The following is a 72,089-nucleotide window of genomic DNA, read 5'->3' on the forward strand; positions in this document are numbered from 1 at the left end:
AAAAGGTTTACTTTAGTTTACATGACATGTCTTGATCATGGTCCTTCATAAAGGGAAGTCAGGGCAGTAACTCAAGTCAATAACCTAGAAGCAAGAGCTAAAAGCCAGGCTATAGAAGAATACTGTTTCCTGGCTTGCTCAGTTTGCTTTCTTAGATATTCCTATGTACAGCACTGCCCATAGTGGACTGGAACCTCCACACCAATTATCAAACAAGAATATGCTCCATAGACTTGACTACAGGCCAACCTGACGGTGTCATTTTTTCAGATGGGATTTCCTCTTCTGAGATGACTCTAGCTTGTGTCAACTTGACAGAAAACTAACTACCTCAAGGGTTCTTCCTTTGTCTTCCCAGACAAACATTCTTAGCAATGTTTTATACCACGGCTTTTTTCCTCAACAATATTCATGCCTCAGACCTCTAAAACTGGCTCCTGCCTTCACTACTAACATGAATTATACTTGATAATCTTGATAATTGTGAGAAAGTTGTGAAATCTGATGGATTTATTTCATTGGTGCTTTTTGAACCTACATCGTAAGACCTTAGTTCTCAGTAACCATTTTTACATTTTTTTTCTGATCCCCTTAAAACAGAGTCCATTGTGTTCGCTTTGTGTCCAAGTTCTCTGCTCTGTCTCGAGGCAATCTGACAATTAATACGTCTAGAACAGTCGTATGCCTCTGAGCCCCAGATCAAATATCTTCTTTGAATATTCAAAATGACATTCAACAAAATTAACAAGAACTACGATGTCTTTCTAACTAATTCATTGTCTTCCAAGAAGGTATGGTTTCAAAAGTGGACCTGGCAAACAGTCAGCCATAATAAACCACAAACTTTTTCAACATTTTGCTCTATGCTGAGCAATGTGTGGGGATTTATGCAACTATAGTGAAGTAACTCTAGCACACAGAGGAAAAAGAAAGGACTTGGATGAAGGAATCTTGTTTCCTTATAAAGTTTTCATTACACTATCATTTCAAAGACACACTAAAAAGTCTATTGCAAGTTCTAAGTTTTCATTTTCTTATTGAATTATTTCAGTTTTGTTCTTCATCCTTACTTTTAACATACCAAAAGGTTTACAGACTTACCCTTTACCACTGGCCCATTCTTGTTCTATGGAGAGAAAGGGTGTATCTGTTACAGATGCTTTTCTATGGTAAAAAGCTAATAATTTTTTCTTTGTATAAAATGACAGCTTTAGCCTTTCAAGGAAATCAGTGGATATTAATTCAAAACTTAATATAAAATGTCAGACTTAATTCTTTCTGATACTTGGATGGTGCAAGCATATATGCATTATTGCTTAATTGTAACATGGGAGACCAATAGGGTTCAACTACAGCTATAAAAAACTACAGCCCTGCCCCCTTTTTGTTCAGGCAACCTTTCTAACTTCGTTTCCTGCATTCCAAGCACGCATGAACACCACTGCATCTAAATTTAGAATTTAACAACAAAAATTGGCTTTTATATTTCAACTTGGCTTTGATAAAATCTTAATTCTGAGCTGCCCTTTCAAAGTTTCTCATGTTCCTCTACCAAGGCTTATGTGCATTGCCACACTGCTCACAAAGCACTTTATGTGAGGACACAGGCTGATTTTGACCCTGTACAAAGCAGTGGACAGTTATAAAGTCAATCAGGGGCATTCAATAGAGACAAAACCAGGATCATGATGCTGGGTTAGGTAGAATATGCCTCTTTCATGACATTTATGAATGATGCAGAGAAAACAGTTCTCTTGTGTATGGTTTTGTACTCAAAATGTACTGATATAAGATGAGAGGTGATTTAATTTCTTGATTGAAGATGAACAGTGATCACTAATTCCACTGCTTTAACCATTGGCTTTTGGATTTCAATATATACCCTGTTTGTGTTACCTAGATTTCTCATTTTGTATAATTTAACCTTTCCCTGTGTAACAACCCTGCTTACAAGCCTTCTCGATCATTTCAAGAATTCTCAGTGGTTTACCATTGAATCTTTCTTGTTTCTATCTGACTGTCAGCTGGTCTTGGCTATAACAGTTGTGGTTTATGATAACAATGTCACTCCTTGTCTTTTTTTCTCATCTGCATGAACACACTTGCCTTTAGCATTTGTTTTTTTAAGATATACTTACTACAAGGTCCTTGCCAGATGTAATTGTCCAGTCTTGCACTTACCAGACTCCAGAATCATAGATTGAATAGATTTTCCTTATAAATTATCCAGTCTCAGGAATTTTTCAGCAACAGAAAGTGGATAAGGGCAAATGAGATGAAAGAGAAAACCCCCATGTTGTTAGAATAAACTGCAGATACACATTCTAAGGTGATTTGTTGTGGTTACTATTATGGGAGCCAGGGTTGTCTAAAACACAGTATTTCAAACAGACATAATTAGTCAGAAATTTAGACAGGATCCATAGGCTATCCTTTAAGTCTTCATAGTTTTTAGGAAAATTTGAAACTTAGGGATGCCTTGGCAGAATATGATATCAGAATCATAATAAATTATTCTTCCATTGAACTCTCTGTCCTCATCTTGTGCGATTACTTGAAGGCTGTGGAGTCTATGGGAAGTGGAATTTGGCCAACCAAAAGTTAACTAGAGGCAGGCCTTGGAGGTTATACCTGCCCTGTCTCCAGCCTGCTTTACCTTCTTCCTGTCTGTTGTCATGGAGACTGAGTCATGTTCCTGCTACTGCCACAGCCCCTGCATGTTCCCACCATGCCTTCCCTGCCATACTGGACTAGAACTTCTCAAACCATGGCCTCCCTTTCTTAAGTTGTGAAACACATTGTCTAGTGTATTTCATAAACATTTCAAATACAATGGCAAGAGTGACTAGTGAAGAAGATTCATTTGTTCCCACTAGGAAGAAAGGATGATAAGGAATCCAGTACTACTAGCATTTAGTAAAGGAACCTACTCCTGACTCCCAGCATTGTACGGCTTCCACAGCATTTGGTAACCACATAATCGTCAGCTTCTTCAAGCAGTAATCATGAGCTCAGAACCCCAAGACAAAGCTGTGTGTTGTTTCATGACAGCATTGGAAGCTATGTGACATCTATTTCTTCTTACTTAATGAAGGCAAACACAAGTCATTCCAGATTCTGGGAGAAAGTAGTTTCCTTTGCTCAAAAGTGGACTTTTGAAATTACATTGTGGGTAATATATTATTGCAGTTGTCATAGAACAATGAAATGTTACAAAATCTGTTATGGACTTGCGTTTTAGCCCTCATTGATTTACTTTCCCCATCCATGCAAAATATAATCACCCTCTCCTCAAGCCTCTACTATGGCATCAGCTTGAAGTCCAATGACTCATTACCTAAATCAGGCCCAGGTGTGGCTCAGGCGCCATGGTCTGGTTCTTGGTGTTCCGCTCTTCCACTCTAATCTCATGATGAGTGAGCTAAAGCGCTTCCTTGCCAGGCTGCTACGGGAGTGATGGCTTCAAGAGTTTGGGCTGTACTAATTTTTGACAAGAGAGATTTTGGGGATATGATTGATTTTCTCAGAAAGGATTTCATCTGTCTTCAAGGGTCTATGAAGTATCAGTGCTCATTTCTCTGATGTCTTAACAGGCTAGGCATAGTGGTATAAAGCTAAGCTCAACTGCTTTGGAGGCTGCACTTGGAGGATAGTGAGTGTGAGGCTAGCCTAGGTACCTAGCAAGACCCCATGTCAATTGAAAAAGATAAGGGCTTAACAAGGGTTACATTGAAAGTCCCTTGGTTTTATCTTTATGCTATCAATCGATACAGTTTTAAGCCCACTTTGTTTCTTAGGAGAAACTATTGCAACCAACTGTAGAAAACACAACCTGCCATAGGAGTGATGCTAGAAGACTCTTAAGTATGGTAGGATGTCAACATAAATAATGCACCATGCCTCCTGACAAAGTTATTCATTTGCTTCTCCATCAAATATTTATAAGAGGATCTTCTGTGTTCCAGGTCCAAATCTAGGCACTGGATGTAAAGTGGTGGACAAAGCAGATAAACCTCCTTACTTCCTCATAATCTCCATCCTCATCGGGGAGACAGACAAAAGCTAGGCAGAGAACATAATATAGTAGATCAGGTGGTTAAGTGTTGAGGCGAAGGGAAGCAGAGAGAAATTTAAGGGGTAAGTTACAAGTTTGAGTAGCCTCACTACGGGGAGCTCATTTAGAAAATCTGAGCAAAGATTCTAATCCAGTTAAGGTAAAGAACCCCTGTGAGCATTGATACATGAAGTGAGACATTGAGAAGCATGGAAAAAAATATTTTAAAACTCCTGAGCTTTTCCCTAATAAACTAGTTGTCCTTATCATGAAACCACTGAGTGAAAGGCCAGTCATATAAAAAACATTTAAGAAGGCTTTATACCCAATTGAATATAAAAATAAAGCTGTTAGAAGTTCTTGAAGGTAATTAAAGCTGTTATTTCTATTTTAAATTGGTCTTTCTTTGGAATGTTTTAGTCAGCCTGGACAACTCCTGATTTCTGTGAACACTGGTCCCAGACATCTGTACATTTGCCCTTGCTGGGTTGCAGCATGAATGCCTTGTACATAGTTAACCAAGGTTCTTTCCTTAACTCTCCTCTCCATGAAATAGTTTCTAGTCACTCCAGCCAAGACTGATATTTAGAAGTGCTTTTAATCATACCTCATTTCACTGGTGTTCTTTTCCTTACTGATTAGTTTATAGCTTCCTTTTAAGAGCAGGATGTCTCACACTGAAAAGGAATACATCAGATACACTCCTGAATCTGCGGTCTGATAAAAGTAGCATTACAGTTTTGGTCAAAAAGCATAGATTTAAATCAAGAATGAGCTTAGGTTTTTCCAGTCATTATGCAAGATTCAGCAAACACTCAACTGTTCCAAGAGTTACTTTGAGCATTTATTATGAATCAAATCTGATCCACTTGCCAGAATCATGGGGAAGGCATAAAGAAGCGCTGTCACCATTAGGTTCATTCTTCTGAGGATGTAGTTGAGACATTTGCTTGGACTGTTGTTCCCATCATTGGTGACACTGCTCATCCAGCATACAAACAGGTAGCTTGGGAGCCAGACAGGGACCTTTTCTAACAATTTTCAACAGCTTCCACACAGCTACAACTCCCATCTCAGTCTTATTCTTTCAAGTAGCTAGAGTTCTTAAGATGTAAACAAAACAAAAACAACAACAACAAAAACAAAAAACAAAACAATAAAAAAAAACCCTAAGGCTGAAATGCTGAAAGGGACTGTGGTAGTTTGAATATGCTTGGCCCAGTGAGTGACACTATTTGGAAATGTGGCCTTGGTGAAGTAGGTGTGGCCTTGTTGGAGGAAGTGAAGAACAAAATCTGACAAATACAGAGGTGGATGTTCACAGCCAATCATTGGACTGAGCATAAGGTCCCCAATGGAGGACAGAGAAAGGACTGAAGGAGCTGAAAGGGTTTGCAGCCCCATAGGAGGAACAACAATATGAACCAACCAGATCCCCCAGAGCTCCCAGGGACTAAACCACCAACCAAAAAGTACACATGGAGTAACCCATGGCTCCGGGTGCATATGTAGCAGAAGATGGCCTTGTCAGATATCAATGGGAGGAGAGGCCCTTGGTCCTGTGAAGGCTCAATGCCCCAGTATACGGAAATGTCAGGACGGGGAAGTGGGAGTGGGTGGGTAGGTGGGTGGGTGGGAGAACACCCTCATAGAAGCAGGGGGAAAGGGGATGGAATGGGGGTTTTCAGAGAGGAAACTAGGAAAGGGGATAACATTTAAAATGTAAATGAAGAAAATAATAAAGAAATTTCAAAAAACAAAACAAAAACAAACCCCCTCTAAGGTTGAAATGCAGAAAGGGACTGTGGTGATTTGAATATGATTGGCCCAGGGAGTGGCACTATTTGGAGGTGTGGCCTTGTTGGAGTAGGTGTGGCCTTGTTGGAGTAGGTGTGGCCTTGTTGGAGTAGGTGTGGCCTTGTTGAAGGAAGTGAAGATTCCAGCTCATAACATTTTTTTTTATAGTTAACAGTTTTGCAGTAGTCCTTCCCAGTATATCATTTGGCTTTTATAGTGATTATCAATACAATTATTGAGCTCCCACCAAATGTTGCATTTCCACCAAGGTTTAAAAGACAGTCATTGCTCTTGTGCAAGTTTGCAGATATCTTTCTTCAGGTTTTCACTTAGCTCAATGTTCTTTCGTGTACCTAGATATGCTAATAAGTGAGAGAGAAATCAAAAGGCAAAATGAGACAAACAAGAGACAATCAAGGAGAATCCCAAGTGGATGCTTGCCGAGCATGTTTAGAGAGACTTTCCGGTGGAATTTTTGATTAAAAAAAAAAAAGGATTTAGTTATGTGACTCACTCCTAGAAGCTACAAGATTCTTTCCTAAAAATTTACTGTTGCTTACGTCTCTCAATACAGGTGCCTGGCATGGAGAGTGCACAAGGAAACATTTAAACTCGGTGTGTGTGTGTGTGTGTGTGTGTGTGTGTGAAGATGATTGCAGGTGCCTACAAAGGCCAGAAGCATTAGCTCCACTTGGAGCCTGAGTTACAGGTAGTTGTGAGCCGTCTGTTGTGTATCTTCTAGAAGAGCAGTAAAAGCTCTTAAATCACTGAGCCATCTCTCCAGCTCCACACAAATGGAGTTCTAAGAATAGAAACAGAAACTTAGGCTGATGTGAGAAGCAGCAAGCAAGAAACAAATGCAAGATCATAAAGATGGGCTGATGTCCATCCTAAAAACATCCAGAGCTCTGGAAAGAAGCTGCTGAATGGCAGTAAGTATTTTCTGAAATTTTGGAGGGCTAAATAATTTAACTTAAGGCATTCAAAACTTCAATGAAGAAAACTAAGGAAAACACATTTGGGGCCATGGAAATAAAGACTCCTTTTAAATGCTTAGTGACAGACTATAAATATTCCTCTCTGCTCAATAGTTTTTGTTATCTCTTAATGATGGCAGGATCCTGGAGATAGTTTCTTAGTCTAGAATAAGATACTTCAATAATTATAATTATGACTTTGACTTTTTATTTTTGAAAGATTTATTTTTATTTTTAATTGCATCTACATTTTTGTATGTCTAAGTGTGGTTATGTGCACATATATGAAGGTGCTCTAGGGGATCATGTCAGGTACCCCAGAACTGCAGTTACAGGCTGTTGTGAGACACCTAACATAGGTGCAGGACACCAAACTAGTGTCCTCTACAAGAGCAATACTCACTCCTAAACACTGAGCCATCTTTCTGCCCTGACTTTTAATTTTTGAGACTTCTTTTTATCAATGATTCATCTCTGAACCACTGGGAATTTGTTATTAATAAGAATTATTTTAGTGCTAGTTTTTCATGCATTAATTAGTTAAATATTCAAAACAATATTCCCAAGAGCTTGCTTGTATACCTCATTTTATATCTACAGAAAAACTTGGCTCTACATAGATAAGTAACAGGGCTGATCGCATGGATGGGCACAACAGAGTTTGTTCCAACTCCCTTTTCTGTGGCTGTCATCTGTTATTCTAGAAAGCTCATCTCCCAAGGAAACATCACTAAGAAAATCCTTAACTTGATAAGAGGCACTAATTTATCTCCTTACAGCTATGCAGCTCACCAGGACTGTAGGGGTGCACACAAGGTCAGAAAGTAGGTAATGCCACCGAGCGTGAAATAAGACGAAGATAAATAGCATATGTCAGCGTGCTCAAAAGTCAGCCATAGGCAAAAGCAAGGAGAGCAGAGCAGAGGGAACAAAGAGTGTGTGAGTGTGTGTGTGTGTGTGTGTGTGTGTGTGTGTGTGGTGTGTGTGGGGTGGGGTGATGGGCTATTTACAGGACCGGAGAATGAGAGAAATGTGGAAATTCTTGGACAGTGGCCAGAATTCAGGAAATGTATAGAAACAGAAAGGGTCAGAACAAAAGCGAGCAGGAGAGCATAGCACATTAAGGTGTCCGTCAACCTTAATCAATGAAGCAGATCCCTCCTCTCAGGATTTTTTTTTCACCACTGCATGTACCAGGAGCAACACTACACAGCAAGCCTAGACACAGCATGAAGAAGCCGAATTGGCAGCTCGGAGCCAAGAGGGCAGAGGAACACTAGCAGCTGCTGGGGAGCAGCTCCTGATACCTTAGCATACCTTCAGAGCTCTCGGAGCTTCCACTATCTTGCCTGTCCCCTTTGCAAGAGGAAATTGGTTCTGCATCATATATCCTAGCTTCCCAGCTGGAAGACTGCAATTACGGATTGCTGGAGTCTACCACGGATGACAAGTTCTTCCCTACCCCCCCCCAATCAGGAATATGTAACTCGTAATGACCACATGTTGGTGTCGTATGCGGGGCTCTTCTCTGTGCCCTTCTCCCCCTCTTCATGTACCAACTCAGTATTGTCAGGAAGCTATTTTTGAAATGTTACATCGATAGAATGTGCAAGACACTGTACTGGCTAGAGGAGATGAGAGGGTGAGTAGGCATGATCCTGACTCCGAGGAATTCACAGACTACATAGCACTGTAATTATAGCTAGTAGATATAGCAGATATGGGATACATAAAATGGGCAATGTTATGGTATTTATTAACTCATTTAATCCCCACAACCATGTTACAAAGTAGGAATCTTACCTGTGATTTAAAGTGGAGAAACTAGCCTAAAGGAAGCTGAATAAATCACTCAAAGATATACAGCACTATGACTCCATACCCTGATTCCCAAAGCTAGTGATACACTGGTTTATCACGAACCCCAAAGATACTGATCACAATTATAAGGGCAGTGCTCAGGAAATACACATGGGGTAAGGTGGTCCTATGAAAGAGGGAACTAGTGAGGCTCTGTCAACTGTCATAGGACCCTGGCTATACTTCTCAGTTTATCTGGGTTTAAAGTTATTCGTAGAGAGAACAGAGTCTGCTTCCAGACATTATTATAAAGAAAAGGCTTGTACATAAAGAACACAGCTCATAGATTATTATCCAGTTATTCATAGAGAAAACAAGGTCTACTTCCAGGTATTATTATAAAGTAAAAGACCACACATAAAGATTATAGATCATGATTTATTATCCAGAGTGAGCATAGGAGATACTTAAGAAAAGATGACTATAAATCTTCATTATAAGATTATGGTATTACTACAAGACGATGTTGAGGAAATAGTTCAAGACATTGATATAGACAATGAGCTTCTATTTAGGATTGCAGAACACAGGCAACACAAATAAGCATGAAAGACAGGAATCCAGCAAACTAAGACTCTTCTGTTCAGTAAAAGCAACAGTCAACAGAACCAACAGTCAGCTTCCAGACTAGGAAAACATGCTTGCAAAAGACATGTTCAGGGATGGCATCCAGAATATATGAGGAACTGAAAAAAGTGGTCAACGACAAGATAAATGTAAGAAAACTAAATAAAGAACTAAATAGACTAAGAACTTTTGAGACATGTCTCAAAAGGATATGTACAAGGGACCAATAAACACATTGAAAAAAAAACCCTCCAAAATCAATAATCACAAGAAGGTAAATCAAAATTGTAAAAAGATATCATCATGTCACTTGAATTACTACAGTTAAAGGGGATGACAGTATGGAGAATCTTCGAAAAGTAAAAGAGAACTTTCATAAGTTCAATCCAAAGGAAACAGAGTGCCTCCCCCCATTCCTCCCTCCCTTCCTCCTCTCTCTCTCTCTCTCTCTGTATTTAACTCCCACTCCTGTTTGTAATTTGAGCTAAAGTCTCACTACATAAACCAGGCAGATCTGGAAATAATCTTACAGCCCAGGCCTGACTATAACTAAGAATGCAGCATCAGCCTCCCTAGACCTGGGATTATAGGCATCCACTAACTCAGTGATCTAGGAAATGACATCTCTAAAGCCAAGACAAGACTTGCACTCACCCATTTATACTGTGTGCAATAGTTGAACATGGAACCATTGCCATTTCTTGTCAAAGTGAGTGTATAAACTGTGGTATGTTCACACCGTAGAATAGTATCTGCTCTAAGCATGGAATCCTGTCATGTGCAGCATCCTGGATGGGACTCTAAGATACAACTTCTACTTCAAGAGAAATGTCAGACACAAAAAGACAAATACCACATATTCTTACCCAGCTGGTGAAACCAATGGCAACCTTGTCAAAGCATTGAATGGAGGAGTGCTCATTACAGGTGAGCGAAGGGGAAATTTTTAAAAAGAGGAAGTTTTAAGGATAGGAAATGATGGTGGGGGAAGAAGACAAGGGCCTGGATGGAAGATGAGAAGAGCACATGATAAATGCACAGATAAACCTCACTGGTGTTTTTATATAATTAATATGTAATTTTAAAAGACAAAAATAAGGATTATTGATAATAACGAAAACAATATTGTGAAGTTTAGCTGAGAATGGAACATTTGAATTGTACTCAGAATGACCATCAAATTCTTCCGAGAAAGGAGGAGAAATCGAATTGCATAACATGTTTGTAAAGTAAAATGCTCTGTTCTTTTTTATTATTATTATTATTACTATTATTATGATGATCATTATTATTATATTTATATTCTAAAAGTTGCCCCCTTCCTGAACCCTCCTCCCCGAGTTCTTCACCTCATACCCCCCCACACCACTGAGAGGGTGCTCTCCTATTCTGCTCACCCACTCCACCTCACCCCCACCAGCATCCCTCTTGCCTGGGGCATGAAGATTCCACAGGATTAAGCACATTCTCTCCACCGTGTCCAGAGGCCATGAACGAGTCCATGTATGCTCCTTGGTTTTTGGCTTCGTCTCTGGGAGCTCTGAGGGGTCTGAGTTACTTGGAGCGGTTGTTCTTCATGTTGGAGTTGAAATCCCCTTCAGCTCCTTCAGTTCTTCCTCTAAATCTTCCATATTGGTTCTCTGTTCTTTTATAGAATTGACCATGGAGCATGTTACTCTGTGTGTGTGTGTGTGTGTGTGTGTGTGTGTGTGTGTGTGTTTGGAGAAGAATGGACAAACACTGATAACGAAATTTTTATAGAACATCAAACACTAAAGCAGTCCTTCATATCCCCAGAGGTTTTTTTTTGTTGTTGCTTGTTTTTAGGGGCATATTGCCTTTGCTTCTCTCCAAATATCTTAAAGCACAAATCACTGTATCCCAGCACACACTCTACAGCTGGCTAAGTGCTCTGCTTACCCTGTAGTGTGAGTGAGCTCTGTCTATTGCTCAGGAGTAAAGCAGATAGAGGAGGACAGATAAATGTGGCTCAGACACCCACTTGAGTGACTTGTGGAAACCTTTGCCTTTACTGATGTCCTTGTTTTGGGCTCAGACTAAAATAAGTAATAATTTAAAAAAAGAATGCCTTACCATCAATTTGGGTAAGGACATGCTTTCAAATTATTCAAATCAACTCTTCCTGTGAAGAGCAATTAATAAAAAAAATACATACAAATATATACTTATAAATGTATTTGACAGAATACATATTTCTACAATGATAGGACATATCAGTTTGAAACATGCCTCTACTACCCAGAATTAAAAGAACACCAGTAAGTAAATAAACCCTTTGTCCATAAATTTCTTTCTGGGAATTGTACTAAACATGCAAGGCTTTTGAAGGATCAAGAAATAAAAACCTAGTGCTGTTGTTTCCTCTGGTCTTTCACCAGAGCAATAACTCTACCCTCAGTGACTCTATACTCGAACCCCTAACTAGATGCAAAAACCTATCTACCCGTGGTGACAAATGGGTTGCCATGGATCCTTTGAAACCATTATTTGACTATTTTGCAATTATTGATGTGATATTGATTATTTCAACATGTTTGCTTATTCACATGACATGGGACAAACTAAATTATTACATAGAAATAATTGCATGCAACTGCTTACTCAGCATTCTACCAGAAACACTGTGGTTGTGACTTTAATAAAAATGACAAAATCATCTTAAGTTGATCACTCAAATGAAGGTGAAGGGGTATTAGCGCCAGTCTTCAGCAAAAAAATATTGCTGGATACTTCTTTCGTGATCCCTTTACCATGGTTTGCACGCTACAAGATTATTATTTTAATTTTTTTAGAAGTTTTTCGGACTCATTTCTTTTTTATTGGTTATTTTATTTATTTGCATTTCAAATGTTATCCCCCTTCCCGGTTTCCCCTCTGCAAAACCCCTGCCCCATCCCCCTCCTCCCCTCTTCTATGAGGGTGCTCACTCACTCACTCACCTATTCCTACCTCATAGCCCTAGCATTCCCTACACTAGGACATCGAACCTTCACATGACCAAGGACCTCCTCTCTCATTGATGCCAGGTACGGCAATCCTCTGCTACATATGCCGCTGGAGTCATGGATCTCTCCTTGTGTACTTTTTGGTGGTGGTTTAGTCCTTAAAAGCTCTGGGGGCGGGAGGTCTGGTTGGTTGATATTGTTGATTTTCCTATGAAGTTGCAAATCCATTCAGCTCCTTCAGTCCTTCCCCTGATGTTTTGGGAAATATTAAAAAGATCGGCAGATTCCTGCGCAGGGCACCGGCGGGCCACATGGCTCCAGTGGGGTACTCTCATCTCAGCAGACTTCTCTGGCTGGGAGCTCCTGAGACGTCTCCACCCTACTCAACAAGTTCCCTTGTCGGGTCGCTGCCACACCAGCCTCATACAGTGACCACCCACCTTGCAGTTAGCTGTCATAATTCCCAGTAACCTGGTAAAATCAAAACTCTAGAAACTTATAAATGATCAGTCAGATTTATATATCAATTCACAATTTATATATAAATTCTCAGTTCACAAGATGCCCACACAATAAATTCGGGGCCAGTTGATAATGGTGCAAGCTGCCCACCTAGATTAGACAAGTTACCCCAATTATTCTATCCCTATATGGTTTTATATCTACCTGTGGCTATTTAAAGCCAAGCTGAATCTGAATCATCTGATTCGTCCTCCACCTTACTTCCTTCCCTTTACCTGTCTCCTCCAACCAGTCTCTGCAACTCATAGCTCCACCTCCCTTTTCCCTGCCCAATCACAGGCTTCATGCTGCACTAATATTTAAATTAATTGGACAAGGAAAATCCTGCCACGCCCTAACTCCACCATTGGGGTCCCAGTGCTGAGAGTGATGGTTGGCTGTGAGCATCTGCATCTGTATTCGTCAGGCTCTGGCAGGGCCTCTCAGGGAACAGCCATACCAGGCTCCCGTCAGAAAGCGTTTCTTGGCTCACTACTTTTTTTTTTTTAATTTTTTTTATTGGATATTTTATTCACATTTCAGATGTAACCCCCTTTCCCCATTTCCCCCCACCCAGGAACCCCCTATTTCATCCCTCCTCCTGCGTCTATGAGGATATGCCCCCAACCACCTTCCCACTCTCACCTCCCCACACACAATTTCCCCCACACTGGGGCATCCAGCCTTCACTGGACCAAGGACTTCCTCACCCACCTATGCCTGACACTGTCATCCTCTGCTATGTATACAGCTGGGGCCATGGTTCCCTCCCTATGTGCTCCCACGCTGATGGTTTAGACCCTGGGAGCTCTGGTTGGTAGGGCTCACTTCTTAATCAACCTTACTAACCATTTTATTTCAGATGTATTTAGTACTAGTCATATTTTGGCATAATGGTAAACACCAAATATTTCCCAATATTTAAATATTTATTTTGCTAGAAGTACATAGATCAGGGAGCGGCACTACTTGAGAAAGGTTAGGAGGTGTGGCTTTGTTGGAATAGGTGTGACTTTGTTGAAGAAAGTGTGTCAGTGGGTGGGGCTTGGGGATTTTAGAAGCCTAAGCTAAGCTCAGTGGCTCTTGTTTTTCTAGCTGCTTGTAGATCCAGATGTAGAACGCTGAGCTACTTTTCCAACACCATCTCTACCCACCTGCCACCATTCTCCCTGCCATGTTGACAATAGACTAAACCTTAGAAAATGTAGGTCAGGCCTAATTAAATGCTTTCCTTTATAAAAGTTGCCTTGGTCATGGTTTTTCTGACTGCAATAGAATACCGACTAAGGCATCACCTGAGAAAAAAATAAATTCACCCCATGATTTGAGAGGAGGAATCTGAGGAAAGAAAAGTCCAGATGATGAATGTGACATCACCTAAATTATAAGTGACAGAGCTATGATTGGAACTGAGGTACTCATAGTTTGGTGGCATATGCCTGTAACTCCAGCTACTCAGGAGCTAAGATTAGAGGAAAAAGGTAGGTTATAGGATATTGACATAGTGAGAGGCCCTATGTCAAAATTAAAAAGATCTAGAACTGTAGCCTTTGATAAGGTGCTTAACTAGACTGTGTGAAGTCCTGAATTCAGTCTGCAATGTTCGTCAAGAGCCACACATACAATATGAACACAGACATGAGATCTCAATTCTGAACCTTGAGGCATCACTTCCTCTCTGCAGACTACTTGAAGCACTTGCTGTGAAAAAAGCATCAAGTGATATGTCCCACTTTGTTGAACTGGCTTGGAAGGTAACTGGAGAGCCACAACACACTATTTCTACTTGTAAATAAGTATTAGAATATATTTAATTTTAAGGCTACACCATCTCTCAAACATTGACTTACACTTGTTGAGAATTGAAAAAGGAGACCAATTATTTTTAAGTTTAGTAAGTATCAAACAGAAAAATAGAATATACTTTGGGTATTATAAATTGTTTGACAGCTCACTGAGATGGATTCCGTTAGTGTCCCCTCATCCTATGACACTGCACACTACGCCAACCCAGGGAGTTGTAGGGCTGTACTCAAGCTATGTACTCTTTCAGACACGATCATCAGCATTAATATCATGATAAAATTGTGTTCATAAATGCAGACCCAGAGCCCAACCCAATTCCAGTGAGTTAGAACTCTGGGAAATTTTTATATCAGTCAACTTTCAGGATAACTCTCATTCACACTTAAATGTAAGAAGCATCTAACTAGCATGGGTTTTGTGATGTTTGTAAGCTCTGTGTAACATTATACCTCCTGTTCTTGCCGTGCTGTGACCTAGGCTCGTTGGGAAAGCCCCAGGAAGGAATTAAAGATAAAAGCTCTACCTTGAAGAATTAGTGGAATGTGGATAAGTGGAAAGGATGGAAGGAACTATGGGAATATTTTCTAAATATGTCACTCACGATGGGTCCCACATTTACCTTCCCAATATATTTATAATAATTTCACCCCAAAACTCACTGTGAGGCTCAGTTTTAATTCTTTAAATCCACCCGTGATTAAAAAAAAAATAAGATAGATCATCTGCAACAAGTTAGTAATTCTTAGAGAGGCTTGTATGAAGTACTCTGCCAACAATTCTCATCATCGATTAACTGTGATCGTCAGTTTGATTTGGACCATGGACAATGGCAGGGTAGCCATAAAAGCAGAGGAAAACATAACAGACATGTAGAAAAAAGCCAATGTAATATAAGAAACACAAAACCACAAACTCGTCTCTAGATCTTTTACCAAGCCTCTGTTTTCATCCTTTATACATTTTGCCAGTTGTATCTATTTATGAGATTTGCGAAGATTTCTGATTTCTTTTATTTGAAAAGAGACCCATGTAGCCCAGACTGACCTCAACTCACTGCATACCCAAGTTCTTAGATACTTTTCTATTATTGTGATAAGACATAATGGCCAATGCAACACAAATGTGTATTTGGAGTTCACAGCTCCCACTGGTTAGTCCAGGACCATCATAGTGGGATCATGGTAGGAGGCAGGAAGGCAAGGTGCTAGAGAAAGAGCTGAGAGCTTACAATATGATCACAAACAAGAAACAGAGAGACCTGAGAATGATGTGGGCTTTTGTATCCTAAGCCATCTTCAGTGACACACATTCTCCAACATAGGTATAATTCCTAATCCTTCACAAACAGTTCCACTAAACAAACATCAAAGTATATGAGCCTATGGGGAACATTTTCATTCAAACTACCATACCAAAGATTGCCTTAACTGTTTGATCCTCCTGTTTCTCTTTCCTGAGTGTAATTCTAAGAATTCTGGAATTTCTTCCCTAGGTAACCAGAGTAAGACTACACTCTAAGGCTGCAAAGCCGACCACAGTCTTTCAGGCAGCATCATGGCACTGACAAGGAGGCTTGGAAGAGTGGACATTGGAAGGAAAACTATAGGGTTAACTCCAAATGGTCAGAGGATTTTTGGAGGGTGAATTTTTTGTTTGAGTGTGTGTGTTTTTTTTTTCTATAGAACTAAAACCTGGGTGAGGAAGAATATGTGCAAGAGTAGAAGGAAGTCCTTGGAATGCTAATTCCTTTCAATATCCCCTCCCTCTTCTGTGTTCTAATTACAAGACATTACATAGAATCAAATCATCTATCACAGAAAGAAAGGAGGTTTGTGGACAATGTACTTGGATAAAGATAATGCCTACCACCTTTGAGAAATACTGAGGTTCTTTATGTTTCTTGTGAAAAGAACTATTGAAATGCACATCATGTGCATAGACATGTCTCATAAATCTCTTCTATGTGCAATCACCATGCCATGAGCATTGAAACATTCTATGCCATTTCTTTGTAGTAAAGTACTAATTCTAGGTAACAAAGGAAACTTATCTCTCAAACTGTTGTAAAAAAAAATTGCAAAGTGGGCTCCTTGTGTACACAGAAAAGCTCTTCCCTAGACTTCAGATCACTTTTTAAAGTCGCTGCCTTCCTTTTCTTTGCCCTCTTCCCTTTCTGCTCTTTCCTTTACCCCAAGAGAATATGAAAAATACTTGTTGACATCCCTAAATAGAACAATAATATTAATATCAAATATCTCCCTTCCACATGGTAGCTTAAAGGGTGAAATACTGTTACACAGTCCTACATTTTAGTGGTTATATTTCCATTCTTGGCTTCATAAAATTTAAAATTTAAGTCACATCATATTGAATGCCTAATAAAATGTTTGGGTTTTAACTTCTAGCACTCTTAAAGATTTCAAGCAAGGTCATGACCAGTTAGAGTTGGGTTTTAGTAATAACAGATTTAATTGTTTCTAAATAAGGGATTGATTTAGAATATTTTTAAAATTAATTAATTAGTTAATTAATTAGTATTGTTGTGTTGACTTCATGTAGGTCTATTTGAGGGTGTCAGGTTCTCTGGACCTGGAGTTGTGAGCTGCCATGTAAGTGCCAAGAATTAAGCCTGGGTCCTTTGAAAGAGCAGCCAGTGTTCCTCACTGCTGAGCCATCTTTTCTGCCCCTAACTTAGGATCTTATTACACAATATAAGATACATAGCTGAAAATCTGAGTTGTAGTTATAACAATGGAAAGGAAGAGACAATTAATGTGGTATTCATAACACTAATTTGATAGTTGTGTGTGTGTGTGTGTATGTGTGTCTGTCTGTCTGTCTGAGTATATGCTATGTATATGAATACCCTTGGAAGCCAGAAAAGGATATCAGTTACCCTAGAACTGGTGATATAGGTGCTCCTAAAGTCCCCGCTGTAGGCACTGGGAACCAACTTAAGCCCTAAGGAAGGATAAAGGTTAAAAGTTAGTACTTTTAGCCTTTGAAACCCATCTCTTTATCATTCTCCCTTTTTACTTTTGGAGACACGTTCTTTCACTGAACTTGAAGATCATTGATTAGGCAATGTGGACTGGCCAATAAGCTTCAGGGATCTTCCTATCTCTATCTACTTCCCAGAAGTGGAATTGCAAGCAGAAACTACCATACCTGGCTTTTTATGTAGTTTCTAGGGAATAGGAACTCAAATGTACTTCTTTAAGAGGCAAGCTTTTTATCCACTGAGATATCTCCCCAGCTCTAAAATCATCAGTTATTGATAACTATATTATGGCAATGAAACAAAAAGATTCAGAGATGACTTTGTATTTTGGAGCTCACATCTTAGGGAACACTGAGTTCCTCCAAATTTTTGTCATATCTAAGCTAAACTACTAAGTTTGCCTTGGGAATATGCAGCTTTCTATATATAACTGAAAACATTCTCTTAGTGATTTCAATGTATGCCCAAGAATTTGGAGCACATACATATATTGCAGAAAATGCAATGGTTTTTGCAGTCTGACAATCTGGATCCTATCTTATTCAATAGAATAAGGACCTGGCAGAGTCCTCAAATATGCAGGTTTTCTTTTGTCCTTGGGGTCTGGTTGGAGTAGTGATCTTTGTCCTTGCTCAGTTGTTTGCCTTTTCACTGCTGTGTTATTATCCACCGTATCTTAGCTTGCTGAAGTCCATATCTTACTTTCCTACAGATATACTGTACAAAGATAGAAGCATTGTGTATTGTTATTGTTTAGTTATTGTTTATTCTGAAATAAGCAACCGAAAATGTGAAGGAGAAGAAGACAATGATTAATGATTTAGGAAAATGTAATTATAATACTTGTAGACATGCATGTATGTGTACACAGCTTGTGTATGTGTGTACCTATGGTTTATCCAACATGAGTATTTTGGCTTCTTTTTTTTTTTCAAAGAGGAATACGGAGTTCTGCTTATTTCCAAGGAGAATGATCATTATCTGACTTCAAGATAACAGGGCATTGTCCGTAAACATTTACATCTTCCAAAAGTAAGCAATTTTGTTTTACTCTATCCTTTCTGTAAGAAAGGAAAGTGATAAGCACTACTAAGAAAAATACGGAATTTTATCCTGAGATACCTGTTAATTTACATTTCAGGAAACACCCTTAGGAGACTTTGACTAGTTCTCTTGAAAAGTTAGAGGGGATCATTTCACTGGTGTGTCTCCAGCTTCATCTGACATGATTACCACAGTTTCCTTTCAGGCACAGGCTTCTATGATAACACACATTTGAGCTCTTCCAGTGCTGGCTGGGATGGGTCCCTAAGGGATATGACTGAATTATTAATAATGAGTACCTTAAACATACAATATCAAGTGGATGAATATTGATAATCCTTTCTAAACTTACAAGCATTTCTAAGACGATATTTCTAAATTTCTATGTAAGATATACATACATGATTAAAATGAAATCTGTCTCTAAAGGTAAAAAAAATCAATACATGGTATCACAACTGAAAATATTAGTTACCTATAAAACTTGATTATTCATTGTATAATTTTATATCAGAATTTAAAATAAAGTATGCTTGCTATTTTACAAAGTGAGCATCAGTAGATTGTTAAACATCATAACTGACAAGATGAGATGGCAACTGTCTTACTAGTAGTTAGTTATATCATGATAGTACATATGTAGATGCTAAGCCATTGCGGTACATAAGAAAAATGTCTCCTCTAAACACTGTTCTTACTGACATGAGGGTAACCTATGATATAGTCTGTAAGTATCCATGTTCAAAAATAGTGGATAACAAAACAAAACTTATCTTAAACAATGAAACTAATAGGTAGATTTTTTAACATTAAAAAGCATCCTATGGTGTTGATAATTTAAGAAATCAGGATGAGTATTATAGATCTACATGACGTCAAAGTTTTATAAAATAAAAAAGCTTTTGCTCCCTGGATTGTTTTAATAATAATTGTAGTTATCTTATATTGCCTTATCATTCTTTACTTATTATTTAACATTTGTTTGAACCTATTTACTGAGTGTCTTATATCTACCAGGTACTTGGTTAGATGAAAGGAAATAAGATTAGTCATGGAGTAAGTGGGACTTCACTCAAGGGGCAAAGAATAACCAGAAGACCCTTGGAAGACCTAATGATATCTAAGATCCCTAAGTCACTTACTGCTGGGGAACTGGCAAATTTTTACAATTTCTATGCTGTCTAAAGGTTGCTTGGTTATTGCACTGATGCATTGGGCCAGAAAAGGAAGCCATCCTACATCCGTCCTTTCTCAATTAAGATTGTATTGCATACAGTCATCATGAAATCCCAAGTTCCTGGGTACTGCAAAGCAGATGGACAAACTTCTCTGGCTTTTGGACTAGTCAGGAGATGCCCCCAACATTCCTAAGTTTGCACGAGGTGGCTGAGCATACACATGTAACATGCATTTGTCCCAGATTATAGCCAGATAGCCTGTACAGAGCCACTTGGACCACGGAGTTCAGTGGAGATGGATGAGTATCATTGTTCACTCATTTCCAACTACAGGGAATAACTGAATAGCCTTTTCTAAGTGCCACAGTTCCTTTAGTCTTTAGGGAGCAACCAGGTATCCATGCCCATTCTTTTGTGCCCTCAAGGAGTAGTTAAACATCCTGTTTTTAGAAGGTTAGGTTACTGAGGTCCTTAGAAACAGAGACTTGGGTCACTATACTACATTTGCTCGCCATAAAGCAGCGAAACAGTCAAAGGGAAATTTGGCTCTAGAAGCTACATAAAGTCATCTATGTATCTCTAAATAAATGGTATGTACTCTACTAGACACTTCTTGTGTGTCTCAGCTTCTTCATGGACAGCTACATCACTCTATTGTTATACATGCCATGTTTAACTAACCCTAGTGGATAGTGCTACTATCACACAATCTAAGAACATTTGTAGGTAAACCTCACCCACAGTTGGGCATGCCCACCTTAATCTGCTAATAGATTGTTTCCAACCGCGAGCTACATCTCAGGCAGTGATGTAATTTCATAACTGCAGAGCCTAAGTGATTAAATTAACTGTAGATATAACCAAAGATGATTATAAATAAAGAAGCAACATAGATGTTATACTAAAAATGTTTACCTGACTCCAAAGATATACCCAATAGTCAGGACATATCTCCAGGAAGGTCTTTTACTAAAAAGTAAACAAACGATCAAACAATTCTTGACAAGACTTAGAGAGAAAACTTATCTACTAGGTACAAAAAAAATTAGGACATAAGAATAGTGAAAAAAGAAACAATATAATAACTCTCTAGCAGTCAGAGCCAAAGAGAATTAAATCAATATCTTGACTGACAATGAGTTCAAAAGAGTTATTTTAAAATAATACAAGACAAATCAATGAAGTTAGGAAGAAATTTGAAATATGAAATTCAGCAAAAGATAAAAATTTTAAAAGGGGACAATCATAAATTGTAGAGCTTGGAAACTCAGCAATAATATATATGTATGTATGGATGCATATTATATATATATATATATATATATATATATATATACACACACACATACATATACACATGTGTATACATAATCTAGAGCTTTGAGAACAGAACTGATTAAATAGAGAAAATAATTTCTAAGTTTGAAGATAAATGTTTTTAGATAATCAAATGATATTTAAATAAAGAAAAAGGGGGACAGACAAGGATAAGAATAATAGAAGGAAAAAAAAGAAAATGGGGTATGGATAAAAGGAGCAAGTAGAAAGAGAAAAGGAAAGACTAAATTTGAGAAGTTAAAAGAAAGTCTTCAAGGCTTATAGATGAACATTAAGTAAAAAAATTTTTTGCACTATAGACAGTTCACAAGGAAAAAAAAACAAAGGAAACAAAACAGAAAATGCATTCAAGGCAATAATTTCTAGAATCTTCCCATGTCTTGGAACATATTTGGAGATGACAAGGTATATGAATTCCAATGGCATTAGTAAATTCAACTAACATGTTTTCTCTCTGATCATATCCCAGGCAAACTGTCAAGATCATCAGAGAAAAAGAATTTAAAAAAAAACAATGAGGAACAAGTATGAAGACTTCTCACTGGCCTGTTACCAGACTTCTCTAAAAACAAAACAGTAAACAAACAAAGACACCAAAATAACCTCCACAGTTCAAAAGTGAATGAGATGATATATTCAAAACAAAATAACAACTAAAATATTACACATGTGGCTATTCTCCAAAAATTAAGATGAAATATTTTCCAAGACAAATAAAAACCATCATTGCTGTGTGACTGACCCTGCAGGAGGACCACATAAGGGACTATTGTATCAAGAGTCCAGAAAACAAGAAAAGTTGTTTGCTGACATCCTGGCTCTTGACAATCTTTCCACCTCCTGGTCTGCCATGCTCCCTGAGAACTGAAGGAACATAGAGTATAGAAAACTGAAAACATAAAGACGAGCAACAACAAAAAAAACTTTTAACATATAACATATAGTATAGATATAAAAATAAAACATTAACAGAATGACAGAAACTTGTCTATTTATCAATAATGGTCTCAAGTATAAATGGATCATATTCCCAAGTAGAGTAAATTGGCTGAGTAGAATAAAAACCTAAGTTCAACAAGGTAGTGTCTATGAGGAACACCTGACCAGAAATCAAAGGGATGGAAAAAGCCATGGCACACAGATGAAAACAATTGTTTATAGAACAGAAATAAATTTTGAAGCAAAATATACAAAAAGGTATGAAGGATCGCTATGAAATTAGAGGGATAAAATTAGCAACAGAAACTAATAATTATATAGTTTTTGCACTGAATAAGAGTCCCTAACTATATAGAGAAAATATAATTAGCTCTAATATGATAGATCCTCATACAAAAACATTTAGGAATTTCTACATCCAACTCTTATCAATGAATAGATACTCCAGACAGAATCTAATAAAGAAATAACAATATATCCAAGCCTTGGTGTAGAACAAATAGATTTAACATGCATTTACAGAACATTTCATTCAGAATCTAAAGAGTAAACCTTTTTATCATCACATCGAATACTAACCAGGAGAAACCACAACACAACTCTCACTAAATTTGAAATAAATGGAAATCAAGCATGTATTTTCTTTGAACATAATATAGTAAAATTAGAAATGGAATAAAAGAATCTTAAAATTATATCTATACTTACAAATCAAACATTAATCATTTTAAATGACTGGTAGGTCAATGAAGAAATCAAAATGAGAATTAAAAAATTCTGAAGCCGGTGGAAAAGAAATCACAGAAGGATAACCCCAGACAAACAATAATATTAATATGAATTGATAAATGTATGGCAAGGAGCACTTGCATAAAAAATTCTCAAGTATTCAAATAAACAAAAACAAAAAAGTACAACTCAAGAACATAGGAAAGCAAGAAATTAAACCAAGAATTAGTAGAAGGGAAAATATCGCGTAGATCATGTAAGAAATAAGTGAATAAATTAGTATGTCTGTGTGTATGTTACCAGTGAAGCAATGGGATATGGCTTCTTTATGAAGAAGAATAAGAAAACTTGACAAACTACAGGCTAAACTAACAAAGATAAGAAGAAAGAACCAAACTAACAAAATAGAGAACCCCTAAAGATCATTAGGGACCATTATAGATGATCATATGCAATAAACATGGGTAACATAGAAGAGATGCATAAATTTCTGAACACACGCAAGCTACAAAAATTAAATCATGAGGATGTCAAGATGTGAGAGGATCAATAACAATTCATGACAGAAAATTACCAATAAACTATCTCTTCAGAAACAATAGCAAGAACTCCACTGAAAAATTTTGCAAACTTTTAAAAAGCCCATACAAATTCTTGGTGAATAGCTGTAAAGTATTGAAAGTATGTCATGCTCTGAGGCCAGCATTCACTCACACCTAAACCAGAGAAGGAAACGAAACAAAAGGGAGACCAAATTATATTGACCAAAAGTCAATATCCCTGATGAACGAGATGCAAAAATTCTCAACAAAATACTAGGGCAGAGATGATAATAACAACAAAAAAAGGATTACAAGCCAAGGTCCAGTGTGTCTTAGAGGTGCAAGGATAGTCAACATTCCCATATCAGTTTGCATAAAAGCAGTGTATCAGCAGAATAAAAATGAACAACTTTGATCATTTCAATAGATGCAGAAAAGAATGGTCTATTTATAACTACATAGTAAATATTTTTCCTTATACCCACATGAGTGTATTCCTCATCGCTCATTACGAAAAATTCTCTTTGTAACAGAAGGAGACACTTACAGAAAAACCAGAACCAATCAAAATGTAGTGAGCTCAGTCCCAATAATTACCTCTACAACTTCCTCACCTATGGCTCACTGAAGAGGGCTCTTCATTGTAGAAGAGAGTGTAGAAAAAGTGTAAAGGCCAGAAGGTTGGGGAAGTTGTGATGGGATAGAGTTTGCTCTGAGATGGTGTCTCCTAGGAATGTCAGAAGAGCAAGATCAATAAATATCCTTTCATGGTTAAAAAATACTATAAAAATCAAGTCTGAAAGGAATTTAACCCAACATAATGGGTATGTGTGATGACTTTATATTTTCTATCATTATAAACAAAAGGAAAGCTGAAAATATGTTGCTCTAAGATAATGAGTCGGAATTCCTTTGGGAGTTGAATGACCATTTCACAGATGTTGCTTGAACCTGTCTGAAAAGAAAGATATTTAGATTATAATTCATAACAGTAGAAAATTACTTTTATGAAATAACAATGAAAATAATTTATAGTTGAGGTCACCACAAAATGAGGAACCATATGAAAGTGTCGGTCACAGTGTTAGGACAGATGAGAACCATTGGTCTAAGATGAAGAATAAGACACAACTCATATTTAATATAGTATTTGGAGGTCAGGCAAAGTAATAAAACAAGAAAAATAAAGGACATTCAAATAGAAAAAGAACAAGTTAAATTACTTCTGTTTATAAAATTATGATTACACATATAGAAAATCTATCCCCCCCTGCAAAAATCTTTACAGTGATAAATTTAATAGTTACAGGCTATAAAACCACCATAAAAATAAAGTTTCATTTTGTACTTTATTAATAAAGTTTCTAAGAAATCAAAGAAGCAATCTCAAAAACAGCTGTAAAAATACTTAAGGAAAAATTTAGACAAGGAAGTTAATGATCTCTGCAAAGGAAGTAACAAAACACTGCTGAGATAAACTGAAGATGACACAAAAATGAATAGAAATCTTATGCTTTGGGGCTGAAAATAGTAATATTAATACATTAACTATTCCTACCAAAATCTCATTGAAATTTTTTGTATAAAAAACACACTTCAAACAAATTTTCTGAAACTACGAAAGAACTTAAAGATAGCAAAAAAGAATTCTGAGCAAAAGGAACACTGGAGATATTTCAATGACTGACATGGAAGCATACTTACCATTACTAAAGAAAGTAGAGAGTGAGAGAAAGCAAAACATAGGTGAATAATATGAATTGACTTTGCCCAATGTATTGTATAAATAGCTAACAAGAATATGAAAAAGTTTATCATTGGAGAAGTGCTAATTGAAACCTCCTCAAGATATCATATTGCCCCTATCAGAATGGATATCATTAAAAAGAACAGACATAAGCTAGCAAAGATGAGAAAAAAAGGGGACTTTTCTACGATGTTGGTGGGAATACGAATTAGAACATAAAACAGTATGAAAATATTATGGAATATTATGCGGAATCTCCTTACAAAGCTATAAGAAAAGCCATATGATCTATGCATCCCACTACTGAGTATACAGTCAAAAGAAATGACATCATCATCAGGCATGCTGCACTAGCATGCTGGCTGCAGAACTTTCAAAATAACCAGTACATCGAATCCGTCTGTGTGTAAGATGAGTGGATGAGAAAAATGTGGTATAAATACGTAACAGAAAGCAAGGAAAACAATGGAAATCTGTGGATTGTAGCATGATTGAAGACATTAAAAGGAGCGATAACTCAGACACAAAAGCCAGTCACATGTTCTCTCCTATGGGTGCTACAGTTGATTTCACAGAGAATAAAATAATACCAGAGGCTGTTTAGTATGACATACAGTGTTGTTAGTTTTTTCCAGTTAGGAGTTTGATAAGGGAAATAACTTCTAATATTTTATAGCACGCTATAATTACTATGTTTCTTAATTCATTGACCATTATAAAATAGATAAGAGAGGAAATTTTGAAGGTTCAAATGTCATAGAAAAAGTTTTAGATATGTGACTTATATTTCCATGCTACAAACATGTATGGGTTGTGCTTCTTTCTGTCATCCCTTTGCAAGGTATTCACAGATATAGCTTGAGGGAAGATTTATTTTAGCTCCTGGTTTCAGAGGGTTGTCTTGACTACAGTGAAGCAGAAGCACAATAGAGCAGTTCAGTTCATATTGCCGAAAGCTGTTCGCATCATACTGGATGAGGAAACAGAGCCTGGAGCCAGGTAGTCTTCAAAGGAAGTGCCCCTCTAGACCTACTTCTGCCAGATTGTCTTCATTCTGCAAAGTTTCTGGAACCTCCCCAAAGAGCGCCATCCCCTGGGAAAGAAGCCAAGCAAGCCTTTAAAACATGAACCTCTGAGGACTAATTCAGAGGGAAATCACACACTGTGAACTAACTAAAATAACAATAAAAGAGGGGAATCGTTTTTTTCAGTGGTGCAGCTGTCAATGAGCTGCATCCATCTCGCAGAAACAATACAATTTAAATTAAATGGAAATGTTTATGTATAAAAACAAATATAAATGCATATTAATACAAATATATTACAAATATTATACATATATTCTTATAAATACAATTATATATAAAAACATATATTATATATATATGTATATATATAACAATCTTCCTGTAAACATTAAGTGAGGCATCTATATCACACACTTTATGGATGTTGGTGTGTATCCTTTCTTGTCATGATGCTTTCTGAGAACTTTCCTAGACCTATGTAAAGGATTAACAAGACTTACACTAGTTTCTGTTATGATTTTTTCCACTATTCTTTCTGGCAGTACAAAATTTCCCCATCAAATTTATAAATATAAATAAATATAAAAACAAATGACTTTAGAAGGTTCCAACAAATCACAAACTAAACCAATCTCTCAAGTCCATAATGGAAGCAACTTTTTTCACTGATTGGTTAATTAACCATCGGTTTTTGAATTTTCTTTCATCACCTAAATACAGCTGTTTCTTGAGTTCTGTTTTATTTTGGGGGGGGAGAGGTTGTTGTTGTTGTTTTATTTTTTTAATGTCATCTATGGAGTTCCTACTTCAGAAGAGAAAACTATCTTTATGTTAACGTTAGATGCTCCCCTTATGTGTATCCATGCATATGATTATACAGACATGTGCACACATTTTCTCTCAACCTAACCTCTCATTAGATATGAAAACAGCGTTAGTGAGATTAACACATTTCACAATAAATAGACACAAAGCTCATCACAGTTTAGTTGTATAGTGGTGTTCATTTCATTTATATTTCCTTCTTACTGCTCCTATACTAGCAATCCCATCTTCTGAACTCCAGATTTGTCTCCCCATTGGTTTGCCCTCATTCTTGGGTACAGACAATGTCTAGTAATATCCTGAAAAAGAATAAATGCATTGGGAATTTCTGAAAATCTTGCATGCCTAATACTATCTTTGTGACACACCCGTTTGATTAGCCTGTAACTGGCTCATCAGAATTCTGTGTATCGTCTCAAAAATGACTCATCTCAGAACTTCATTGATCCTGTGTTTTTGTTTTGTTTTAGTCTGAATGTTTAAAGACTGTATAACACCTTGCAACCAAGGCTGGCTTGAAAATACACAACTATCCTCCTGCCTCATCTCAAGTGCTGGGATTACCGGCTTCAGCACCCACTCACCACTCTCTTAGTTTTCAGGGTCAACTTTGGAAAATGTTGTGTGTTGGTCTCTCAGTTTGTTTTCTATTCTTCACAAAGCTTTGAGATGGTCTTTTAGGAACCAGTGATAGATTGAGCTGTCCTTGATGGTGCTATTCAGCCTTCAACCCTCTCTCTAAATTATGGGAAGTGTTTATAAACAACTTGTTCAATTGTTTTCTGTCTTGAAATTTTCTATTCTCTCTCTAATATCTATATTTTAAACTATTAACTTTTTACAGAGTTATCCCAATTTCATTACCGTTCTGTCTACTGTATCTTTCCTTAGTTTGGAGAGACTTCCTGTGTTTGATTATTTAATCTCTTAGAGAAATACGTTGTCCCTGACATTATTTCCTGCAGCATTATTGTGTTCATTTTTTTCAGCCTCAATTCTTATTTAAAATTTATAGCAGCTTCACAATTATATGAATATTTAATGTGATTTTTAAAAATTTTACTTTTTAAAGAATTTATTTATCTTTCTGAGTTATTAAGTCGTTCTTCAAAGTCCTTTACTGTGTGTTTATTTGGCTGTTTATATTGAACTTGGTAGACCAGAATATTGCTTGATTGCTTTGTGCATGGACTTATTTACTGATTCTTTATTTAAAAAAACAAAACATCAGATGGATCATGTTAGGAGGGGATCTGCTGTGTTTAATGTCACTGGGACCCTTCTCAAATGAAACAACCGTTCTCTGATATAGGGGGTATGGATCAGGATGCTCAGATTCAAGTGGGATCTGGTCTGAAAGTCTAACCTAATTTTTTCAAAGATTTCTTTTTTACCCAAAGGTCCTATTTTTATCATGACATTCTCTACCTTCAGTTCTGTATTTTTTTTTTTTTAGTGTGGATTCACCAACAATTAAAACCCTGAACTGGGGGGATATGTTGTAGTGCATTTTCTTGAAATGGGGAGGTACAATGTGCCTCAATCCTCATGACAAGGACAACACGAGAATAAGGTATCTGCAAGAAGAATTATAATCGACTTGATCTACCAGTGGCGGAGATACTGTCCCAGGATAGCGCCACTTGTTCTTGGAGCAGCATGCTTCAAAGTTGATGCATCAACATCGGATCATAACAGCATATTTTAGAATGTCATCATGAGCATCTGGAGGTCAGATGACAACTTGCAGGAACTGGTTTTCTTCTTCTACCACGTGGACTTCAGGTGTAGAACTCAGGCAGTCAGGCTTGGTGGGAAGCCGAGCCATCTGACAGGTACCAATGCCTACGTCTAAGGTCATTTTTCAAATATGATTTTTTAAGTTGAATTCTCTTCTTGATTTGATAGAATAGAGAATACCTGGTCCAATAATATTAAATTCTACCTAATTTTGCAATTGATGATAAGTATAACAGCAAAGTGTGGGTCAAAAAGATTAGCTGCTATTTCTTTGCTCGAATCCATCCAAAAAAACCTTGTGAGTTGTAATAGCTAGCATTTCTCAAGTGTTCAGTATATTATAGACTAGGTTCTAAGTAATTCATATATAATATTATATTAATCCATTAAAATCATCCAATCAACTGGCATTACAACACAGACATTAGAGTCCATATTCACTTCTTAATCAACAACCTTTTATATCTCTGCATTTGACTAATACCATTTTTGAGTTACAAAATATAATCGAGCAAAGGTTCTAAAATATGAGCTCTTCCAGATCCAAAATGGGGAAACTGAGGCCCTTCTACAACATCCCTGGAAGGTTCTCTCTCAGCTTTGATGAGCTGTCATATTCAAAATTCAGCTGCTGTTCCCCATGGTCAGGCTGAGCCAGCATCAGCTCAAAGTGGGATCAAAGCAGGGTTCAAGGGGTTTCCAGGCAACTGCAGCAGTAACCTTGACCTGAAAGCCTCAGTTTTCATCTTGTTCTCTCCCTGGTTTCCTCATAGAACTCTTTTCTGCCCCTTTCAAGCATCTTCTTGTGGCTTCACCCGATAAAAGAAGAATTGAAACCTGCTTCCCAAGGCCAGAAATAAGCTACCTTTACAAGACGATATCCATGTATTGTTTCCTTAAATTCCCACCCCTCCAGTTCTTAAGCAGATGAAAGTTGCATGCTTTCAGAAAGTAAATTAAAATAGTGTTCTCTTCTGTTTACTTGTCATTCTGGAAAATGTGAGCTTTCCTTTGAGAATAAATAAATAAATAAATACATAAATAAAACAAAAACAGGTTTTGTGATGCCAAGGTCAAGAGTTCCTTTTCTCACTTCTCTTCTCGGCTGGAGAACCATGGTCGCTCTTTACTGGGCTACCCTATCATCATCATCATCATCATCATCATCAGCAGCAGCAGCAGCAGCAGCAGCAGAAACAGCAGCAGGTGGTGATTGTCAGCTAAGTCAAGCACCAAGGACAAGGAGTTCCTTTTCTTCATGCTGCTTTCTGTGCAGGTAAAATGAAAAATCAAATCCTTTCCTGTCCCTGAATCATTGTCCTGTCTGAACATGGCATTAACCTCCACAATAGAGCCTGGTGGCAAAGGGGGTGATTAGCTAGATAGGCTTTAACAGCTGGGCTCCAGGAGACTGACGTGAGGTGGAGGAGGGCCCCTCCCTCTCAGGTCCTGAGTCTGGTGGTTCTATCAACTGCAGCAACAGAGGCAGCAGATGAAAAGCTTCCAGAGGTGGGGGCAGGGGAGAGCACAGATTGTAAACATCTCTTGCTTGTTGCCTAGAAGCGGTGGCTGCAAACAATCTAAAGATTGCGCCTAGTTTTTCAAAATTTCCTCTCTATGCAAAGCTCCGATTCCTTTTTAAAATATGCGGCCATTTTACGAGGTCTTCCTCACATACGCAGTGTGTGCATATATCCCAGCATCTTCCCTCCATCACATGTAATTGCTTACATTAAGTGGCCAACTATTGTTTAACAAAATCTTGTTAATGTTAGGACATTAATTATAATGCTTAAAAACACCTTATGATGGATAGCTTATAGGAGGTACTCATATTTATAAGAAGTAAAAGAAAAATTTAAATGTTCATTATTTGTTTCTTGTGCAATTTTGATGATTCCTGAATAATATGTTTTTCACATATGCTGTGATGGATAGTAAGTAATTGATATGATAAAGTAGTAAAATATGTATTATGAGCAATGCTTAGGTTTGGGGGAAAGAAATGAACTTCTAAATATTATGTATGTGCAACTTGGTGTCACACGCACGCACGCACACACACACACACACACACACACACACAAAGGGAGGGGAGGGGGGACGTGTAAAAAAAGGGCACAGTGTAATAGTGGAAAATTTTAATTACCTCAGTATAGAACAGGATTACATCAATAATGGAGGAAATAAGGCTGGGTCTAACGCCAAGCTGATGTCCAATTTAATGTGTACATCGCCCGAAAAGGAAGAATGCTAGGTTTAAGATTAAATAATACTTGGAACCCAGAGCAAAGATGGATAGGATATAGGAGCAGTGATCAGATTCCATTAAGCATATTATTTGATCTCAAATAGAAGCTAAAGATATTTAGAGACAACATGGAAATTTAGGAAGACAGGAAAGTAAAATACAGCATACAATCATTAATTCAGAAAAAAAAAACAAAACAGAGAATTGCGGTCAGGGTAAATAGCAGGGAAGTGGCTTTTTAAAACCCAGCATCACCCTGAATGCCAGTCTTACCAGTGAGCAGTAAATGCATTTAGCGTTTCACTACATCAAAGTGGGAAACGATTATTTTCTAGAATGACGCAGCAAAAAAAGGCTCCCTGTCCCTTTCCGAGATTCAATTTTTTTAAAGGACTAGAAAATAAGATCTTCTCTAATTGGAAGGAAACTCTAAAAAGAACTAAATGTAGAAAGGGGGCCTAAGAAGTGAAAGGATTTGCGGACAAAGTTGACATTAAAAGCCTACAATCCAGCGAGGAAGCTGTGGGGCCATTAAGGAGATGAGAGGAAGTCAGTGAGGGATGAGGCTATCTTGCCTGGAGCCTGAACGAATCCTCTGCCTGGGTATTTACAGAAGCAACTGAAGGTCACATCCTGGAAACTAGGATCCATCTTCTTGAGAGAAAAAGTGAAATGTTAAAAGGATTTTATGATCGGGTAAGAGCAGATCTTTGGGCAATTAGAGCGATTAGAAGTTGACACGGCACAAGACCCAAGCTAAGTGTGTCACAGAAATCCGAGAGAAGTGTACAGGAAACAGGAAATGACAGTTCTTCATCACTTGCTCAAGAGGCTAAAGCAGCAGTGTTCAGTGGCAAAGCACAGGGTATTGAAAAGAAATCCCAAAGAATTTTCAAAATCTGCTTAGCAAAAATCAGAAGCTGGCCAGAAAGCAAGTAATGCTGGCCCTTGTTTTGCCACCTAGACTTGTACAAACTGGAAAGAGTTAACATTAGCTTTGCGATTAAAAGTAATTGAACATGCATGTGTAATTCTACAGAGGTAAACATGGAAGTTGGTCACTGTTTCTATAGTTCTTATAGACTGCTTCTCAAAAACTTGCTGCATTAAATGAGGCAGGAGACTAAACAAGAGTAAACCTGAACTACCTCTAGACTAAAAGATGTTAGCATGTAAAATGGAAAGGAACGTCCTCTCAGTCCTGGTCCAGTTGTTTTTGTCAAATAGTCGTCATCATCATCACCATGATCAGGATCATCAGTGTCATCATTGTCATCACCATCATCACCAACATCATTACCATCACCAACAACATCATCACCATCATTAATGTTAGAACTTGCAAACATCTTATGACTGGTTTTAGGAAATCTTCCTTCACTTGGTATCCATGTGTAGTGTTACCCAAGCTAAAGGGCCCTGAAGTCCAAGAGGTAGAGACATATTTACAGAGGAACATCACAACACAAGCAAGTCAAGGAAAAGGTGAAAGACAGAAAAAAGGAACATTTAATGGGCAAAGTGAAACGAAAAAGATATCTAAGCATAAAACCTAACCTCTGAAATCAATCAGAGAGGTGAGGCCACGCGGTAAAGCACAAAACCAACACGGTCAGGTCGTTTTCATCACTGTGGATTTTCATGTCTCATTTGTACCAAACTCTAGCACAGTTATGCATTTGTTGGTGGATTTCATTTCTAAGACTCTGTTGAGAAGTAAAGAAAAAAGCAGGAAGTAGAATGAACTGAGGGAAGAGCTAGCAGCTTAGGAAAAGGATGTAATTAGAGGGTTATACATTTGTTTAGCTTTTGAATAATTACAGGAGTCAAAGAATCCCAAAATGAAAATTCTGTTGCTTGTGAAAATAAAACTAAAAATGAAATGAAATGAGAATTGTGAAGAGAGTGGGCAATCGTGGCATGATTTAATCCATTTAGCTCAGAGGATACGGAAAGAACACATGTCACTCATGCAAGACGGTGGAAATCCTGTGACGAGTATATCCTGTAACCCTATGGAATAAAAAGAACACAATGGAAAACATAGACCAGAGTGCCCCAGAAGGGTCATCACAGGAAGGTCACTCTGAAAATAGTAATTTTAAACCAAGCCATCACATTAGAAATAATTGCGGATTTTGCAAATGCCCTGAAAAACAACTCAATTCTAATTCTAAAGCCACAAGAAGAGTTCGTATATCTCAAGTAGGCAGCTCTGTCCATATGCTGATTGCAGAGCCATGTTCTGGAGATTTCCCTGCGTGGTTCAGCTTTAAGCTGCTTCTTTATTTATCGATTTTGAACACACCAAGTATGACTCTTTCTCCAAAGGGTGCCTTTTCAAGTATCCCAAAATCTATTCTTTCATTCTCTTCTCCACAAATTTCGTTAATATTTTTCTGAGTTTTCTCATTTTTCCTAGGATGCATCAAACACAGCTGAATTATTTTGAAGGAAATTTCTCTAATAATATGATATAATATGATACAGTATATCACAGAATATAATATGTCAGCTTTACTTGAGTTATCTCCTATTGTGTCATCACTAACTACAGGAGAAAATCTTTATTCCTGAAAGAGAGGAATGTTAGAAACACCCTGAGAGAAGGAAGGTTTTTATCTGGAATGAGATGGGGACATGTAAGGGCATGAGATGGGCTATCAGGGCTCTGTAAGATAGTGATACTGATGAACATCCTATATTTAGCTGGCCACAGTACAAGAAGAGGGCTTGGGGCACAATAGAGAGTTCTTACCCTTGAACTTTGGCTCACAAAATGTCTATGTTTATAAGTCAGCCATTAGAAAAATGATTATTCTATCTTCTTAATTCTGAAAACAGGCTCTCATCTGAAATGAAAATTTATTTTTGCATACTACCTACTGTTTCTACTTTCTGTGTAAATAATTTTAAAGCCAGAATGTATTGTACCAACATTACTAAATTTTATTAAAATGTTTAATCATTATGAACTGAAAAAATATTAAACTGACAAAATGTATTCATTATGACTTTGCAAATGAGTCTAGAATCTATGAGTCACTCTAATTCTCAAAGAAGTATTAAAAATGTATATGTATAATGTATGTATTTATATGTGTGAATTATTTGCAATATATATATATATATATATATATATATATATATATATATATATATATATATATTTGACTTCAGGAGAACAGAGTGCTATGCCAGAAATGGCTTTGAATTGCCTACTGATATTTGTGAAATCAATAAAAATACAGTTCTACCTATTTTCACTATAGAACTTATAATACAATCCCTACTTACAACTGATGAAATGTAAGCAATAAAACTTCAAAAGAATGTTAAGGCAAGTAGCAATAAATAGTATTAAATAGTCAGCTATATATAGCAGGGCCTTATAAATAGCTGTGAAGCAAATGAAGGTTTATAGAAAAATATTTCTGTAAACTCTTAAAATCAGCTTCTCCTGAAAAGAATGAAAGCTTGAAGAGAAACTACTAGGATGGAAATATTTGATACATTGACATATATTATTGATGTATCTAAAAGAAAAGATTCCATTGTGAGGATTAAATTGTTCACTTTGGGGGTGTGTGTGTGTGTGTTGTGTGTGTGTGTGTGTGTGTGTGTGTGTAAGTAGAGGGCTAGATAAAGTCAGGATTCAATGTGGGTCCTGGGAATCCAAACTCAGGTCTTCATGATTGGGCAACAAGCACGCTCACCCACCGAGGCATCTCTCCAGCTCTATCTACTTGCTATGATCTCCTTTCCTTCTCTCTTGTTTGCTATACTGGTCATGAGAGCCAGGGACAAGACAAAACCCAGAACAACACTCTGTACTTTTTAAATTTTTTTTCAAAATAACATTTTTCATATAAAGGCTTAAACTTAGGACTCTCAGTTTAATGCATGCTTCCTATTTATAGGTACTTGAAAGTTTCTTTTGATTTACCAAACAGTAATTCATGTTTGGATATAAAGTTACCTTTGTACCTTACAGAATTTTATGATTTATTCATAGACTAAATATAAATGAAAAGACAATGCTCTATTAACATTTCAATTTTACAACTTGGAACATGGTTTTAAAACAAGTATAAATTCTTTATAGTTTTAGCACCTGTATACGTGCAAAGAGTGTTTATCCACCTACAACAACAGATGTTAGTTGTGCTTAAAGAATGCTTATGCAATTAATATATCTTTCTGAAAGTTTAAAAAATAATAGAAAATTGATATCTCTATCCAAAACAATCAAGCAATTGCCTAAGAAAAGTGAATATAAAAGTTACAGAATTAGAAGTGATTCCAGTAATGTACAAAGTCGATATTAAAATCTTGTTCCTACACTGTAGTAGAACCAATTTAAGCTTATCCCCAACTGGCTTACAAATAATTGAGACTCAGACTATGGTTATTTTATTTGGCTTTGACAATTACTGAGGTAACCCTTAATCTAGTTTTCTAACTGCTCTTTTGACTATCTTCCCAGTTGTGTACCAGATACCTGCTGTTTCTCCTGGCCACGTGCCCATGATCCATCTCCTCTCATGACAACTTCTTCCACCTTTCTGTTCTTCTTCCTTCTCTTTCTCATCTCTCCTTTCTCCTTTCTCTTCTCTACCCCCAACCAAGTGACTCAAAACCACCTACTTCTAATCCTTCTGCACAACAAAAGCTTGTAAACTTGAGAATTCACTCATAGGCCTAGACCTACTGGTATAGAATTTAACATTACAATATGTAGAAACAGACCAAACCTCAACAATTCCCCTTTTGTTTAATCTAAATAAAAACATTATTTCTCTGAAAATAATAAACACCATACAGTGGGAACGATTATGAAATTACTATAAAAATTATTAGTTAAGTGCTACATTTTAAAGAAATCTAGTCTGCTTATATTTGGCAACTCAGGAGAAAGTATTCCTTTCCTATCCTATCCTGGTGAGTTCAAAGTTCTGTATCCAAATTAATTTCTATCAACTTGAATTACCATCTTCAAATTACCTTCTTAGACCTTAAGTACCTTTTAAAATCCCAAACCACTCAAATTTTTAGTAAGAGTATCGCTGTATAGTCTTGAATCCCATCAAAATCCTGAAAAGGAAATAAATAATTTTGAGTATGTAGGAAGGGCTGCAACACATATTCTAAAAATTAACGATGGAGACAGATGACTCTAATATTCTTTACAACGTTGGAGCATCTATCTTTAGCCTTACGATCCAGAACATCTGACACACCTAAAGTAAAGCAGGAATTATGAAGGGCTAGCTTACTGTATATTGGCAGAGTTTAGCAATCTACTATTCTGTGTCCATTTGTCCTTTTTGGACAGAATTTTGTCTAGAGATGAAGTTAGGGTACTTCTTGCCACGCCTGAAACAACTCCATATGGAGGTTATTGATGCTTATATCTTCTTTGAAGTAGAATGGGGTATTGTCAGGTGCAGATTAGGACTAAACCTTGTATTTTTAAATGAGTGGCATATGCCCAATGCCTATCTAAAAGTTGAAACCTACATATGTCATGTTGTAACAAAGTTAATCCTAAATTTTATATTGATATAAAAAGATTTATACCAATGAAAACTTTAAACCTGCATCAATAAACAAAATTCTGGAGCAATGAAACAAAAATATTCTGCATCAAAATGTAAAGGTATCTACCAATGTAAGATTATGGTTGTAAAATTTTTTGTAGTTGTTTTTTAAGAGTAGATTCAATAATCTACCTCTATTTTCTAATTTTTTATAACATTTTTATATCACCTCTTTTTCTTCTGAGCCCCCCTTCCCTTTATCTAAGAAAGAAAGAAGGATAAAGAAAAGGAAAAAAAGGACAGAAACCCCTGAGTCTAAGGGCCCTGTTTAGTTTCTTCCCTGTCCAAGACCATAATTATTTGTAAAGTATCCCTTAAAGTAACAACATATGTTTAACTTATAAAATGAGCAAACCATCCACCCCAACTTAGGTAACTGAGACAATGGTCTTATGATTGCTTCCTACAGAATTGGGGCAAAGAATTTATTTTGGGGAGCCCAAAATGAAATTAGATAAATGGATAGGATTAATAAAGCCGGCTATAATCATTTATTTGTTGTCCGGTCTCTATGTGCTGAGAAAGTTCAGGGTTTAACTGAAGCCCTGACTGGAACAGTCTGAGAGGCTAGATGAACTGAGGTCATCTGGGATAGTGATCCTTTCTGAAACTGTTTTAGAAGCAAGTCTCTGGAAACAGCATCAGTTTGACACAAGACTATGCAGGTAGCTGGAGCCGCAGCAGGTCTCAGTATCATAGCATCCTCAAGGGTGAATCTCAGCAGGGCTGCCCTTCTGGTTGTTTTTTTGTTCTGCAATATATAAACTTTACAAGCAATAGATAGTTCTATAAAGACATTTGTATGAACTGTACATAGTGCACAGATTAATTAAAGATGATTTCCTGCTCTTCGTTTGAGCAGGTGAAAGTTAACTTTCTTTCTTTAGAAGTTAGTTTGATCATATAATCAATTGCAATATAAATCTTCATTCATGACATATGAGAGGATGTTATGTGTTAATAAGTCATGAGAATTTTGTAGCCAACAAGATTGGCCATGAAGGCTGAAATCCTGGTTGGAGACATGTATATTCCGATCAGTTTCAGAGTTGTTTCAACATAGGGTTTAGTACTGTGCATTATTGGGTTGTTTGATACTTTTGATTTTCTTCTTGTCTGTAGTTGAAATCTTCAGGAGTTCTTCCCATAACAAATTCTATTTTTAATAATTTTAATGGAAGACAGAGCTTTTCTTTTCCTGTTGAAACAAATGTAAAATCTCCTCCCTAACATAACATATCTCCTTTCTTCCATTTTGGAATTAGGACTTCTATAGGCTGATCAAAGTCATCAGTCCTTTCTAAAATCCAGTATATTTTAGCAGTTTTGCTATTTGTCTCATTGACTTTTTAAGAGAATAAACTAAACAAAACACATTTTAAACCATCCTTAGGACATGTCATACCAACCTTCTGTTTTGTATGAGTATTTCCTTCAAAGTTCTGTTAGGTCTTTTTATAATGGCTTGACCTATAGAACTGTAAGGTATATCTGGTATAAACTTCATACCATAATGTCCATAAAATTGTTATATTTTAGTGAACATATACATCTAAGCATCATCAGTTTTAATCTGTAATGGTGTCTCCCAGATAGCCATCATCTCTAATGAATGTGCAATCTTACAATCATCCCTCTCAGAAATCAAGGCAGGAATCCATTGGAACTCCGAACATGTATTAATTGTATGATGTATCAACATGTACACATATGTCAATTCTCCAAACTCTATAAAATGAAGCACACAATCTATTGTGTAGCATTGCTTTAAGTTAGCATCAATGAGAAGAATTTGGATTTTTAATTCAATATATTGTATCTCTATAGGCTGCCATTCTGATTTCTTAAGTCCCTGTGGAATCTTTCTGTCTGGAACTATGATTTTTGATATTGTAAGTTCCAGATTGGATTCCTCTATGGGTTTCTTATTTTGATTTAAAGATTCTTCCAGCCTGCCAGTTTGTTGTAGAAAATATTTAATCTCAATCCGTAGCTTTTGATCATTTAGCTCTTAAATAAAAGACACACAACCTTTATATTTATGATAAGCCTTAATCATCACTAGAGCTTGGCAAGATATCTACCCTCTATGCTTTTAGAATCTATTTCTCCATCAATAACCCCAAGTTATAATTTGCCATGCTTCATCTGGGTATCATTTAACTCCAATTGACTAGCCCTCAACGGCTATTGTTTCATGATTCACCTACCCCATGGAGGCTTCCTCCACTCTCTATCTTCTTCTCTGTCCTTCTCCTTCTCCATCTCCAACAAAGTAACACAAGACCATCTACCTCTAATCCCTCCATTAATTGGTCATAGTCAATTTTACTTAACTCATAGTTTTAAATTAAGGAACGAGGTTTGTACAACAAAGCTTGTAAACACGTTGAGTTAGTTATAATCATACATTACCAATGATCATCCCTAACTGGTGGATTAAGGAAACTGTTTTGCTTTATATGTAGTCTCTAATAGTTCTACAACAAACAAGAATATGCTCATAAAAGGCAGAATTTTTTAATTCATGAATAAAAACTTGGAGGTGAAGAGATGGCCCATCAGTTACAAGTACCTCCAGCTCTTCCAGATGATCCAAGTTTGGTTCCAGCACCCAGGCTGATTAGTTCCAAATCACCAGTAACTTAAGCTACAGGGAATCCATGAAATTATTTGTTTCAAAGAGATTATTCAGTATGGATCTTTAATTTTTACAAATAATAACCCTGAGATTCAAAGAGACTAAGTAATTATGCAAGGTCATTTACTTACCTCTTGACAGTTAGCATTATACCCAAGTCTTCCAATGTCAAACCTTATTAGATTGAGGTCAAAAGATCTATAAAGAATTTACTTCTTTACTACATAGTATTTGAAAGTCACTGGTTCAGTTCACTTCCTGTAGCTGTAACAAGTGCTACCACTAAAAGCAACTTGGGAGGAAAGGGTTTGTTTGGTTTATTCCCCCAGGTTACAGTCCATCATTGAGTTAAAGCTCAATATAGCTCAGGAAAGAATCCCGTGTATAATCTTGCTCCCTGGCTTATACTCAACTAACTTTCTTACATAGCCTAGGACCAACCTGCCTATGATGGGACCACCCAGAGTCAGATGGGCCCTCCCACATTAACTGCCAATCAAAACAAAGTCTTACTGACTTGACTGCAGGCCAATCTGATCTGGGCAATTCCTTAGCTACGATTTCCTCATTCCATGTCACCTTAGGTTTTGTGTCAAGTTGACAATAACTAACCATCATAGTTGTCTCTAAAAATTACTGAGTTTAACTCTTTAAAGCTTTGCTTTTTTCCACTTTCACCTAATTATCTGAAGATTTCATTATCTATTTTTTCTTTACAGATGAATAAAATTCTATTTTGTATGTTTACCACATGCATAAGGCAACCCAGGCACAGAAAGACAAATGTTGCATAGTGTTCTCCATATGTGGGTCCCAGCTTTAAAATTTTCAATTCTGTGTGTTCACGTTGGACTACATATAGAAGCTAGAAAGTTAGAAATAAACCATGGTGGTGGTGGTGGTGAGTTAAAAGAAGAGAGATAGGAAAACATAATAAATGAGAGAGTAGAGAAGGGGAACGCTGGGAATAAAAAGACTGAAATAAAGAAGTTGTAGGGAGCTGAGGGAGATGATGGATTGGAAGTAAGGACGCTTACCTAAAATGAAGGGTGTTTGAATAAGCCATATGGAAACCTACTACTTAGTAAGCTGTGGTGGTTTGCATTAAAATGTACTTCATAATCTCTGGCATTTGAATTCTTGGCCCCCAGTTGGCGATGCTTTTTGGGGATGCTTAGAAAATGATGAAAGATGTGTGCTGTTGAAGGTAGGCCTTGAGAGGTTAAAAACTTGGGCTATTTCTATGCTTTGTGCTTATAGTTCAAGATGCAAGTCACCATAGTCTGGCTCCTGTCACTCTGTCATCGTGCTACCACCACAGCCTCTAACTCTGGCCCATGTACCCAAATAAGTTATTTTTCTAGAAATTGCCTTGGTTATGCTGTTTAATCACAGCAGCAAAGAATAAAAAATATAATTCTTGGTACTAGGACAGTATGGTGATTCTGTGAAGAAACATTCTCCATGTGTTTTGTTTTGGGGGGTTTGATTGTTTGTTTATTTGTTTGTTTTGAAGGGATGAATATGGAAGACATTGGAACGTTGGACTAGAAAAGTAGCTGAATACAGTAGGCAGAGCTTAATGGTCTGTCCTAGTAGTGACTTGGAAGACAATCTCAATAACAATGGACCATGAAGACACTATCAGAGAAAACTATATTAGTGGCTGGGCTAGAAAGCATTTCTATAAAAATTTGACAAAGAATCTGGCTGCTTTCTTCCTGTGTCCTAAGAACTTGGTTGAGACTAAATGAAAAGTGATGGATTAATTTCCTGTTTTCCTTGTAATTTCTGTTTATTCTGCCTCGTCTTTATCTATGCATTCCTGTTCTAGCTCCATTACAATGCTAAGGGACTACTTCATCATACATGTAACCTATCACATACATGGTTATGTGAATCATGATGGTTTTCTTTCTGTTTATCAAATTGGCTACTTTCAAATTACCTGTATTCAAGTTTGTTGACAATTTCTTTTGTGCTGAAATTCTAAGTGTATTTTCTAGTTCTATCATTTTACCTCTTTAATTCTAGGTTTATTGATTGGTTGTTTATTTGGTTGTTATATTTTTATTAGCTTTATATTTTGTTATCATTGTTTTCTTAATTTAATTTCATTTCTGTCTGTGTTTTGCTTCTTTAAGTTTATTATTTTAATTTTTTTAGGCAATCAATAGACCTCCATTTCTTTGACATTAGTTCTTTTTTGTCAATGAGTGGTTTTGTTTAACTTTTAACTTTAATGTAGCCTGGCTGAGGTATATACATTAAGATAGCAAATACTTCCTTCATTGTTTACAGAATAGTTTCAAGAAGTAAACAATTTTCCCATTGATGTCTAAGGTTTTGTCTTTGAGTTTTACATCAATAGGGGTTAAAGTAGGGTTATTTGGTTGCTGCAGACACTGCAGTGGAGTTCTTTATCCAAGTGACACTCTAGTCCTTAACCTCTGCCAAGGTTTCTTAACCCTTCTAAATCACAAAGACTGATGTATTGTGGCAGATGGAGTGGTTGCTTGCAAACAATAGAAATGGACTTTGGCTACTTTGGCTAACTTAAACAGAAGGGCAAATCATAGGGAAAGTATTATAGAATTACACACACAAAAAAAATCACTGCTAAAAACGTGGAAGTAAACTTGTAAAATAGTCTGGGGAAAAGAAAGCTTATTAGTATTCAAGATTCCATCTGAAATCATCTCCCAAAGCTAGTCTAATGAGCTCACTGCTACCACACCACTGCTATCTAACCTCCTAGCATGTGGTTGCTGCCTTCGTCTCTGCACCGAATCTTTGGCATTTCATTATGCTGGTATTTGGTATTTCATTATGCTGTCATTCCTAAAAACACATGCATGCTACCTGACCATCACTGCTTCCTGCTTTGCTGCTATGATATCGTATGTGGCCAACTTTTTGTGGGTTACCAGCACCAGATTTCAGGCTCAGGGTTCCTAAATGAGGTTGACTGAGGTATGGCACACAGGGAATGAACATTTCTGTCTCTGCTATTACCTCCCCTTTCCATAAGATTCACAAGTCAGTAGATTTTTCTGAGCACAAGAAAATTTCAGATGTTTGACAGCCAAAGAAATATATAAAATAAAAGTAAAGGAAAGGGCAGAGTTTATCTGACTTGCTAAAACAGAAAGCAAACTGCTAGGAAATAAGATGCAGGGAGATCCCAGATCTGAGAATAACAAGAAAGTTTCCTCAAAATAAAATTAGTATGGAAAGAAATTGTTGCTTTACAAATTGGAAATTCTCTTCTCCTACTAGAATGTGAATGCCATGTAGACATTAGAAAGGAATGCTATAGACTGATCTTCAGTCTAACCAATTCCTTTATAATTATATTCTGCTGAGATATAATTGTATTCAGAATCGAGATTCTGCCTCACATTGTGTTTTCTGTTTCCGCTCTGTTTCATGCCGTGCTCAGGTTGCAAATTCTTCCATGATTTCAGGACACCCAGAGTGCATCACGTTCCCAAACATAGTTCATCAGCTTAGTAAAGCCCCATATGAACACAGAGATGAACAAATAGCATGATTGGATGTCTGCCATGAAATAGAAATGATTGCAAAGCTGATGCAAAGAATATAATTTTTAAAAATGCAACCACATATATTTTTGTTCTATATATGCTTGCATATAAAATAGACTTAAATATATAACACAACATGAGATTTAAATGGCATGCAATATACATACATATATATATATATATATATGCATTTATTTATGTGTGTGCTCATATATATGTGCATAAGTATAACCTGTTAAAAAGTAAAAATACTCATGTGACAAATCTTTAAGTGGGCAGTACTGATTACAAATAACTTTATTTATTTTAAAGTACAGCATACGCTAGACTTTTTGATAAGACTGACACCTGCTGAAATTTATAATTACTTAGGCTTCTGAATTTGTTAACACTAATGATACTATATTACACTATCATGTTGCTATTTTGTATTATGTCAATTTTTTAATTATAAAATCTAATTTATTCTTTGCGAAATTTTATTTAGTGTGGGTTTTTTTGTTTTTGTTTTTGTTTGAGTCAGTTTCACATAGACCAAGCTAGCCTCTAGTTCACTATGCAGTCAAGAATAATTTTTGAAACTTTTAAAAATTTTACTTTACTTATTTTAGTTTTTTAATATGTTTCAAATTTTTATTTTATGTGTATGAGTGTTTTGTCTGATATATGTTTGAGCAGGAGTGCATGATTTTCACCAAGGTCAGGAAGAAAGCTTTGGATACTCTGGAAATGGAGTTGAATAATTTTAAGCCACCATATATGTACTAGGAATTGAACCTGGGTCATATGCAAAAGCTGGGAGTTCTCTTAACTGCTGATCCATCTTTCCAGCCCCAACTTTTGAACTCTTGATCCTCTTGCTGGATGCCAAGTGAGGTGACTACAGAAGTATTTAATCATGCTAGAAAGACTAAGCTAGTTATTCTTATGCTGCAGCTTGAAGCTGGTTATGGATCCTGTCTAACTTTGCGAAGGTGTAGGGAGGAAGCGTAAGGAACATAAGAAAGATCTGTCTGATTCTAGAATCCTTGTTTCTAGAAGTTTCACACTGTGACTTTGCCTTGGCCTTTCTGCTATTGCTCTTAGTCACCAATATTTGCTCTGTATCCTAAAGTGTAATTTTAGTATGTGCTCAAAGCATTTATGTTGTCCACCTGCTTGCAAGCAGTAGTAAATATTCAGTTTTACAGCCATCATTTATCTTTTTAAGTGATTTTTCTCCACAGAGATCAGTACAGCAAGCTTCCCTTTAGTGCTAAAGGAGCATCTGGGCTCCAGGTCCTTGTGGCTGGATATCCCTTATGTTCAAAATCATCATCAGATCACACAGATGTCACATCTGAGGAGGATGTTAGTGTAGGGAAGATGGACCTTAGGAGTCCATAGCAGCATCCCAAAGTCTTTGCAACAGCACATAACCTTGCAAAGGCAGGTACCAATTGTTTTTATTTTAAAGTGAAGCACATCAAATGTCATAGACCACATTTACAGGGCATCCTGTTCCCTACCCCATGTGGAAAAAATCTCTATTGAACCCTTGGCAAGTGGTTATTCAACACACAAATGCTTCAGTAAGAGAGCTCCATTCTATCTTACACTGACTGAAGAGCTTCCTGCTGCGGGTGGGGCTAAAGTTTTCATGCCTAGAAATATGTATTTATTCACTCACTAAGGAGCTTCAGCAAGTGAAACCACATGCCAGCAATTCTGAACACTGCTTTCTATTTAAAGGTAACTGGAAGCTAAATGAATAATCAGGAAGGTGTGTTCTAAATTTGGAATAATAGAAAATACAATTACATATTATTAGGGAAATTTCCCCTCAAGTCATGGAAAAAGACCCATGAATTATCCTTGTCCAATTACAGAGAGCCTTTCCTATAACTGCAATATACAAAGTCCTTCTCCTTCCTTATAGAAATGCTAGATGATATCAATCCAGTTACAAAACTGTTCTCATATCTACAGAAGGGTGCCCAGGTGATGAAGGGTGTGATTGTGAACAGGGGAATCAGTACATTGAACACATGACAAAGGCTGCCTGGTGGCCAGGACCAACAAAAGGAGATGCTGTGTAAAATATATATGCACACACACACACACACACACACATACACACACACACACATATGCATGCACATACATGCACACATGTTCAGAATGCATGCACACGTGTTCAGACATGCAAACCATGTATATGTGCATGTACACTTGCATATATGAAAATACACACATAAACACACACACGCATACACACATGCAACCACACACACATGCACCCACACCATGTATATGAACATGCAGATATACACACACACCATGTATATGCACACACACAAATGCATGCACACACAAACGTCCATATAAACATACAAATGGACATACAAATGCATATATATATATATATATATATATATATATATCATGTATACATAAAATATGTGTATAAGGAAAATCCTGATTAGAGAATTAAGGATCACTATGATCAAACTTAGAGTGAATGGTTTTACAAGGACTTAAGCTTTAATTCAATGCCCATCCATGTTCAATCTCCTTGGCAATAGTTTTAAAATAGATTATGGTTACCACACAATGGGGCCAAAATGTCCCCAAGCATATCTCTCAATAGTGAATAATAATATTAATGTAGCACTCCTGTGAACTAGTCACTTATAAAACAGAAAAATATTTTATGAAGCTTTTCTATTCTTTTTTTTTAAGTTTTCTTTTAATTAATTTATTTTTTATACAATGTTCTGCCTGTATATATGCCTACATACCAGAAGAGGGCACCAGACCTCATTATAGGTGGTTGTAAGCCACCATGTGGTTGCTGGGACTTGAACACAGGACCTCTGGAAGAGCAGCCAGTGCTCTTAACCTCTAAGCCATCTCTCCAGCCCTGAGGTTTTCTTTAGCAGGGAAAAATATTATTCTCTGCTAAGATAGAAAATGTATTCAGTCTATAGCCTTTGTAGAAAAAAAAACCTGAATTATTTAAAAACAGAAAATCTTAACTCTTGGTAATAATTAGGATGATGGGTCGTGATCTCCCAGAATAGGTGACAGCATTTAACTTCAGGAGCAAAGTGAGTGGAATTGTTTTAAATTCAGTGACACCAAAGGGCAGAATAGAAAATGCAGTGGGTGGAGTTGAGCAGTGATCATTAGCATCTACTGAGATTACTCTAGAACATGTTTCTAGGGGGAAAAAAAGAGCTACTAAAAGTATTGCTTAATATATTATAATAGCTTATTTATATATTAATGAACAAGTAGAAGACTGGGATCAGCTTTAACAAAGGAAGTCACAATGCTGTATGAGTTTGCAGGCTTATGCTAGTACTGTGAGACTAACATACCAACCAAACAGAAGACAAGACCTTCGTGAGGAAGAACTCCAACATACTTCATATATTCATAAAGTTTCTTTCTTTTTCTCTTAAAGGACCTATGGTCATTGAATCATTTCCACACACAGGAAGACAGCTGAATGCCTCATGAATTTCAGAATGCCTTAGAGGTGTGAGCAGAAAGTGAATGCAATTATAGCATGTGTCCTTGTCAAGCGTATCCCTCTGTGATGGGCATGAGGAAACATTCTCCCAAAAGACAGCTTCATAGCTGTATGTCTGTATGACTTTGAATGGAAACAAAACTGGACTGAAGTCATAGTTTCATAAGTGAGTTTGCTTGCTGGATAGGATAAAATGAACCTGAGCGGAAGATCAGGAAAAGACTTTCAAGGAACGAAGTAAATGTCTGGTCAGGCTAAGAGCACTAAATGTTAGGGTGGTTCTTCATGATAAACACCCAATGAAGAAGTGGAAACAATGAACTGACTCTAACAATTGTGATCATTCTAAGGGAATGAGACCAATGCTACATGCCATGAATAGGAAAGTATATATCTGACACTTAGGACATTGACTGTACCTACGCAAATCTGTCTGTGTCTCATTACAATCTGAGAATATAACCAAAAGTCAGACTCCTCATGTATGAAGGGCTGGGTCATAGCACCAGGCCAGCAGACAGGCCAGTAGGATGAAGATGATGTCTGACGTGGATCGAGGGTAAACCCTGAAGTGAGAGATGTAGCTTTTCTTCTAACGTTTTGTATGTGTCTTCCAAGAAATCATTGCTAGTAAGAGGACGGGATACCCTGCACCTCACTTGCATAGCTTTAACTAAGAAGCAATCCGGTGATTCAGAGGATGGGAGATGATAAAGTCTGGTGGCCCACCCTCTCCTGGCCACCACTTCCATTCCACAGCAACAACTCACAGAAGTTCCTTTAGTCAAACAGACACTGCCACATCCCATATCCATGTGGCTCCCTGCTGAGAGCATAGCTAAGCCTGTCAATGGCTGATATTACTATGTCTTGGATTAATTTTGAAAGCCTGCAAACACAGGCTGAGGGTGCCCATGAGGAGTCGCTAGCTGAGACTATTGTTCTAAACACCTGCATGAACCTTCCTTTGCTGAAATTCCATTCTATCAGTCTGCATGCAGTCATCCCATATGCCAATACTGGGTATATTTCTCTAATCTTCCTTTTCACCATCTCACCATTTCCTTTAAAAATCCACGTGGTTATTGCTAAAGGTGGAACCGTTCTTTGCTTGCATTTATATGCCTACATCTAAACACTGAGAACCTTATATTACTTAATTTAAAAACAAGACTTTCAACAAAGCAGTTTGTCCTAAATTAAGTTATGTCAGAGGATCCTGTTGCATATGACTGGCATGGTTTTTAGAGACAAAAAGAAAGCCAAAACAAAAACAAACAAACAAACAAACAAAACCCACTACCACCAGAGAAACACAGACATTCAGGAAAGGCCGTATAAGGGGATAGATAGCAAAAGCCCCTTTGAGGAGAGCAGCCATAGGCAAGGCAAGGAGAAAATCTTCAGAGGAACCAAACTTGTCCTAGCTTCTAGAACTTTGAGAAAATCTTGTTGTTTAAACTTCCAATTATATGGTACTTTACCATAGCAACCATGAAAAACTAATAAAAAATGTTAATGCTTACCATAATAAGATTGATTATTTTGAGTACAGGTCTGTTTAACAAATATTTTCATTGGCTGTAGTCACCTTGCCAGAGATTGAAGATAAAGAGGTGAATAAGAAATGGTACTTACCTCAGCTCCTCATAGTGGCTGTGGAACAAGTATATTGGTGACCCCAAAGGAGGACCTTGCTTGGAAAATATTTGTATCTCTTGGCTCATGAAACAACATTTTGTTAGAGGAGATTGGGAACAGAATCAACAATAGAGCAATTGAATCTGGTTTCAAATAATAATAATAATCATAAAATAAACAAAAATAAGAATAGATCTTGTTATTTACAAAATGTAGATGCCTACCCATGAAGAAATGACAACACAGCAGTGGTGTGGAGGGAAAGGGATGCATTGAGTTACCACAGCAACTAGAGTCACAGCTTACACTTTATTGACCAGTCATTGCAATATGTTAGGTGGAATTTGTGTGGTGTCATGTAAATTCTTATTAATATTATTTGCATAAGATAGTTTGTGAATGATTCATCGGAGGTAAATTATGAAGGACAGAAAACAAACCTTTCTTTCTTTACCAATCTCTTTTACATTAAAATGACTTTGGCTTTGTCCAAAGAGGTCTGGCCTTTGTCAATGGCTCTTGCAAAGTGTGTTCTAAGTGCCTGGGACTTTCTGGGTTTGGGTGGTGAATTTATTATTCATGATGGGTCTTTTGACATACTTGAAAATTGATACAAACAAGATGACTAATGGCCAAGCTCTTAGACCACACCTTATGGATTTACGCTATGAGGTGACTTGAAGCCTGATTCTAGGATCACGTATCTGTCCAGACTTCCGGAAATGAGCATGCACTCAGTAATATGACAGCCGTGTGTCTATGCTATGCAGCACTAACAAACTTGACAGCATGAGTGCTATGGGAGCTCCTGAAGTCAGGAATGGTCTCTGAATACTTTCACGTGTATAGGAAGGAAGCCAGAGCATCCCAAGAGCAACAAGATGTTGAGTTTGGCTCCTTCCAGGCTTCCTCCTATGTTTTTCTTCCTTTGAGTAGTTCTGTTTGTATTGTGTAATAACCCTTGATGGAATGGGGCAGATCTCAGTGACTTCAGTGCATCCTAGGGAAAGTTTTCGATCAGAGGGTAGTTGAGAGAGGGGAATCCTAAATTTTCAGTTATTGTCAGCAGTGAGGGTAGTCTTGGAAGCAATCTTTTCTCTACCTTTGTACTGGGTCTTAGGTTCTTGACTTTAGTGTCAGAAGTCTGGGTAGAGCTGGTAGACTAGAGGACTATACTTTCATCTTCACAGCTTGGCAAACTGTGGGTCCTACCTTGTTTGGAAAAGCAAAGTATTATGGCATGCCAAAATAACCCTGAGCTATGTCTTAGCATGTCATTCACTGTGTGTTCTGCTAAGAAAGCTGCATGGGGACAGATGTAGTAGGTGAAGTTATCAAGTTAGGATTTGAGCACCACAGGAGTGCTTGTTTTATAAATTCCTTGAAGTAGCCACATATTATGGCAAAAATCTACAACCTGGAGAAATCCTTATGGTTTTCTCTGTAAACCCAGTACTGAAAAAAACCAAAACTATCCTAGTTAAATAATGTTTTCTTCCTTAGTCTCTTATTCTCACTTTCCTAACACATGGATGAATGTATAATAAGGAACAATTCAAAGAATTGTTAAATCTCGATAGAAAATTTGTGAAAGTGGATTATAGACTGTAAAATATTAACATGGGTGAATAGGAAAGGCTGTCTTTCTTTTCTTCAATCAGATTCTTCAGCTCACGCTTAGTGTATTGTGGAGAAACATAATCAATAGGACATATAAAAACACAGAAGAATAGAAACGAGTTACTGTAAGGATCTCATTGACATGGTTATCGGGTTGGAAATGCGCCATGATGTCCAGTGCAAGCCAGCAAGTAGAGCCGATCCAAGGCCACGCCTATAGCCTGAGACCCAAGGAAGTCAGTGAGGTGACACCACTCTGAGTGACAAGACTCAAGAACCAGGAACCTCAAGGTCTGAGGACTAGAGAGACAAATGCTCCAGCTCAAGCAGAAGAGATTCACTAATTCTGTGCCTTTTGTTCCAGACAAGTCCTGATGGATCAGACAATGTCCCCCTTCCTTGGTGACAGCAGGTCTTTACTCAATCTAGTTTTTTAAATGCTTATATCTTTGGGAAACATTTTCACAGGCATGCCAAAAGAATAATGTTTTTCCAAATCTCTGGGTATCTTACATCAATCAAATCAACATAATTAACCACTACGAGCTAATGGACTCGAAAGTTTTTACTTATGTCGTTTTCTTGTCTGTTAGGTTGAGATCATTTCCATCATAGGGTTAATGCAAATGTGAACGCTTTCATTATAATCTCTTGTGTATCAAAATTTTGAATTGTGTTTTTTAAAAATTAACTTTATCCAAAGCCTGGTGTTTCAAATAAAAAAAGAGTATTAACAATGGAAATTGATTAATAGTTTTATAATTCTGTATTTGCCAAGCCAAACATCATGGTTTTGTTCAAAAAACATGCTCTAGAATGATAGATCTATATATCCATACATATGTGTCTATCTATCTATCTATCTATCTATCTATCTATCTATCTATCATCTATCCAAGTATCTATCCATCGGTCATCATCTTCTATCACCCAAGGGAATAAAATTTTATATGTTCTTGGGTATGTATATATATGTTATATGTATATGTGTATGTGAATATATATATATATACATATATAAAAACATATATGTGTGTGTCACTTGTATATGTATATATGTGTTTATGTGCATGTGTATACATGTGTATTTGTATTTTGTGTATCCTTAAGGAGCAAAATAAGCTTTTTCAAGCAAATATTTTCCAACTACCTTTCAATAAAAATATTAATTAACAAATTATATTAGTCATATAATAATTATATAATTTCACACATCATTAACTAGCTTTTAAATAAATGTAAGGAATGAAATTGATATGATCTCCGTTTCTTGTTTTCTTATTTTATTGATAAAAACAAAACAGTTGTACTTTCATGGAAACACAGGCTGCAGTAGGGAGTCTGTAGTTGATGAGTATTGATTCTAAATACTAAATAAATTCATTCTTCTTCCATATAGAAATTCCTCTGTTCCTTATAACTATATGCTCTTTTGAGATACATTTTTTCTTACTGTGTTCACTTCTTTTTCTTTCTCTCAATTCAAACAGCTGAGACCCTGATCATTGCTGTAGGAATGCACACGTAGAGGAAAATAGATTCCTGAAAAGCATTTCTTGGCTTTTATTTCCCAAACCTGGGTCTGCAAGGTCAGGGGATGATGTGTCAGGTGGGTCATGGGCAGAGGCAAATGTCCTTTAGAACTTCAAAGGGAAAAAATTCTTTCAAACTCAAAAGAGATTCCATGAAAGGAGGGGGGTAACAAGAGAGGTGCCTGCCCTAGAATGTCTAGGGCCAGGGAGATCCTTCATGGCTGCAGCCTCATAGGCAGCAAGGCCAGGAGGGGAACTCTTGCAGGTGGCCAAGGTCTTTGTTACACTCTATTGAGATTCCTCTTTCCCAGTCATCGTTCAGAAACAGCAGGAATGAGACCTGAATAGAAAGAGCCAAAGGAGAAAAAGTGCAAACCTGTACGGTAACATGTAAAAACCAACACTGGACGGTGAGGCTTCCCTTCCACATCCCCCAAACCTTATACGACAGTACCCAGGTATGATCTTGGAGGGTTGGCGTGGCCATAGTGAAGCTTCACAATTATCATTGAATGGGATTGAGTATTCCACAGACCAGCAGGATTAAGATTTAAATATTTTTAAAATTGGTTTAAAATGCAGTATTTTCTTACAGTAAGTATATCTGGGTCATCTTACTATAAACATTAAAAAACCCAACTTAAAAAGTGTCTGAAGTAAATGACATATTAACATAATGTGATGTGTAGCTATTATCACAAAGTTTATGAAGCCATGAATATCAAAGCTAACACATTTAAAACTCCAAGTATTTACCAGACCAGATTCTTAGAAGGAAAGTCTGATTAACGTCAAAATTTTCCTAATTTTTTTCTATAATCAATTCTCTACTAATATATATATATATATATATATATATATATATGTATATATATATATTAATGAATACCAAGTAAGGGAAGCAGTAAGAAAAAGTGAAACACCCAAAGACCTAGAGAGCACCCATCTAGATACTACCTGATTTAGGAACTATTAATTGGTAGCTTAAAAGCTGAATCAAGGAGAATATTATTTTGTGTTTGTATGTGAAGTAATGCATGGTCATATATCTTACAGACAGACTTTACAATTCAGTTTTTTGAAAACTATCTTCCCATAAGTTTTAATTATTTTAAAAATAATAGACATTTTTTTCAGAAAATAGAAAAGCACTCATAGACAGTTTGCTAATCCTATGGCCTAGAAATTTTTTCTTTTTTAGCTAAAACTTTCAAAGGAAAAAAACAAGATTAAAATAGAAGATGAATTTTCAAACTAGTATGAATGCTAATCTTAGATGATCTCTCTTTTTGTTCTATTGCTCAAGTATTTGCATCTATTTTCACTTTACTGAACCTTAGATAACTTCCAGGTCTTTATTATGATCTGGGAATAGAAAACTCAGAAGAATCAGAATGCCTTCTATCAAATTAAAGTCTATGAGGTGGGCACAAGTATGCAAACAATTAATTGTATAGACTTAGAGCCATCTGGTAAATGGTGTAATAGAAATGTGTTAAGAATTCGGGGGAGGCCGGGTGGTGGTGGCACAGGCCTTTAATCCCAGCACTTGGGAGGCAGAGGCAGGCGGATTTCTGCGTTCAAGGCCAGCCTGGTCTACAGAGTGAGTTCCAGGACAGTCAGGACTACACAGAGAAACCCTGTCTCGAAAAAAAAAAAAGAATTCGGAGGAATTGCAGAGGAGAGTACGTCTGTCCAGAAGGCAGTGAGGCAAATAAGTATTAGACATGTTTTCTTAAATAATTTGCTGTCTTGGGTGGGGGAACAGGACTGAAGCCCTGAGGGCCAGCAGAATGAATGGAAATAAGCAACCTCGGTAGTTAGGAAGTGGGGGAACCCTCCAGAATGTACCAGAAAACTGGGAGATGAAAGACTCTCAGGACTCAATGGGAGGGACCTTAGATGAAATGCCCTACAGTGAGAAGAGGGAACTTGTAGAACCCACCTCCAGTAGAAAAATGGGGCATCAAGTGAGGGATGGGGTTGCCATCTCACACTAAAAAACTCTGACCCATATTGTTCCTGTTTGAAAGAACTGCAGGGACAGAAATGGAGATGACCTAAGGAAAAGAAGGTCCAGTGACAGGTCCATTTTGGGATTCAGCTCAGGGGGAGGCCCCAAGGCCTGACACTATCACTGAGGCTATGGAGTACTCACAAAAAAGTACCTATCATGACTGCCCTCCAAAAGACCCAACAAGAAACTGAAAGAGTCAGATACAAATATTTGCACCCAACCAATGGACAGAAGCTGCTGATCCCTGTGGTTGAATTAAGGAAAAGCTGGAAGAAGCTGAAGAAGAGGGAAACACTGTAGTAAAACCAGAACTCTCAGTTAATCTGGACCCCCAAGATCTCTCAGACACTGGACCACCAACCAGGCAGCATATACCAGCTGATATGAGGCCCCAACACATATTCAGCAGAGGACTGCCAAGTCTGGGTTCAGTCAGAGAAGATGCACCTAACCCTCAAGAGACTGAAGGCTCCGGGAAGTGGGGATGTCTGGTGGGGTGGGGTTGGGGGATTAAGATAATCCTGATGGAGATGGGGAAGGGGAAAGAAGTATGGGATGTGGAACAGTCAGAGGATAGACCAGGTGGGGGATAAAATATGGAGTGTAAGAAAAAATTAAATAAAATTATATATATATATATATATATATATATATATATATATATATATTGCTGTCTGGGTTTGTCCCTAATAGACACATTACTGGTTGGTATTCAGTTGTTCTTAGAGAGGAAACATGTCCCAATTATGAACATCAATGTAAGCAAAAAGATAAAGCAATGAACTCAAAGTATTCCTATTTGGGAATGTAAAGGAAATGGCATTTACACGGGACAGAAAAAACAAGTCAGCAAGGCAGTGGAGTGAAGTGAAAGCAAGAGATTGAGTCCAAAATTAAGCTTTCTTCTTAATATTTTCGTTGCATTTCTCTACGTTTAGGGTGAATATGTAAAGAAAGAATGATATTTTTATTGGTTATTTTATTTACTTACATTTCAAACATTGTACCCCTTCCAAGTTTCCTCTCTGCACCCCCATCCCATCGCCCCCCTCTCCTTTCCCCCTATGAGAGTGCTCCCCTAGCCACCCACCCACTCCTGCCTCACTGCTCTAGAATCCCCCTTATGCTGGGGCATCAAGACTTCAGAGGACCAAGGGCCTCTACTCCCATTGATGCCAGATAAGGCAATAAGCTAAACAGTACTTGTTAAATTGACATTTTAAGAAGTTTTCCTTTATCTCTAATTTTAATACAGAAACACATCATATACCTGAAGCTTGGCCATTGTTGTGAATAGCTAATACACAAAACAGCATAATTTTAGAAAACATTTAAAGACATTTTGTGTGGGAAAAATTTATTGACCACAGCTGCGGAGTCCCAGTGGGTTTCCATGCTGCCGCGGGTCCCACATGTAGGAAGAATGTCTATGGTTCCAGCGGCCTGAGGCTTTGGGGGCGGCAGGCCCCAATGACACGAGGAATGACTGCTTTTCAGGACCCTGGGTTCTTGGAGCGTGCTGAACTCCTGCCGGTTCTCACGCAGAGTCTCAGGGTTCTAGGCAACTGCCCAACCATGACCCAGAATACCCTTACGCAGTCCCACAATTTTGTATTGCCCATTAACTATGTCCACAACCCAACTTGTCAATGCTTTACACACTGCTATTTAAAGTTTCCAAAAGATATTCTTGAACCCGTGAGACCTCTTTCATTTGGCCTGCTATAGTGTCTCATTCATAGATACACCCACAAGCACACACATACGTGTGCACCTATCCATGTCCATACATGTTCCCTTATATCTTCTTTTCACCACCCATGCCTCAAGCTTCTGTCCTTACTGCTGTGTAACTTCTGTGAAGACAAAGGTCTTGACTTTCTATTTGGATATGATTTTAGATTTTTTTTTACATCTTATTTTTGAGATGTAGTCTCTCTATATATCCCTGACTGGTCTGGCAGTGTTGCTGTGTAGCCCAGGTTAGCCCAAATTCAATCAATCCTCACATCTCTGTCTCTTAATCAGCACAATAACATGTAGGACCTATCGTGTCCACCTAAGGGTTTCTTGTACTTCTTCCTGCTCACAGGGCTCCTGGAACTACAATAAATGAATTTAAAACATTCAGAGTTCCTGTCATGACAGATAATTGGTTTTTTTTTCCCTGTCCTTTCTTTTTCATCTCTTTTAACAAGTACAGTTGCAGATAACTAGATAATACAACACCACTTCTGCACCGAGGAATCAAAGAACAATGGAGAAGGTGGACGTGAAGAAATTGTAAGAGCCAGAGAAACAGAGTTTGCTGTGAGGTTTCATCTTCTGGAAGTGTCAAAGAAGCAAAACCCATGAAGTCTCATCAACATGGCGGCTGCCTACACAAGACATGACTAAAGATGATACCAATAGACATGCTAGCGTGGAGAGGGAAAACCTTTGGGGGCCTCAGGAAGGAGTCCTTCTGGTTGGCTAATCCTAATCCTGAGTGGTCAGCCCTGAGATCATACGCATGCAGTAGCATCATGTAGATTCACTAAGTTGTTTCTTGTTTGTTTGTTTGTTTGTGTGTTTGTGTGCGTGCGTCTGTCTATCTGTCTGTCTGTCTGTCTGTCTGTAGAAGAAGTTGGAAGGGGGAGAGAAAGGAGAGAAATGATGTTATTACATTTTAATTGCAAATAATATTTAAGGATAAGAAGATATAATATATAAGTCTGTCTTGGAAATTTTGCTTTCAAATGCTTTTGTTATTTCTTCCCATAAATGAGTAGTGGAATTTAGAGGCTGAGAAAGATATCCAGTTGAGAAGACAAAAAGTGTATACAGGTAAATCTTTGAGTTTCTCTCCCTTACTGAAACAGCATTGCTTCACTTATTTATGTACATATTAACTGAAAATTCACATGAAGGGAAAGAAAGTCTTTTTGCAGTCACATTGAGACTTGGAACCTTCCAGAAATTCCCCACAATACCTAGCACATGTGCTATGCTAGGCCCAGTTTAGAATGCTATTAAGTGGCTTTACCATTTCAAAATGCTTCACAATAATTCGTGTCAGTTTTCACAAAATTCTTCAGGGGAAATGGAGGGAGCCTATGGCTACTTTTAAGACATAGCGAAAGATAAGCAAAGCAGAGTAGGGAGTAAGAGAGAGGGATGCTGGTTGCATCCTTCTGTTCTGTGACTCTGAGTCCCAAATGGGTTCCTGCTTTGCCAGAACATTGACACAGACACTACACGCAGGGAAGAAAAATGTCACTCAGAGTGGTATGGGTCAGGCAGAAGATCCCTTGTCCTAGGTTCTGTCTCATCTATTTTATTAAATCATCCAGATTAAGGACTGAATCACAGTAAGCAGACACCTTGTCAAGCATTCCTGTTCCCACCAGACATGCCTGACTGGCCCACATCATTTGGCTTGTATTTTACTAGATGTGCAGCTGTACAATTCAAAACTCACTTCGGTCTGATCTTCTACTTCATGAACCCTTTCACTGGGGCCTCACTTGTAGCTTTGAAGTGTGTACATGCCATGCATTCACTCAACATTCAACAGCACATGCTGTGGCAGGTTGAGCCACTAGTTTCTATGCTTTGCTTCTTGTGATGCACAGTACTTTATTCTTTTATGGCTTCATGTTCAGAAGAGTTTACTTTGGAACCCCTTATCTTCATATATGCAATCTGTCTTACTTTGAACAGTGTGATTTAAGGATGGGCTTGAATTGTCATGACAAGAATAGCTCCTCTTCCCCAATCCAGTGGGCCTATGGTACCTGGTATAAATGCTTCATTCAACCCATAAACCTGCAGGTGTAAGCTAGATCCTCCAAAGGGATGCACAAATGTATAAATAGAAAATTGCACTGATTGTTACAGATATTGAGGTTTAGATTGGCTTATGATTCAAAGAAAAGTTTTTGGAACAATGGCTAAATGATGTAGATACCAAACATGCAATATGAGGTATAAAACTAAATAGAATTTTAAACCCATGTGAGTTCACAGTTTAGTAACGTTTTCAATTCCCAAAATGCTATTAAAATAAATAGGTAAGATAATAAGTCATAATGATAAAGTATATTTTACAAAGAGCGAAGTGACAGTGGGAGGTATAGAGTGGAGAACATGTAAGTTTATCTGGTCAGGGAAACAAGGATGGGACATTTAGATATAGAGTAAAAAAGAAGAGATGGATATTGTAGAGAAGGCAGAATCAGGAAGGAGCGTGGTTGGTTAAACTTGGTGTAAGTAAATGAGACAATTAAAGGGAACCTAATACCACAGCAATGGGCATTCCTCGGCATTTTATCTATCAGCATGCTGAGAAAATTCAAGGGTTAACAAGGAATAGAGCATCAATCTACAAGACAAGATAAATTTACAATTACAGGGAATCCATCATATATTCAGAAAAATATTAAGTTGAACTCATTATAGCCATTGTCGATAATGGCCTCAAGTGAGGGACCAAGTTACTTGTATATTGATCTACTAGTAAATGCTGTACAATGTGAGATTATTAGTAGGAAAGATTGCAAAGCCATTTGGAAACCAAGTATTCCAAGTCTTAGTCTGGCCTTGGTTCCAGAGATTACCTTAAAACTGAAAACTTAAAATTGCACACGGGACAACTGAAGCTGAGAACTTTTTTTTTTTTTTTTTTTTTTGGCTAAAATCGAAACCCAAAGTAGCCATAACCCAGGTCTTATTGATCAGTCCTGATCTTTTTCAACCACACAATACTTATGACCAGTTCATGGTGCACAAGAAATGGCACCTGTATTTGTTGAAAGATCAGAGTTCAATATGCATCACAATGCTGATAAGTTACTAAGTAAACAGGGAAGGCAGACCTGTAGTCATGTGCTTCGTCATGCTCTCATCTACAGGAATGTGGGAGCACATCTAGATAGAAATTATAGAGAACTTCTGCCCAAGGCTAGCTTTGGTCACAGAGGAGTTTGGCCAGGGATTGATAGGACCAAGAAGAAGCTAAAATTACCCTGACCATATTCCTTATTTTAACAAAATGGGAAACCACAAACAGATATATACAAATGAGAAAACTGAACCAAGTAAATTAATACAATCCCACAATGCATCTTCTAAAAATTTCCAGAAAATATAATTGAACTGTTAGGCTTTCCTCCTTTTGATGGCATCTAAAAACTTCTATAATGTTAAATATTTTAGAGAAAGAACCATAGCCCCTTATTCAACCTGATTTTGAAGATAGAGGTCAAAGATGTCTGCAAGAAAAGAATAGGTATTTTTTCCAAAGCCATAAAAGTCCCAGTGGTTGAAATTATAAATGCATTTTGACTGAATGATGAGAGACACCAACATGTCTTCCCCCGGCTCTGACCAGTTTGCTTTGCCCAGTCTGAGGCAGATGGCAAGTTCCTGTCACAGGGAAACTGGGAAGAACTTCTTGCAATGAAACATAACTATCAGCATTGTTTACAAAACAAACAAAAGATCAGGGCCATTCAGTCTAAAGGAAATGATCTCAGCGTTGAGTGAGTTAATAAAATTTTTTTAAAAAAGGGAAGTGATAGCTATTATGTGGACATAAAATGGTCTCTTAGTCGGTAAAGGCTGGGTAAAAGCATTTATTAGTAAAGAGAAAGTAGGGATAAGCCAAGGCATTTAAATAATAGGTATTGATTCAGAACACTACCTCCACATTCCGGGACAACGCTTAAGACTACATACCAGCCCTGGCTTCCTTAGGAACATACTGAATCCTAGGAGCCCAGAAGGGTAGGTCAACCTGTGGTTCCTTAAAAAAAAAAAAAAAAAAAAAAAAAAAAAAAAAAAAAAAAAACTTTAGAAAATGTTGGTTCTCATTTCTCCTTTGCTTCTCAAGCTAAGGTTGCGGTGGCTGTCTCTGATTAGCTTATGTTTCTTCCCCACCAGCCTACCTCTGCAGTGCCAGCTTCCCCTCACACTGTGATCATTCCACTCTGAGGTTAAGCTGAGTTTCTCCCATGAATAGCAAAATGTTGAGCTCTCCTGACCTCCTTAACAGCCCTGTTTGAGATTTCTTTAGAGCTAATGTCCTTGAAAGTCTATGGCTGATGCTCTTCCTGCTCTCTGTGTATTGCTTGTTTTGTTGTTTTGTTTGTCTCTGGCTTTATTTTAGCCTCTCAATATTAGTATCTTCATATCTATCCTTAAGTCTCTCTCTTCTTTTGTCCATGCGACAACAACCTTGCAGTTGTGAAATTCTACTTGCTTGAATGTTATATAGTTGATAACTAAGTTTTTTATATAAAATTTTAATTAAACCTTTGAGAATGTTGTATATACATACAGTATGCTTGCACCATATTTGACCGTACTACTCTCCAAACTTGTATTAAACACCTCCCCAATTTTATGTCCTATCGTATCAAATAACCCTCTGAGTCTAATTTGTTTTGCCTATGTACTCATGAGTATAGGGAGATCCACTATAGCATAGGCAACTTACCAGGGCCACATCCTTAAGAAAAATGACTCTCCATCACCTGTAAACCATCAACTGGGGGTGACCTTAGCCGAAATGCCTAACACTGGGGAAAGGGAACTTGAAGAGACCAGCTCCAGCACATAGATAGGGCCTCAAGTGGAAGGACAGGATAATTAACTCACAGTCAAAATTTCTGACCCAGAATTCTTCCTTTCTAAAAAAGACTACATGGACAAAAATGGAGAAGAAACTGAAGGAAAAGTGGTCCAATGACCAGCCCAACTTTGGATCCATCTCATAGCGGGCAGGAGTACCAAGGCCTGACACTATTGTATATTCTATGACGTGCTTATAGATGGGAGTCTGGCATGGCTGTCCTACCAGTGTCTGACTGAGACAGAGGCAGATACTTAACATCCAACCATGAACTGAAGTTGGGGATCTCTAAGGTTGAATTAGGGGGAGGATTGAAGAAGCTAAAAGGGATAGTGACTCCGCGGGAGTACCAGCAGTCTCAACTAACCCAGACCCAAGGAGCTCCCAGAGACTGAGCCACCATCCAGGAGCATAAATGGGCCAGTCCAAGGCCTGTGGCACATATATAGCAGAGGTCTGTCTGGTCTGGCCTTAGTGGGAGAAGATGCGATTAATCCTCCAGAGACTTTAGGCCTCAGGGAAAGGGGAGGCCTGGTGTGTGTGTGTGGGGAGGGGGGTTGGAGATAACACCCTCTCAGAGACAAGGAGGAGTAGGAATAGGATGAGGAGCTGTAGGTCTGGAGGACAGAGGGAAGGCAATGACTGGAATGTAAATAAATAAAATAACTTATAAAAAAACCCATCAACTATAAGTAACTGTAGAGATAATATCTTGTTTCCTGTGTGGAAGGATCAACTGTCAATAAAACAATTTGATGGTCTATTAGCAAAAGGCAGGAAGCAGAAGGTGGTAGGTAGTTCAGTGGGAGACTGGAACTCTGAGAGATAAAGGTGGGAGATTTGCCACCTGGACTCTGAGGAAGTCAGATGCATGAAACTGAAGAGCGGTAGCCAGCCATGTGGCAGACATAGAATAGTTTAAATGGGTTAAGTAAGCTTTGTCCTAGTTAGAGAACGAGCCTAGCAAAAGGCCATAAGCATTGTTAATAAGTGATGACCCTCCACGTTGTCATTTGTGAACTGGGACGTGGGTATAAAAGCATGTCTCAGATAAGCATGTGGGCTTTTAAGTACCTCCCCACCCATACTGTAATTCTTATTGGCTTTATTTTGTGTCGGTCTTACACAGGCAGTCACAGTTGCTGTGAGTTCCTAAGTACACAGTGGTCCTACAATGTACAGAAGACACTGTTTCATCTCATTCTCCCCTCTGGATCTTATAACCCTACCTATTCTTCTGTGATGTTCTGTGAGCCTCGAGGGGAGGGGAGAATATATAATGTAGATGTCAAATTTATGCCTGACTACTCACTGAAATTTATTTTCTGCATTTTACTCAGGTATGGGTTCTACATTCGTAGTCATCCACTGCAGCAAACAGCTTCTATAATGATACTGATAGCTGTTGCACTAATCTATGGGTATAAGAGTAAGTATTCAGAAGCTAGCTTGCTACTGTGTATCTTTAGCAAAGCTATAGTAGTAAGGTTCACCCTTGGGGCCTATAAGTTCCCAAGCCATGTGTTCTTGGCCCCATTAACAATGCCAGGCATGACTGTCAGTCCTATGGACTGAGCTCAAATTCAATCAGGAATCAATTGGCTAACCTGGTAACACTCATGCTACTATTACACCACTGGCATGTGCTTGGCTTGTCATTATAGCTTGTAGGGTTCATAGCTGGGTGACTTTTCTTTCCAGTGACCTGCATAGTATCATCTTCTAGTATTATGGCAAGACAACAGGGAGGGATGGTCTAGTCAGAACCGGCTTGAGTTTTCTGTGTCCTGTAAGGGGGTCTTATGTTAAAGTTCCTATGAATAACCACTTAGAGCTTTTGATTCTACCTTTTAGTGTTTCTCTCTTCATCCTTGTTTTCTCTAATCTTATTGTCTACATGTAAGTCTGAAAGCATCCTAAAAGAAACCTTCCTTTAAATCAACTTATTTAACATATGGCTCAAATACATCCATCCAAACATTGATCTGCTTTGGTATCTCCCGTACTTTCTTTGCATGCCGGGTTCCTTTATATCCCTCATATTTAAACCATGCAAGGCCCTTATGGTTTTACCTCTAGTCATATTTTACATGTATGCTTTATGAATCACAAACTCAAATTAATCACTAAACATATTCTTTTCTATCTTCTTTGCATGTGTGATGTACCTATGTGTGTGTGCTCATGTGTCAGTGGACCTTTGCACGTGGCAGGTGCACATGGGAACAGCAAAGGACAACTGTGCCTGTTGGTCTTTGTTTGAGACAGTTTTTTGTTGTTTGCTGCAGTATATACTAGAATTGCTGAACTCTGACATTCTGAGGGCTCTGTTGTCTTTACTGCCTAGCTTCCCATAGGAGGACACACTTTCATACCTAGCTTGCCATAGAATATGGGTATTTTAATTCAAGTCGTCATTCTTACATGTCAAGCACAACCCAATAAACCATTTCTCCAGCCCTTTCCAATCATCTTAATATACATAATACCAGCAATTTGGCAGGATCTAGCTCATTTGCTTTCCCCATTATTAGTTTTTACCACAACTAGAAATAATTCCCATTACAGAATTCAATTGTGCTTTGAGGTGCCTCTGTGGATTGAATATTTTGACTAATTAAGTGTATTTCCCCTATGAGATACTAAGTTCCTAAGGGGAGACCTTTGCCTAATTAACATTTAACATCTCAGAGAAAATACTCCAGTGCCACTAGTGTAGAATAATTCAATAAATATTTCTTTAACCTTAATATTTACCAACTTTTTGGAGGGACAAGGCTCATACTGCATAGAAACCAGTGCTCTTTTGTCCCTGTTTTGTGAGTGGCACTGGAGATTGAGCATAGGATCTTGTACGTGTGAGGCATTGCCTTTTATTTTTTTCTTATCACCAAATAAAAACACAGTGTTCAAAGTGGTTAAACAACATGTGTAAAGTCACACAAAGAGTCTCAAGGCTGAACTTTCAAATTTATACTTAAAGAGACCTCTGCCTGACCTTCAGTCCTATACATCCAGTTGCTTCTGTACATTTTCCTTTAGAGCACATGCCTTATGACATATTTCATAATTATTCCTCATGTTCAATCTTTTTAGTTATATAAATATTATGACTTTGCATCAAGACTATTAGGTTTATTTAATAACTGATCTCTTCTTACCCCAACCTTAATTCAGTCTATGAGTTCTCCATCTATATTTCTAGGTGACATTCTAGGACACCGCAACCATTCTACCCCTTTAAAATGATCAGTGTCTCCCAGCTGATAACAAATAAATCACATTTTCCTCATTAACAGGTAAACAATCTGTATGGTGACCTCAATCTTTCCTCTTACTGACTTGAAGCCTTCAAGTCCCAGCTATGAGATCTTGTTATCACATTTGAACACCCTATGCATATTTTTCTAATTTTCAGAAACTTGACATGAGAGTCTGGTTCAGTAAAACATACTCCCCATTCCCAAGAAAGGCAGAAGTGACCATTTCAATAAATAAAGCACAAACACAACCCACTAAGCAGTAGCTTTTACTAAATTGTCCATGTTTTACTTTCCCCAGAAATTTCAGATTTCTCTGGCCATCCCATATTTATCTAAACAAGTCTAATTTTTCATATTATCTACCTGAGGAGAAACACACACACACATATCTACATACTATCATGCAGTCTATAGGGATTTCCATACTGAAGGTGGTTATAACAGAAACTTTAATCTGGAAGTCATATTCCCTCTTCACTCTGTTGCCCTGTTCCTCCTCCCTCCAAACAGACCTCTTATTTTTACCGAGCTGATGTCTAATCAACTTTTATACTTCTGTTGAGAATGCTGCCTGTGAAGAAGGTGCCGGACTCCTGGTGTCTAGGCATGCGTCTTCCTTAGAAAGATTTCCTAAAGCCTCAATAAAGGCCACACAAACAGGGATCCAAATTTCTCCTTACCTATCAATTTCTTAAGGACATAGGGTGTCCATCACTTCTCAGCAGTACCTAGACAGGCTGGAATATATGAAGTACTGAAAGATGTGAGATTAAAATAAAAGATGAAGAAAAGGAGGGAATGAGGAAGAGGGAAAGAAAGACAAAGGAACAGACTTCCGTCCCCAGAGAGAACATTGAAAGTGTTCTCTGACACTATAAATCCTCCATTTCCACCCCAAATCAACACCGTATTAGGAATCATATCAACGAGTTATTTTCTTCTCATAAGAGCAATCGTCTATTGAAAAAGCCAACCATCATACAACCTATTTGAGAAAAAAATAGTGGACCAGATCTAGGAAGGAGAATCTACCCAATTTCCCATTCTTTTCCTTCTTTGTTCATTTAAGAAAATCACTCCCAGTTCATCTGAAGAGCTCAGGTGGGACACGGGTGGAGCCTGTGGGGCTGAACACCCATATGCTTTTAAAAGTAAGGAAAATTAAGTTGAATTAATTTGAAGCACTTGTTTATGCTTCATATGGATGTCTTGACATCAGAGATGAAAAAAATTCAAACTTGGGTTTAAAACAATGAAAACAGTAAGTCATAGATTAAAAGAAGCGACAAAACCAAAGGAGAGAAAGGTAGTTTTCATCCTAAACCTTAGATGCTGCCTGCGGGCATGTGGGGAGAAAAACACCCATCTGACTTTATGCGCTGTTCTGTGCTGAGAAGGGCAGAGAGGCCTCCTTCTATAAATTCATGAGCTCTAAATGGAAGGATCTATGTACTAAATCAACCAACCATTCACCATCTGGCTAAAGGAATAATAGATCAGGTGTTAGTGAATAACATAAAACAACAGGCACCATTGGTCTTTATTGAAGCAGAGAAGTTTTATATAGGGCCTCGTTTTGTTTTGTTTGGGGTTTTGTTTTGTTTTTGTCTTTGTATCGTATTATTTTAAAAAGATGCTTTAAAGGTTGGGGAGATTGCTTAAGCATAAGCACGCTTGCGCTGCTGTATGAAGACCTGAATTCTAATCCCCCAGCACCTACATTAAAAAGCTAGCCAAGAATATATGTGCCTGTAACTCCAAATTTTGGGGGTCCTGAGCACTCACTGTCCTGAGAGTCTAGACAAAACCACAAGCTTTTGGCTCTGTGAGAAACTGTATGAAGGCAGTAGGGTCTCAGGCTCTATAGGAAGCCATGTAACAAGCTGCTGTGTCCTCTGAAAGTATGCACATGTGTGTTCACAGTAGCACATCACATGTGCTTAACACACACGCATGTAAATGAGCATAACTTTTAAACATTTTAAAATCTATTCAGTGTTTAAAGAAAGGGGAACAGAAAGCAATTGTGAAGCAAAGAGAAAGAGGGAGCGATGTCCTTTAGGGACAGGGCTCTTTCTCAGTTTTCAATTCCTGTTGCCATGTTCCCTGAAAGGAGTAAAGCTCAAAGAAGACAGCCTTAAGACAAGGGCAGACAGTCCCTTCCCCTGCTAGGCTGCTTATCCAAACCAATTCTGTAGGAACAAGTGTCTAGTGGATGGGGAAGAAGGACAGATGGCTGCCCGAATCTATCAGAGGCCTGGCTGCCCCAGCAGCTCGCTGCTAGATTTATTGCTGACAATGTAATTAACTGGCTCACTCCTTGTTTTTAAATTGGTCACCACCCTCAATGGACAGTTGCACTAGGGGGTTGCACTAATCATGCCTCTGACAGGAGTCAGCTCCACAGGCCCCACACAGCTGCAGGGCCCTTTGTGATGTGATCCTGTTACTGTCACACAGACATCCATGCTTTGCTTTCTCTCTCCTGGGGTCTTTTAACAGACTTGCTGTTCCTAGGGAACACACGGCATTTTGGCTTTTTTTTTTTTTGTCGCTTCTTTTTCTGGAGCATAATACAATAGGAAAGATTTATTTTCAAGTGTCTTCTCCCAGTGACACTTTCTTAAATGGAGTCTAAAGTTTGCCTTTAATGTCTATCGTGAAAAAAAGATTTTAGTAACTCAAGTAGAGCCACCCAACTTGACAAATGAAAATAGAGCCACGAAAAGCTGTTTGAACTCACCTCTGGATCCAGAAACACGTGCATGTTTTTATGTGATGGAAAGTGATTTTTGCTTTCTCTACATTAGCATGACTGGCTCGTCCAGTGTCCACACAAAGCTGGGTTCACAAGCCACATGCTTCTGTCCGCAAGCCCCTCCTGACCTGCATAGGAGAGGCACTGTTCTTTCCAGACCATACTTCGATTTGATTTAGTCATTTAGGCAATGTGATAAAAGCTTTTTTCTCTAGGGTTTCATCTCCAAGATCAGAAGAATAAACACAATAGATATCTTAAGTTCTGGAATTTGCAACCAGTGATAATATAATGTATTTCTCAAGTGACTAACAAAATACAAAAATTAAATGTAAGGGACATGCAGTGAAACTTAAAATGCAAGTAATTACTGAGGTGTTTTTTTTTATTGTCATAAATATCAGTGTCCATGATATGACAGCTAACTGATGAAAAATTCCCTTATAGTTTTCTTTCTCTGGTCTGCTCATTTTCCATTCCGTATTTCCAGGCAGTCATACAGATCACAGTGAAACAGGGTTAAATATTGATCTTCTCTCCTGACACTGCCTGAACTTTTGTAATAAACATTTTCACTATGTCTGTCAACAGCATGTTTACATACTGAGGCCGGCAGCCAATGTCCCTCCTCCTAGATGCTGCTCTATCCAAAAGGAATACTACCTGGAAGATCAGTACCAAGAATGAGCCTTCTGACACGCCTTTCAATTTTGTGTTTCAGATTATCTTTTCCTTTCCCTCCATGTATTCTTAAAACATTTGAAGAAATTTCCTTTCTGATTGACTTGCTAGTCACCTGTTCCTGCAGGTCTATAATGAATTCATGACTTTCCTCCTTCATGCCTATGTAGTCCTGGAGAGAGGAGTCTGAGCTGTGACCTCCAAACCTTGCAACACCAGAGCAAGAAGGAAAATTCTTCAGTGTGAGGAAGAATAAGTGCAGGAAAACTAGCACTGTGTTCTAGAGCAAGAAAGTAATGTGAAGATAGACACCATTGGGAAGAAAAAAATAATCAACTCATTTTGTTTATTTATGACATACTTAACTACATAGGATATCTCAAAGAGTATTCATTTTTGTAATTAACATGCTGGTTTTGTAATTAGTATTCAGGAGAAAATTACTTCACAAAGGGCACAGACAGTGTACAAAAGTCATTTGCTTTCCCATAATCCCATAACAGCAATGAATATCTAAAAACCATACATACATATAGATAAAGATAGGTCAAATGCATGCATACATACATGTGTATGTATGTTACTATAGACATGGATACATAAAAGTATTAATACAAGCAGTTCAACAAGGCCACCTTCCTTCCATTTTGAATGATTGGTACTTAGATTTTTAACTATGATATTTTACTTTTAATGGGCCCTGTCTGTTTGTAGACTTAAAGCTACAGATGCTCTTATTGACCTATTATCAATAAAGAGAGAATAGACAACATGTGTATGACTTGTGAGATGAAGTAAATTCCACTGTGAGCAGGAAGTGGCATGCTCTCAAGACTAACTTTTGGTGTTGCCTGGTAACCACATTTGCAATCAGCTGAGGTGTTTATTGTGCACTTAGGAAATGCAGCAATTAGCTCTCAGTCCTGGTGTCACAAATTGATATCATATACAACTTTTACTTTTGCCCTACATAAAAATGACTTGGTTGAGCTGGAATTTCAAGGCACAAGACCAGGGGGCAGCTTAAGTCTGACATTATCTTCTAATGCAACTGTATTTAATATGCTTTCATCCAGAATGAACAAGTCATTTGCACAGTGGAAGTTTGCATGACTTCAGGGCTAAGCAATAGACTCCAGCCTATTTTATCATATAATTTCAGAATTATGGGACTCCCACCCCAAAATAATAACCATCATTCTACTTAAATACTGTTCATCCAGAGTAATTATTACCTGCTTTTCAAATCTGAGCTTTTGAACTTCATTGCATTCTCGTGATTCCAGCCAATTAAAATAATTGTCACCACAAATGCCTGCTTTCTCGATGCTTTTCTTCAGCAATTTATTTTTAAAACTTAAAATTGCATAAGAAATGGTAACTTCATAATAGAAAATAAGAACTATTTACAATTGTCAGAAAGCACACACATACACAGACAAATGTGCACGTAGATATATGCCAAGCCTGGCTTGATTTTCAAAATCAATAATTAACATTCAATATAATTCTAGTTTTTATGCCTGTGTCATCACCAAGGACTTTATGTCAAACCTAGCTTTGCCTGAATGTTCATACTGAGTCAACATGCGTTCTCCAGGACAATTGCTTTTTTGATACTTGATATAACTTTCTGGGATAATAAGCACTCAAAACTTCAGATTTCTTCAATAATGTTCATACAGTTCTACTGCAAAAATTCATGTGCTCTTGAAATATGAGCTGTGCTTTCTCCTGTGTCCTCTTTGCAGTGCATGTTTGGTGAGGATGACACCCAGTGTGCATTGCCTTATCTACGCTGGTGAAATGTGTTCACACAAGTACTGGGAGTTTGTCAACGTGAAGATACCATAGTAGCAAACCTGCACATGGAAATAGTTTCCTCTTAAAAAGACGTTATAACTATGATGTTTTTTGATGTAGTTCTGTCAAAAACCAAAACCCAGTACATGCTCTTGGTGGTTTTTATTTTTTTCAGCGTAAACTCTAATATGTAATGAATGTTAGAATGATTAAACTTTTGTGCTTGTATAACTATATTTCATATACATATAGGAGGTCCTATTACTGGTTAATAACAAAGCAATTAAATGTCATATCTCTCTAGAAAAAGAATAGAGCTAAAATCAATATGTGATATATAAAGAGGCTCAAGTTAGAAAGAGCAAAATAGGTGAGTTATGAGTTGACTCAACCATCCTGTTCAAGAAAGTTCTATTCAAGGCTTTAAAAATATCATCAAAATATGTTAGTCATGTTATTCTTTACAGATCTGCCTTCGGACTCCAAAATCTCCTTCCTGTCTGCTCATGCACCTCCTAATGTCACAGAGAAACAATGGTATTTTTATGAGTTTATGGACAGAGAAAAGAACGTGTTTATTGTGTTTTATGAAAGGCAAGGAAATGAAGTCGTCTAATGCTTTCAATCCCTTCAGCCTCTCTAAAGATAATTACTCACTTTTATTACCCTTATCGGTAGACCCGACTGTATTTCTGTTTAGGCCCTTTTAGTTTTCTTACTTGCTTTTACATTCGTGATCTTGTCTTTACTTATTTCATTCAAACTTTTATGGATACTCCATTGCTCTATGCTTAATAGACATCTGAGAACTTATGAAAAGTCAAAATTGTGTCTAATTAGACAATGTGAAAGTACATACAGTTTTAATCTGTTAACTACGTTATTAAGTCTTAACATAAATCTTTTAAAATTAGAGCTCTCTGAAAAATGCCAGTATCCAAACTTACTCTATATCTTCTATTTTTCTCTATGATTTTTCATTGGGGAGATATATATATTTTAAGCCTGTGTGGTAATTTGCTATGAAATAAAACATTTCGTTTTGGAGGAAATATCATTAAGGGGACAGGTTGCTCTAAGCTGAAGTAAAACATTTAATGAACTTCAGGGACGTTCATTAAAGCTCAAGAAATAAACAATCCCGTAGCTTCTGGAAGTCCCTAAAACCTACCAAATTCACTAGTCCTTTTCCTGTCTTAAGCTTCCCATCCTAAGCTTATATAAGCAGTCAAGACTGCTTAGAGATTCAATCAGACTAGCCAAGCTGTCCCAAAGGGTCAAACCAACTGGACTATCTGGAAGAAGCTTAGAATACCTGAAATGCCTGATACACCCCAACATGCTGAGATGTCCTCATGGGTTCTGGCCTTAGTGAGCCATCACTCAGACTTGGATGAGCTTTTGGTTCTACATTTGTCTTTGAGTAATTTCTGCTTCTGAAGGTAGCCACTCTGTCGCATGTTTGTAAGTTCAGTGAAATTCATTGCTTCGCCAGTTGGACTTTGGTAGTGTTCTTGTTATGGACTATCATCAAATAGGAATCTCAGGTGAGTTGGTGTTTGTTCTTATCTTCCCAGAAATAGAAGAACAGTGTTATACAAAACACAGAGCTTGAACATATATCACAACGAAAGAAGAGAGTAAATAATCCTTTTAAATAAGGGTACAAAGCTTTCATCTCATCTCCTTAGATAGAAAGCACTGGCTGTTCCATAAAATTTAATCCACAAATATCCTCCTACCCTGAACACAAAATACTGAGATCATAACATGTCCATGCTTTCAAGTTCCAGGCTATGCCGATTTATAGTTTCAGAGATAATCAGTATAACTGTGCAGAACTTCTGGAACTTTGGCATAAAGCTTCTTTAAAATCACTTGCTAGTTTATTATAAGTTTTATGAGACTATCCCTGGAAAAGCAGGAAGTATCTGTCAGAATTCACTTATGGGAGGGGGTAAAAAAAATCACACTCAGAATATTAAAAAAAGTCCCCCTTTTCTGGCCAAACAACAATTATCTTCACAGCAATTATAATTTTTACATTAGGATTTCTTTAATTCTCAAGATCTTATTATTAATGGAAAATTTAAATTTTATTATACTTTTCCATCTACCCTAGAAGAAAGAATAATTGTTGCCCAAACCTAAGACATCTGTATTTTTGATCAATTTTCTTTGAATAATTCTGGAATTAGTAATTAACCGCTGGGCTTCTCTTCCTTAGCAGAGCCCTGCACAAGGGCAGGTACTCTGTCCATATCTGCTCTAAGAACCTCTCACCAGGCTGTAGAGGGCAAGCTGGGCTAGATATTGTAAAAAGATACACACTGACTTGAAAATAGACTTGGGACTTTGAGACCCAAAGGCCCAGGCCTTGTGGAATATGGTCAAACAGGCAGTATGTGGATGCTAAGTGATTTTTCCCTTCTTTTATGACTTCTGATTTAAGAGCAGAGGTTTTATCAGCAAAGAGCATGAGTGTCATGCTTTAAGGGCTGGGACCCAACTTTTCAGGTCAAAGACAGTTACTGTGGAGAAGTCCATTTGATTCACAGGATAGAATATCATGAATTAAAAATATCATTATGCCCACTAATTAGGAATCATACCAGGTAGCCATATAGAAGTAGAAATGCCAAACTGAAAAACAAATGTGTGTTTCCCAGACATTCTAAGATAAGGAAAACGAAATTAGTGAGCCAGAGAAGGAAACTATCATTTTACAACATGGAAAATACTTCAATAATTCTAGAGTATTGATGTCCATCAATCAATGAGCAGATAATGAAATTATGGCGTGTATACAGAATGGAATTTTACTCAGTTGTAAAAATAAAAATTGAAAATATGATATGTGTAGGGAAATGGATGGGACTGGGAAAAGTATTGCGTGAGATAACCCAGACACTTATCAAAAAATAACTGCATGTTCTTTTGTGTATATACATCCTGGCTTTGAACTCTTAGATTACTGTTTAATTGGAGTGCTTCTAAAAGCCAGAAAGCCAGAGAGGAGCCATGAGAAGTGAGGTGCCAGAGCAAGGTCTTAAGAAGTGGGGGAGGCACAACATCAATGATGTGGAGGCAGAGGAGGGTGGGATAATTGGGGTAGGAAAGCCTGAGAGAGGCTGTGGTTGAGGGGACAAGGGGAAGCTCAACAAAATCCAAGGATATGTGAAAAATACCTATAAAAACTTATGCTGTAATTCTATCAACATTATAGTTTAGAATAAAAACAAGCAAACAGCTTTCTACTGGGGCAGAGTGCATGGCGGGAAAAGTTTCTTCCCAGAAGCCTAAAGTTATTAAAGGAAAATTCCAGAGGCAGGGTCAGGATATTATCTTCTGAGTTGTTGCTTAGGATGGCCTGAGAGCCCCCCCCCCAAATATTATAGATTATTACCAATCCTTTTGCCTACTCAACTACAAATGGGTTGTAAGACATTATTGCTGAAGACACTACACACTTGGACTGTAGTACATTGAGAAAACAAGCTTAGTCTCAGCTGTAAGACTTCTCCCTTCTGACTAGCTTTTGTGGCAATGGAAAGGGCTACCTAAGTGGATGGAGGGAAAAGTCATCAAAAGTCCTACCTACCTGTTGACCCCATGAGCTACAACAATGATCTCTGAACAAATATGCCCACTAGTTCAATAGTGGTATTACTATTATTGGGATAACAAATTATATTTTGATTAGACTTAAGGCTAATACCATAGAAGGGAACCCATGCATGATACTGTAAATTTAGTCAAAAGCCCTTGGATGGGGAGGTCAGAGATCCCTGGAGAGAATGTGCAGCTATTGTCTTACTAAATAGACACATTGTCAAATTCTAAATGCTTTTGTTTGTTTATGCATGTCCAAACAGTACATAGCTTGGTCCTTCTATCGACCTTTCAACCCTTATTAGGAGCTGCTCCTTCTCCTTCTCCTTCTCCTTCTCCTTCTCCTTCTCCTT

Source organism: Grammomys surdaster, unplaced genomic scaffold (assembly GCF_004785775.1).
Source record: "Grammomys surdaster isolate TR1022 unplaced genomic scaffold, NIH_TR_1.0 126531, whole genome shotgun sequence".
NCBI classification, from domain to species: Eukaryota; Metazoa; Chordata; class Mammalia; order Rodentia; family Muridae; genus Grammomys; species Grammomys surdaster.